The sequence below is a fragment of the Peromyscus leucopus genome, chromosome 11 (genome assembly GCF_004664715.2).
Source record: "Peromyscus leucopus breed LL Stock chromosome 11, UCI_PerLeu_2.1, whole genome shotgun sequence".
NCBI lineage: Eukaryota > Metazoa > Chordata > Mammalia > Rodentia > Cricetidae > Peromyscus > Peromyscus leucopus.
Genome location: NC_051072.1, coordinates 50,294,134 through 50,366,222, shown reverse-complemented (window position 1 = coordinate 50,366,222; position 72,089 = coordinate 50,294,134). Strand labels below are relative to the sequence as shown.

Genomic DNA, 72,089 nt, shown 5'->3' with positions numbered 1-72,089 from the left:
GACAACGCTTGTCTTACATCACCCCGCTTATGAGACGGGGCAGGGGGTCCAGAGTCCCCTCAGGAGAAGAAGTGGCAAGCTGGAGATCGGCACGACAAAAGGTTAAGGTTTTAATATGCTTGATCTTTGTAAACATAAATGCCTGGGCTTTTAAGGAAAATGGTAGTGGATGGTTTTAACCGTGCCGCTGGAGGGTTGTCCAAGTGTGTAACTCTGAAATTGTCTTTGGAATGTCAGTTAGCCTCCTGTATGGATAAGTACTGTATGGCAGTACTTTTTAACACTTTAAATTCTGTTCTTAACACGGAGCGTTCACATATTCTTGTACCATTGAGAGATGATATATAGATATACAGATAGATGGTAGGTAGATGATACATACATACATATGTACATGAGATGGATGCTTTGTCAGGTAACATCATTTACTATTTATATATCTAGTCGAGGCAAGGAATCTACTCTTATCCCTTAAAAGACTGTCTGTGTGAAAAATAAAATATTTTTCAATCTGATAGTTTGAGAAAATTGCTACACAAACTCTGGCTATTATAATTCATAAGTATTCTTTTTAATCTTTTTTTGGGTCAAGTCTCAAATTACCTGCCTCATGACAGTCTCAAAAGTTTGCCTTCTTACTAATAAAATTCCCAATGATAGTCATAACTTCTTACATTAAAAAATAATTTATTTATCTTTATTTTATGTTCTTTGGTGTTTTGCCTGCATGTGTGTCTGTGTGAGGGTAAGGGTGTCAGAAGCCCTGGAACTGGAGTTACAGAGAGTTGTGAGCTGCCATGTGGGGGCTGGGAATTGAACCCGGGTCCTCTGGAAGAGCAGCCAGTGCTCTTAACCACTGAGCCATCTCTCCAGTCTCAACTTCTCATGTTTTTATTGCTAGTAATTTTTATAATGTATGTGAATTTATCTCATAACAGAAAGTAGCAGGAGCCAGGGCCTAGTGTTGCCGGCCTGTAACCTCAGCTCCTTAGAAGGCTGGAACAGGAGAATTGCAAGCATAAGCTTTCCTGGGCTACAGCATGAATTCGAGACCAGTTGGACAACTTAATGAGATCCTGTCCCAAAAGGAAGAGAAAAAAATAAACAGCTGCACTTATAACTAAGTGGTGGGATGTTTGCCTGGCATGTGAAAGGCCCTAAACTTAATCCTTAGTACTGTAAAAAATAATAATAGTAATAATAATAACAATAAAGATAAGAAAAAAAGGGACTATAACATAAGTGAAAGACTTTTAGGTGTGCATTTAAATAGGAAGAGCCACCACTGAAAAGGAACAAGCCAAAGATGATGGGATAAATGTTCCCTGGTTACAGGAGACTTCAGAGGGTTGTCCTGTCCTGTGCAGACCTTCCTCTATGGAGAGTAAAGCTCATTCTGTTGGAGTGCAAGCTCTAAGATGCCAACTGTGTGCAAAAAGAATACGACCCAGGGCTGGTTAAGAGCACTGGCTGTTCTTCCAGAGGTCCTGGGTTTGATTCCCAGCAACCACATGGCAGCTCACAGCCACTATAGTGAGATCTGATGCCCTCTTCTGGTGTGCAAGCATACATGCAGATAGAGCACTCATATACATAAAATAAATAAATCTTTAAAAAAAAAATAACAGGAGCTAGAGAGATGACTCAGAGGTTAAGATTAATTGTTGCTCTGGCAGAGGATTTGGGTTCCATTCCCAGAACCCACATGGTGACTCATAATAGTCTGTAAATCCAGTCCCAAGGGAACCAATGCCCTTTTCTGACCTCCAAGGGCACCAGGCATGTACGTAAGGCACATGAATATGTGCAGACAAAACACTCACACACATTGAATAATAAAAGTAAATACATCTAAAAATTATTTTAAAATGTATGATCTACCATTCCATAACAGGAATCAAGAAATGTTTTCCTAGCTGGGCAGTGGTGGCGCATGCCTTTAACCCCAGCACTTGGGAGGCAGGGGCAGGTGGATCTCTGTGAGTTCGTAGGCCAGCCTGGTCTACAGAGTAAGTTCCAGGACAGCCAGGGCTATTACACAGAGAAACCCCATCTCTAAAAAAACAAACAAACAAAAGAGAAATGTTTTACTAATGGTGAAGCTATGGTCTGTTGATTTGAAAGAATCAGCAATGTGATTATTACTCTGGGAACAGACAGTTAAAAATTCATTTCCTGTTCATTTACTGAATTCTCTCAGTAAAATGAGTACAGTTGGCCCTCTGTACAGGTCTGAATTCACAGATTTGCTCAACTACTAGAAATAACCAAGATAATCAAAACTGCCTCTGTATTGAACACGCAGACTTTTTTTGCTTCTCATTATTCCCCGCAAGGATAGAACAGCAACTCCTTAAACATCCTCCACAATGCATTATCTAGAGATGATGATGTATGTGAGAAAATGTGGATAAATTACACACAAATGCTGGCACACGTTACTCAAAGGACTGGAGCATCTGTCCATTTGGGCATCATCTTCGGAAGTTACTGGATCCAGTCCCTGTGGATGCACAGGGAGGGCTATGCAGAAAACAGCATGATATGTTTGTTTATTCTCCAAAATGACAGGTTCACTTGTGTTATATTATGAACACATAGCATCTGAAACAATTAGATGTTTCAATATTTTCCCTCTCAATATCCAGTGGGAACAGGTTCTAGCAAGATACGTTACATCTCCCAGAATCCACTTGTGAAAAGCATCAAAATTATCTTTGTGGTGTTCAGTCCATCTGTTCATCTTCTCTTCCCCATAAAGTTTTAGGAGATTGCTCTAAAGGTCATTAATTCTTCAGCATGCATTTACGTAGCACGTTACCACCATGCTAAAGACCAGGCTGGCCTTGAGGAAACTGTGAGAGCCCACACCAAGGCAACTCCTTGTCCCAGGGGGTCTACATGAATCTGTCCCCCCAGGTGACTTCCCCTGAACCATAAAACTAGTCCTATGTTAACCAATGTCAGGTTCCTCAGACACACCAGTCCTTCAGTTGTGGAAGCACCTCATTATTGACCAATAGAAGCCTCCAACTGCAGGGGGGGGCGGGGGGGGTGGCTGCGGGGCAGGACCAGACTAAGGACTGTAGAGTGGTGGAAGCAAATTCCATTCCAAAGGGAACTGGTTCCCAGCCTGGGATTCACAGTGAGGTCATCTGGAGAGGACTGAAGGTGCCGAGTGGGGGAAGTGGGGGTGGGGTGGGGTGTCTGCTCTTAGCCACAGGTGGTCTGATTTAACTAACATGGGCTGCCCCTGGCACTCTTGATATAATCTCGAGGGAGAACAATTGTCCATAAGGACAGGAAACTCTGACAGGTGGAAGTGGTAGGGTCCCAATTACACTTGCCTCTCCCATCACCACCCTGTCTACAAAATAAATTAAATTTAAAAAGAACAGAAACAGAACAACAACAAAACCCAAGTATTTTTTTTTGTGCCCGACCTGTTGGTACTTGTTATAATTCTTTTGTAAATACCCCTCTCCCCACAAGCCCAAGTGGCAAGATAAAGAATTACAAAGCACTAATCGTGCCTTTTGTTACTGAACAATGTTCTGTTAGCTATGATTGCACATTCTTTGTTAAGAAGTGGAAAAGGCAGAGCCAGCTTTTAATGCTCTCACTGTGTTTACCTTTTAGAGGAGTCCTGAATACGCAGCACACCGGTTTGTAGGCTAAGGAGCTTGCTTGCTGTTTTCTGCTCTTGAGGTTCCTAGAGTGGGGAGCAGTGTTCACTGAAGCCCTGGCCTTCCGGGATTCATGGCGGCTCACAGGGTTCACCCACAAAGCCAGGTAACCCCTTCAGGGCGCATGCCCACTATGAAATCTCTTCCTGGGGTGTCCTGGGGTTTGCTTGCCTCAGAGGTGGGCAGTGATAACAAGGTCAATTGCTGGTGTGTCCTTGGCTTAGTGAGACCCAGCTTCTGAGCCCCTCAGTTGTTTGAGGCGGTGGCGCACGCCTTTAATCCCAGCACTAGGCAGAGCCAGGCTCTGTGAGTTTGAGGCCAGCCTGGTCTCCAAAGCGAGTTCCAGGAAAGGCACCAAAACTACACAGAGAAACCCTGTCTCAGGGGGAAAAAAAAAAAAAAGAACTTAGCATCACTGCTTTCTTCTGAGAACAAGCCACTCTCCCATTCCAGGTCCTAGATCACAACACTTTTATTCATGATAACCCCCAATAGAAACAACCCAATTAGTTTTTAAGATTGTATTTTATTTTAATTATGTATATATCTGTGTTAGAATATGTGCCTGTGAGTGCAGGTTTCTGAGGAGGCCGGAAGAGGGCGTGTGAGCCCCTGAAACTAGAGTTACAGGCAACAGCGAGCCACTCAATGTGGTTGCTGGGAAACCAGCTCCAATCATCTGCAAAAGCAGCATGTGTTCTTAACCACTGAACCACATCTCCAGCCCTGACAACTCCCCATTGGTTACCTCTACTGGAGGAGTGGGGGTCTATTTACTGACCAGGAACGTGAGGGCACCCTCTACATGCTGGAAAATATTCCAAATCTTGCCTTGGGTAGTGGTTACATGGGAATGTGTGCAAAGTCAATCAGCATGGTGTGCACATCACATTCTTATGCTTTCCTAAAGATATTTAAGATAAAAATCATAAAGTAGGCTGGTCAGTGGTGGCACACACCTTTAATCCCAGCACTTGGGAGGCAGAGGCAGGCGGATCTCTGTGAGTTTGAGGCCAACCTGGTCTACAAAGTGAGTTCCAGGAGAGGTGCAAAGCTACACAGAGAAACCCTGTCTCGAAAAATAAACAACAACAACAAAAAATCTTAAAGTTATGTAAGGAGCCACCCCCATCACAACTGAACTCAGACAGGCGATACACTTTTGTGGTGGAGTTGCTTCTTGTGTGGATGGTTCTTTCTGGTGTGCTACAGTGTAGGTAAGAGCAAGAAAGCACTAATTTAATAGTTGATATTCCTTGTTTCAAAGGCAAGGAAACGAATGAATTAGTGTCCAATATTGCTCTGAGCCACTAATAAAATTGCACCATCTGAGTATACCACACATAATCTCGTAACTAGTGTTGCCAATGGATATTTGGGTTATTTCTTATATATTTTAATCTTTCCTCATAGTATTATAAATGATGTAATTGCTTTTGTTTTGCTGAGTTTTTCATTTGTTTTGTCTTGGTGGGCCTCCTTGAGCATACAGACACACATGTATACACATAAATTTAAAAAGAAAATAAATCTTTGAAAAATATGCTATGCTTGAAGCAGGAAAGTGGTACATACTTACAGGTCCTTTTGCATCTCCACTTCTCTTTAAAGGAGCCAAATAGTTCTGGTGCTCCTTCCTCTGGTCTCCCTCTTCTTGCCTCTCTTGCAGCTACATAGCAAGTATGTGATCTAAGCTTAAGTAGTCTTGCATGTCAGGCCCTGAGTTTCTCAATGTAAGGTGCTGACCCAAAGAAGTAAGAAGTACAGAATTAATGGTAGTGACTACAACAATCCCAGTCTTGGCAGCAGCAGATGGCACACTAGATGTGATTCTGAGCAGTAGGTTTGGGGTGGTGCTTTCTGGATGCCTGGTTCCCTGTTCCGACTCTTCCACTGCAGTAGTAGAATGCCTGGGATTTCTGTGAGCCCTCAACATTATTTTAAAGATTTACTTTTATTCTTTTTAATTATGTGTACATGTGAGGGTATGCACATATGTATGGGGTTGCCCAACAGAGGCCAGAGAAGATCCCTCTTGGAGTTGGAGTTACAGGCAGTTGTGGGCTGCCCAACATGGGTGCTGGGAACCAAGCCTAAGGCCTCTGCAAGTGAGTACCTGTACCACTACCTCCCAGCTCATCTTCCCCTTCTCCCTCAGTACTAGGGACTGACTGTAGAGCCTCATGCGTGGGAGGCAAGCACTCCACCATTAAGGGGCCACCCTAGGCCTCTGTTTTCCTAGCTCTAGAACCCCTTAAAGACTAGGAAATGTTACTTTGGGAACTACATAGTAGTCTTTCTAGAAAAATATTTGCAGATGCTCTCCGTCACTATTGCAGCTGAGGCTGACCCCTGCTTCCTAAAACCTGGGACCCTTCCAGGGCTTTTCCTTTCTTCTCTGTCATCTCCCCCTCCTCCATGTCACTCCCTCCCACCATACCCCAAGCTTTTGCTGAGCATCTTCCAAGGAAGGGACAAAGTGATGGAGTCTCCACCTCCCTGTAGCAGCCTCGCTCTAGAAGCCTATGCAGTCCAGCCCGGTATCATGGCCATCAGTGTGGTTAAGGCTTCTCCTTCTCTTCTAGGCGACAGGAATCTCTTTTCTTCCTACTGCAACAGATATGCCTGCAGATCAGCATCGTAAAAGAGGTGACGTTTCTACATTTTTTAAACTTTAGTGTGTGTGTGTGTGTGTGTGTGTGTGTGTGTGTGTGTGTTGCCTGCGTGTATGTCTGTGCACCACAGAGGTCAGAAGAGGGCATTGGATCCCCTGGGACTGGAGTTGTGGTTGTGAGCTGATATTTGGGTGCTAGGAATAGAATCCAGGTCTCCTGGAAGAGTAGCCAATGCGCTTAACCTCAGAGCCATCTCTCCATCTCTATCTACTTTTTTTTTTTTTTTTCCAAAAATAGTTAAAGAGCCCTGCCAGGCAGGAGCCATTCAGTTATGTCCTGGGCTACCCAATAACAACTTTCTCCCATAAAGTCCAGTGTCTCAAAGGCCCCAAAATTATTAGTATGGGCTAGACTGAAATTTGTCGGAATCCTTCTCTGGGAGAGAAGATCAAGCAAGCTGGAGCCCACATCAGCCCTTCCTTCATAGCTCCTCAGTACCAAAGGTCACATACATAGTGCCCCAATCCTATCCACAGCCAGGCATCTCAGTAGCCAACTTCCAATAAACATAAGCATTCACATACTGATACATTCATATCATACCAGGACAGCTTCATTATAAAGATATATTTCCATCACTTGGGCTTTTTGTTGTTTGTTTTGAGACAGCATCACACTATGTATCCCTGGCTTTCCTAGGATTCATTATGTAGACCAGGCTGGCCTTGAATTCACAAAGATCTGCTTGCCTCTGCCTCTCAAGTACTGGGATTAAAGACATGCACCACACCCAGCTAGAGATAGGTTTTAATTAGGTTACCAACATACTTTAACACACACTATCTCAGGTAAGATACAGTTAAGCTTTTTAATTTTGCCTCATAACTTATAAATAGGCTGAACCACTAACAAAACAATAAAATCCACAATATTTTTTTCCCTGAGGGAGGTCAGTTTGAATGATCTGTACTTGAACAAATTTTTCACAGACCACAGGACCAGAATAGATTTTTCTGAACCACCAAGTATTAAGATCTCAGCAAGTTACAATCCGTTAGGCAGAGATTTGATCAGACCCTGGGACAGTCATTCCAAATCTTGTCCATCAAGAGGAGGACAGTGGAAGGTTTCCCAGGCGGCAGCCTGTCTTACTTAGGGTCTCTATTGCTGTGATGAAACACCATGATCAAAAAGCAAGTTGGGGAGGACAGGGTTTATTTGGCTTACACTTCAACATTGCTGTTCATCACTGAAGGAAGTCAGGACAGGAACTCAAACAGGCAGGAGTTGATGCAGAGGCCATGGAGGGGAGCTGCTTACTGGCTTGCTCCTCATGGCTTGCTCAGCCTGCTTTCTTATAGAACCCAGGACCAGCAGCCCAGGGATGGCACCACCCAACATGGGCTGGATCCTCCCCCACTGATCATTAATTGAGAAAATACCTTACAGCTGGATCTCACGGAGGTATTTCACCACATAAAATTCAGATTATTGGCCAGTTTGTCTTTAAATGAATCTGGCATTGCCATGCACCTAGGGGTGAGAGATGCATTTTAAGAGAGGTGCATTCTGTACACTGTAGGCAAGAGAGGGGAGAAACTCCTGGTAGGTGGCAGGTTTACGGATTAAGCTTTGAGAAGCGGCACCAGTCTCTTGTCCCAGGAAGTTGTCTATTTCTGTTTTGCATGAATTTCTTAGGACAGATAACAGAACATTACCATTTCACTTCCTGCCGGTTCCCTCGGTCATTTTGACTAATGAACTCCCACTTCTTACATCATGCCTATGCAAATGCTTTTTTAATATTTTATTTTTAGCTATGTGTAAGTGAATGCGAGGGTATGTGCACATGGGTGCAAGTACCCGAGGAGGCCAGAAGAGGGCATCAGATCCCCCGGAGCTGGGTTTGCAAGTGGTTGTGAGCCACTGGAGCTGTGTGCTGGGAACCTGAGCAACCCTGCTGAGCCATCTTTCCAGGCTCTAATCTTGCTTTTATATTTTTTATATACTTCATTGAAATCTCAGCTTTTATATATATATGTTTACTTCATGGAATTCTTTCTTTAATTTTATTGTTTTGAGGCAGGCTGTCTCTAGATAGCTCAGGCTGGCCTTGAACTCCTGATCCTCTTTTCTCTGCCTCCTGAGTGCTAGGACCATAGACATGTGCCACCATGCTGACCTCTTTCTTGTTTTCCAGGACTCCTTTTCATATGTGTGACATCTTCCCATCTCCTGCCCACACATCATCTCCTGTCCCTAGGTGGTATTTAATCTTTAGTTAGTTATGTTTTGTCCTGCCACCTGAATTAACTTTCCTCATGGTTCCTTTCCTCTATTGATTTGTCTTTCACATTGGACCATCTTCAAAAGCATTCAGTTTCAAAAAGGAGGCATTTGGACTGGAGATACAGCTCAGTTTACAGAATATATGGATAGAATGCAGATGGCCCTGAGTTTGGTCCCCGGCACTCCATATAATGTGAGTGATGGTGATGCTTGTAACCCCAGCACTTGGGAGACAGAGGCAGCTCAAAGTCTTCCCCAAAGTCCTCTACTACACAGTGACTTTGAGGCCAGCCTGGGCTACCAGAGACCCTGTCTGGAAAGCAAGTAAGCTGCATCTGTGTGATGGCTTGAATGAGATATCCCCCCCCCCCCATAAGTCCAGATGCTTCAATACTTGGTCTCCAGTTGGCGACACTGTTTGGGGAGGTTTAGGAGGTGTGGACTTGCCAAAGGAGGAGGTGTGTCACTGGGGCTGAACACTGGGGTTTCTGAGCCACACTCCATTCCCAGTTTACTCTCTGTGGTTTAAGATGTGAGCTCTCAGCTTGCTGTTTCAGCCACCAGGCCCATCTACTGCCACCCTTCCTTGACATGATCACGACAGACTGGAATTCTTACCTTGGTCATGGTGCTTTACAAAGCAATGAAAAAGTAATTGATACCATAAGGAGAAATCCACAGAGACTGTCTAACAGGTAAAGGAATTTATTAGGGAAAAACTCACTGTACATAACAGAATCGTCGCAGGTTCTGGAGCCACCTGACTCAGTCCTGTCTCCAAAACCAGGAGCAAGAGAAGAGACCTGCCTAAGTGCATCTCAGGTCTTAAGGGTCTGTGGGGCCACGCCCAGGGTCCGAGAGGCCACACCCCAGGGAGATGTACTGCAAGGTCATAGGCAGGTGGAGCAGTTACCTGCTGCCTCTCTAGGGGTGGTTCTTCAAGGTCATGGACAGAACAGCTACCCACTACTTGATACTTTCTGCTTGGGTGGGATCTTGGGGCCTCTAGCTGTTCAAACATGCCGAACTTATTCTATAGAGAAGGGTTTATTCACCCTCGACCGTGAAGACAGATACGGAGTTGGCCTTCTGAGGCCCCCGTAGACTTGCACTCAAGCTTGTTTCCTACTTCCTGCCTCACTCTACCCTCCAGCGTGCCTGCGGCCTCCAAACCCAGCGCTCCTTTGTTCTCTGGAAACCAAGGCTGAAGATTAAGTTGCCCCAATGCCTGGAGAGAGAGAGACAGGACCTAAATTGCAGCTGTTCTCCAGATAAACTCTCAAGGAACACTCCTAATGACTCTCCCCGACCCTGCTTCCACACTTCGCCTCATCCTTGAGGCTTTCTGAAGGGAGAGAGGACTGGTTGTCCGGCTCCTTGTCACACTATCATGAAGGTCCATAGCCCATCACCCTGTGAGGTCCTTGTCGCTCCTTTTTCCACTTCCAGTCACCGTGTACCGTGGCTGAGACAGTGTGTCAGCCCCTTTTCCTGCACACAAATCACGCTCTGCCTCTCCTTCCACTTGTCCTGGCAGGAATACCTTGGCCCTGTCTTCTTAGAACCAAGGTTGATTCGCTCTCCCAAAGCTGATTGCCAGACACTGTTCTCTCCATAACCAACAAGCGTGGAAACTCCTAAAGATATTTACGGTTACGTGAGCTATCACACATCAGCACTGCTAGAACTTTTCATAGTCCGTGGCATAACTAGAAACTCAAAAAATAGACTTGGCACTAGGCAGGAAGTGATTCCCTTTTCCTCCACATCAGCCGTCTGTCGGTCTGTCCTCACTGCATAGTTTATAAGCACACACGTCAGTATAATTGAAGGTCCCTGAAAAGCCAGCCAGTCTTCAGAGAAGTGAATAAGAATTGACCCATTCCATGGAGACAGAAAGAGGCAATAGTTCAAAAGCAGCTGAAATGTCAACAAGACTTGCAAAAGGCCAATCAGCGACCCCAGAATAAAAATGCTGAGCTTGTGGTAATCTTGAGCAGTTGAAGACAGACGTGTATTACAAAGAATGCAAGACAACGCTTTGAAGCTGAAAAGCTCAGCTCTGATGAGCTGGAAAAGCAAGAGAAATAATCCTGAGCAGTTTCCCAGTTTGGAAAGATTTTGTTTATCCTTTTTTGCTAGAGTTGGAGCCAAATTTGAGTTAGATCTTAATATTCCTGGCCCTGCAACTGCTCAAGTCAATGGTGCATTTCTGGGAACAGCCTGACGCCACAGGCTGCAGGCTGAGATAGAAAGGGGGTCTGTCCAGGTGACAAGCTTTGTCCCCTTTCTTCTCTTTGACCAGTGACTCCAGGACACTGGCACAGTGCGCTGTCTTCTTCCTAGGGGTCCCGAGGTCTCAGCTGCCCACGGTTTCCCTGCCTTGCTGTGAGAGGCAAGAACCTTAGAGCTGAGCAACCATTCCTAATAGACAGACAAACAGACAGACAGATAAGCTGATGGCACACACCTTTAACCCCAGAGCTAGGAAGTAGAGGCAGGCAGATCGCTGAGACTTTTTAAGGACTACCTGGTCTACCCAACAGAGCTAGTTTCAGGCACACCAGGGCTGCACAGTGAGACCCTGCTCCCATGAATAAATAAAACACAGTATTACATGATCCTTCAGGACAAAGACTGCGTCCGTTAATTTGGAAACCCATTTTAGTCCATTTACTCATTCATCTTAGGAGTGATTCCATTTAAAATCTTTATGTATGAGATTTGCCACACAGTGAAAAGATGTGAAGCTTTAAAATCAAGTCCCGATCCAACTCTTGATTTTCACGGTGTTTTTAAAGTCTCGGTTTCCTTTCTTCAAGGTAAAGCTAAGGACCGGTCTTGGCAAGGTTGTTTTGAGGGTTGGAAACAATGGACCTAAAGTCGCTGGCATCCAGTAAGCACTGGATGAAAGGGGGTGGCAGTTGTGACTGCCTTACTATTATTATATCACTCCATTGAGCCAACAGAACCAAGTCCAGCTTCCACACCCACCTAACGATGGTGTCTTGTTCCTAAAGCTTCTTAGCATGACAGAAAGAGACTCAGTCTCACTAACCTGTGATTGACTTACCCAAACGGAAGGAGGCTTCGACCCCTGACACAAAGACTCTCTCTTTAAACCACAGTCATGCTCACCTGACTCTGTAAGGAGGCCCACTCCCTTGACCTCTGCCTGCTGTCTTAGTGATGACGGTACTTTTGCTGTGAAGAGACATCATGACCAAAACAACTTATAGCGGCCAGGCATGGCACTGAGCAGTCGCTCAAAGCAGAGAGAGAGCTACCTGGGAATGGCAGGGGCATCGGAAACTTCAAAGCCCACCCCCAGGAACACACCTCCTCTAAGAAGGCCACACCCCCTAATCCTTCCCAAACAGTTCTACCAACTTCGGGCCAAGCATTCAAACATATGAGCAGGGTGGGAGTGGGAGGGTTGGCGTTCTCATCCAAAGCACCATACTTGCTAAGCTCAGTTTAAGCACAAGGTCTGACATAAAGCAGTTACTGACAAGTCACCCACCAATGTCATATGCCATTATGCCATGTCATATTGACTGGCCCCCCACTCTGCATGCTGGCGATACAATGCTCAGCTCTCTCTGTGGTATGTAGAGTTGAGGTCTGTCTTTTTGCCTACTGCGATTGTTTTGGACGAAGCCTTTTTTGTCTTAACAAGAGTTCATAATAACTGTCCCATTTCACACCTCATCTCCACATGTCTGTTTCTGACTGACGTGAACTTGAGACCTCTGCTGTGGTTTGGATGCCATTTGTCCCCAAAGCTTCACACACTGGGACCTTTCCTGTTGTGGTGGAGCTGAGAACTGGGGGATCCTTTAGAAATCAGGTCAAATGTGAAGTTCTTACACTCAGGGCTGGTCCATGGAAAGGGTTAAGAGAACTCCCATGAGTCCTCTGAGCTCTGATAAGAGCTGGTTGCCGTAGAAACCAGCTGGATCCCTGAGTGGCTCTGGCTTTCTGTTTCAAGATGGGATCTCTTCCCCTCCCACGTAGGCACACCGTTGGGACATCTTCTGTTGTGAGATGTCACGAGGTCCTCACTGGAGCTCAGCCAATACTGTTGCCATGCCCTTGAACTCGAGAGCTAAGCAGACCTGTTTTCTTTATAAACTTAATCTGCTTCCAGTACCTTATTGTCGGCATGTACAGTGTATTACTACAGTCTCCCATGTCAGGACATGCCACCACAGAGTCCACTTGGTTCCTTGAAGCTGAGCTACCGCCAGTTCATACAGCAAGCTGGACAAATGCCTTTCTGATGAACTGAAGGGGCCGAGCTGGCTCCACAGATACAGTGGCCTCCACACACCTGCCTCAGCCTCAGGAAACTTCCCCGCTGCTCTTTGCCACACCCCGGTGCCCCCAAGCCTCTGTCTCCCCGGTAAACGTCCCCACATGCTTTTAACACACCACATTCCTGAGTTCTCAGGAGTGCTCCTCTGAGTAAGACAGGCCCATCTTGCTTTTCCAGGTCCTTCAGCCTGGGTGAGTGACTCACTAACCGTCTGAGGGCTCTCTCTTTAGTGTGACTGACTGACTGACTGACTGACAGGATCTCCAGGGTCAGCTTCTCACACTTGCATGTGCAATGAACCAGGAGTTTGTGCTGACCACGAATTTAGGAGCCTGCCCCTCTAACCCTGTTTTTCCGGGTGACAACAATGACCTAGAACACTTGTTAATTATACATCACCCGGCCTTGCTTCTGGATGCTCCAACTTTGGGTTAAGGTTCTAGAAATGCAGGCTTTGTAAATATTCCTCAGGGATGTCGGGGAAGTGTTCCTGCAGGCCCAGGTATGTTAGGGAAAGGGGTGTGGTATGGCAGGAAGCGGGATGGATGGGATGGACGGGGTAGCCATTGCTGGAGGTCACCCGGATGTTCCTTGGCAGATGCAAGTCTAGCATCAGGCTTGCCCTGTCCAACCTAGCTTGGTTGTGGAACCCTGTCTGAGGTGATGATGGGATGGAGGACAGACAGACACGAGTACAGAAAAGCTGGGATCTGACCGAGAGGCACCAACAATGACACAATTCAGAATGTCGGTACATTTACTATATACAGCACAGCAGGAGGTCTCCGAGAGGAGCAATCTCGGTCTCAGGAGTTGCACACTGCCAACCTCGACATGCCGACCAGAGGAAGGCTTTGTCGACCTGAGCCTGACCCCAGGAAGGTTTTGCCAACCCCCATGAGTCTGCGGCATTGGTCCATGACAATATACATTCACTCAGGATTTCATCTGTCCTTACACATTCCCTCAGGGCTTCCTCAGCTCTCCACCATCACCTATCCCATGCTCAGGGACAGGGAAGGCTCCCATGCAAACACTCTTGGTGCCTCATTGGCCTATCGGAACTCTGCACAAGGAATCACCCCTCCAGCCCTGCCCCTGCAGTCCGGGCTTCTACTTTTGAAACAGGATGCCGGTAGCCCCGCGGGGAACAGTTTCCGATGCAGCTTCCCTGAACTCTTGCCATGGGGTCTGTGTCCCTCCAGTGAGCTTGAATTATACCACCGCTTTACCCAACTGATCCCCGGGCCCTTCTTGTGTAAACTAAGTTAATTCCCCTACATCGAAGCCAAAGTTTTTCTCAAAAGAATCTGCCAAACTGAGCTGAAGGTGGGGTTGCAGTAAGGGAAGAATTGGGGTTTATGTTACTGGAGAGAGGTGCCAGTACTCACTAATGAGGCGCCCTCTAGTGAGAAAGGCCAGCAAGAACTCTGGTTCCTCAAATCCGCATAATCAACGGGTTTTTACTTTGTGCTCCTGGGAAATTATGTTGCCATCATTTTTAATTTTATTGTGTGATTTCAACGCACAAGATCATAAATGATGTATAAATGTCATGCCTTATATGCCTCAGTTAGTCTGTGCAGGCTGCCTTAAGAAAATACAGCAGACCGGATATTTTGTAACAGAAGTTCTAGAGTCTAGAAAGGCCGGGAGCCAGACCCCAGCAGCTTCAGTGGTGAGGGGTTGGTCCCTTCCTCCAGGACAGACTCTTCCTCTGCAGCCTCGAAGAGTGCAAGCTGAATTGTGCCATCTCTGAAGTCTTGATTTTTTTTTTTAATGAACATTATTCCTGTTCATGAGGGTGGAACCGTCCCTTTAGAGCAATGGTTCTCAACCTGTGGGTCACGACCCTTTGGCTATCGAACGACCCTTTTGCAGTGGTTGAATATTAGGTATGCAATATCAGGTGTTTATATTATTATTCATAACAGTAGCAAAATTGCAGTTATGAAGTAGCACTAAAAATAATTTTATGGTGGGGAGGTCACCACGACACTAGGAACTGTTTAAAAGGGTCACATTATTAGGAAGATTGCCCTAGAGGCTCCTTCTTCAATCTAAACACTTTTTTCCACATACCAGTGTTGGAGGCACACAAATGTTCAAACCCTAGCGATTGATATGTAACCACAGGACAAGGTTAAAAATCAAATTCCACAAAGCTAATCAAATAGAAGTTTTAAATGCTCGTGTGGGGTTGGGGATTTAGCTCAGTGGTAGAGCGCTTGCCTAGCAAGCACAAGGCCCTGGGTTCAGTCCTCAGCTCTGAAGAAATAAATACTGCCATCCTGTTTCAAACATAGAAGCCCGGACTGCAGGGGCAGAGCTGGAGGGGTGATTCCTTGTGCAGAGTTCCATCATGTAACATGATGGATGATGTTTTGTAGGAAATGCATGGCCACCTGAGGGTTAGTTAGTTAGTCATGTTTGATCTTATAATCTAGCCTGTTTTTATAATGTGAGCTTCACACTCCAGCTGACAGTGTCTATGTGCACCAGGAAAGACATCCCAGCCTGTTCCCAGTTCGGCAAAAGCAAAACTTCTCCCCCCCAGTCCTGATAGCAAAGAACGATAGTCTCATCTGAAGGTCTCAGTCGGTGCTAGGATACCGTCATAGTGAAAAACAAATTTGTAAAAAATTGTTGGGTTCTGCTTTTTGGAGACAGGGTTTCTCTGTGTAGCTCTGGCTGTAGAGAAGCTTGCTCTGTAGACCAGCTGACCTCGAACCCAGGGATTCACCACCACCGGGCTCAAATTTGTAATTCTTGTTTTGTTTTTCAAGACAGGGTTTCTCCGTGTAGTTTTGGTGCCTGTCCTGGACCTCACTCTGTAGACCAGGCTGGCCTCGAACTCACAGAGATCCGCCTGGCTCTGCCTCCCGAGTACTGGGATTAAAGGCGTGCGCCGCCGCCGCCGCCGCCGCCTGGCTCGAATTTGTAATTCTTAAGAGAAGCTTCAGGTCTTTGAGCAACTGTGCAGAGATGCTGTGTAGTTGAGCACCACAAGGAACGCTAAACCGTGTTGTTTGTTTGTTTGTTTGACATTTGGCTCGAAGTTCAATTCTGTCACAAACTAAGTGTTAAAGCTGGACAGGTTTCACAGTTCTGGCGTCCGTTCCCGCTACCAAAGCTGCCATCTCACAGGCTCCTGATGAAAGTGAGGTGGGGTATTTGAACGCATCCACAACCCTGCCGGGGTGCCAAAGGGAAAACACCGTCACAGAGGCAGAAGCCAGCGGCTGGAGATTTACATCCAAAGACTCTGAATGTGCTAACCTGTCACCCGCATGAGCATACGATGTGTTTCCGGATCCGCCCAGTCTTTGTCCGGTGAGACTCCCTAACTCGCAAACAGTGCTGGGCAGGAGGAAGCTGAATCCCGGATCACCAGTTGCTCTCTGCTGCCCTCTTGAGTGCATAGCTTGGGTTGCATTGGGTGCTGCCTACACTGCATGGGAGGCAAAGCAGCGCAGGCCAAGACAGACCGCCCTTGTGACACCTAACAGTCCTGCTCTGTCTGTGTGAGGGAGGCGCATCTGCTTCTGCCAAGCGATCGAAGCCGGAATTCGCACTTCACATCCTCGCCATCTCCCAGTCCCAGCCCCTTCAGCGCTGCACAATCTCCTCATCCCTTGGAAGGCAGCCTGTCTGTCTTTTCTGAGTAGCCTTTGCATCAGATCTTTGAACACCCTTGAAACTCCGTCTTTTCTAGCTTGGCACTCATAATCGCAGCATTTAAAAGAAAGTCATTTCAACTGAGAGGCGTGGTCGAGAGGACCCAGCGGGGTTAGTTTGCACGATGTTTTACAACATGCACACGTGTAGGCTAGTATAGGCATATAATTTATAAATAAATATGCGTATGTGGGGGAAGAATGCTAATTGCATCTCGTTTAGTTATTTTGCTCCTGAAGGGATAGACAATCATAAAACCTTAGAGAGGATTCTAGAAGAGTGTGTTAGTAACAATTTATAGAATGAATCACTATATATATAGAAAGGGGATTTACTACAATGACTTACCCAGTACAGTCCAACTAGTTCAACAATGGCTGCCTATGAACGGAAGGTCCAAAAATCCAGTAGCCATTCGGTCCACGAGGCTGGGTCTCAGCTGGTCTACAGTATATGCCCAAATCCCAAAGTCGACTCTAATGCCGGTGAAGGAAGGAAGGAACTTGCCGGTGCCGTGAGAGCAAGCAGCCAAAGAGCAAACCACGCTACCTTCTCCCATGTGCTTATATAGGCTACAGCAGAAGGTGTGGCCCAGATTAAAGGTGTGTCTTTTCACCTCAAAGATCTGGTTTAGAAGTGGGTCTTCCTGGTTCAAATGATTTAATTAGGAAAAAAATCCCTGGCAGGTGTGCCCTGTCATTTGGGTTTTTATTGAATTCCAGATATAGTCAAGTTGCCAACCAAGAATGGGCATCACAAGTCCATCCTTTCCTTGCCAGCTTGGCACACAGCCGTATCTCCCTATGTCATGCTTACTTTCCAAATGAAAACAATAACCAGGCGGCGGCGGCGCACGCCTTTAATCCCAGCACTCGGGAGGCAGAGGCAGGCGAATTGCTGTGAGTTCAAGGCCAGCCTGGTCTACAGCCTGAGATCCAGGATAGCCAGGACTGTTTCACAGAGGAACCCTGTCTTGAAAAAACAAAAACAATAACCAGACAAGGCACCTTACATGATAGAAATACCCCATGTGTACTCACAAACACATTATGTGTTTAACTAGACTGTTATCACATCTTCATTCCTCACTCTCTCCTTCTTTCCTTCCTTGACAAGGTCTTCTAGGTAACCCTGACTGCCCCTCAAACTTGTGATCCTCCTGACTCAGTCCCCCAAACATTGAGATTACAGACATACTTAGAGGATAGATATTTCTGGTATGGTCCAACATAAAACCATTACTAAAACATTATTAAATGGTTATTGGGTTTTTTGTTTGTTTGTTTGGGTTTGCTTTGGTTTTTGTTTTTTTGTAATTTGATGGTGTGGTTCTTGGATAGAAACTTTGTAGATAACATCATGTTGCCATGCCAACGGCACCTGTCACAAAAACCTAGAGGCCTGAGTTAGAGCCCTGAAACTCAGGTAGAAATGGAAGGAAGAGACTAACTCTACAAAGTTGTTCTCTGACTTCCATATGCTCACCAAGGTGTGAGTGCGCACATGTGTGCACACACACACATGCACACACACATACATACATTCACTCTCTCACACACACATACACGCTTACATGCATACATACACTCTCGCCTCTCTCTCTGTCTCTCTCTCACACACATACATACACACTCACATATATATACACACACACTCTTTCACACACACACACACACACAACGTACACACATGTACACACATACATACTCTCTCACACACATACACACACAGATATACATACTCTACATACTCTCTCTCTCTCACACACACACACTTAAATATTATTGTTTTACAAATCCATGAACCTAATCTATATGTAGTTGTCTCTACCTTTAGTAAGCAGGTGTTGAGGGTGTGCTGTAGCATGATCAAACACTTAAGTTTCCTGTGATCAGTTATACTCTGTATATAGTAGTCTTTGTAGACTTTGTATCTAAAGCTTTCTTCTGTGTATCAGATAATATACTTAGGACAGACTGTCAACAGTGGGATGTTAAACCATAGCGACTATAGCAAGGATAAATCACCCCCAGTTCTAGGAGAGGAGGCCCCAGTTTAGGGAGGAAGGACTCATAGGTCTGTGATCTGGCCCAGGGAGACTTGAATGCAGTTTGTGCCGTGGAATCTCTAATCGTCTCCTGCACTTCTTCCACTGTGCCACTAGGGGTCTCTAAGTCTTCAGCAGTACGGTGAACACTGCATGAGGCAGAGACCTAAGCCCTGGTGAATGGCAGCATGCAAAGCATTAATTTTGTATTTGCTATAGTTCAGATTTGATATGGCAGAGGGCTAGAGCCGGGGAAGAGTTCTATGAATGCAAAGAACTTCTTTTTCTCTTCCGTGAACATGTCCTGCATAGACATAAGGGCAGAGAAAGCTAGGTCGGGGAGGCTGGCCAAGGGGCATCTAGGGTCAGGTGAGCAGGACTGTCTGCGGAAAGTGATACAGCTCTGACTCAGTGTCCTGAGCCCTCGTCTTAGTGAGCCAATTCACCCAGTTGGACAGGGCTCCCTCTCAGTGGCTGATTGGCCTGGGAACACCTTACGTGCTCTGGGACTGTGATCTGCATCTTGTCTTGACATAGAACTGCTATTCTCAAGGTCTGCGCTCATCAGACGTGTACATCCCTAATCTAGCCCTGTGGAGAGTTGCTCCTGCAGATCCGGCGTAGAGCTTTGGAATTCCTATTTTCTTCCATGGTCTGATATGGGTAGCCTAAAGATTAGGTTTTGGAAACCATGTCATAGCAGAAGTATCCCCCACTAGCTAGAGACTAGAAGACAAGTTTGAGGCCAACAACAACTAAGGAGTCACTTCACCTCAGTGGGTCCTGAGTCATGGAACATTAGTTGAAGATGTTACATTTGTGTGTGCTATGGAACATTTGTTTAATGATGCAAATAGATGTGTTGTATTCTTTTATGTTGTATTTGTTTGACTCTGTAAAGTTGGGCTACTGTGCCTGTCTAAAGCACCTGATTGGTCTAATAAAGAGCTGAACAACCAATAGCTAGGCAGGAGAAGGATAGGTGGAGATGCCAGGCAGAGGGAATAAATAGAAGGAGAAATCTGGGCTCAAGAGGAGAAAAGGAGGAGAGGAGGGTACCAGGGGCCAGCTACCCAGTCACACAGCCAGCCATGGAGTAAGAAGAAAAGAAAGATATATAGAATAAAGAAAGGTAAAAAGCCCAGAGGCAAAATGTAGTTATACAGAAATGGGATAATTTAAGTTAGAAAAGCTGGCTAGAAACAAACCAAGCTAAGGCCAGGCATTCATAAGTAAGAATAAGTATTGTAGAATATTATTTTAAGATGTATTACATTTATTTATGCTGTGGAACATTTGTTTAATGATGCAAAGATGTGTTGCAGTCTTTTATGTGGCATTTGTTTAACTCTAAAGCTGTGTTACTGTGCCTGTCTAGAACACCTGATGGTCTAATAAAGAGCTGAATGGCCAATAGCAAGGCAGGAGAAAGGATAGGCGGGGCTGGCAGGCAGAGAGAATAAATAGGAGGAGAAATCTGGGAAGAGCGAGAGGCGAGAAAAAGGAGTTAGAGAAGGAGGAGGACGCAAGGGGGCCCAGCCACCCAGCCACAGAACCAGCAATGGAGTAAGAGTAAAAGACAGACAGAAATAGAGAAAGGTAAAAGTCCAGAGGCAAAAGGTAGACGGGATAATTTAAGTTAAGGAAAGCTGGCTAGAAATAATCCAAACGAAGGCCGGGCATTCATAAGTAAGAATATGCCTCTGTGTGTGGTTTATTTGGGAGCTGGGTGGTGGGCCCCCCAAAAAAGTAAAGTGCTTAAGAGTAAAAAACAACCAACAACAAATAAGTCTCCATCCATGTATTATTTGGGAGCTGGATGGCAGATTAAAAAAAAAAAAACTAAGCCAGGCAGTGGTGCATGCCTTTAGTCCCAACACTCAGGAGGCAAAGCCAAGTGGATCTCTGTAAGTTCGAGGCCAGCCTTGGTCTACAGAGCGAGATACAGGACAGGCACCAAAACTACTGTCTCAAAACAACTACAGTCAGTTCTGATCCTTTAATCTTCTTGCCGCTTCATCATCCATCTGCCAGAGAGGCCCTCATTTACCATGCCGCTGGCTTCCCAGAGGGTGGGATAGGAAAGCCATATACAGGAACACCAGCACTGTAACTATGGCGAAAACACGTCTGGCATTCTATACTGAGAATGTCATGGATGACACTTGGCTGGTGACCACTGTCCCTCACAGGGGCCCCTGCTCTGTAATGATTTGCTCTTTCATGTCTGTGTGTGTTGCTGTGGCAGGTCACAGCTGCCTTCCCACCAGAAAATGTCTTGTGACTTCCTGTGTGGCTTTCCTGGTGCTCGGAGTTGTCGCTACAGCGATTGCTGTTGGGATCACCTTCGGGATACTGACGAAGCCTGCAGGTATGTGTCTCCACACACGTGTATTTACACTGCATATGTTTCCAAAATGGGTGAACCTATGGGTGGGGAGTGGTTGGCATGTGCTATGTGCCAGCCACCAGCCATTTGCACATCCTCTCTCTATCCTCAACTCCTGCAAGGTGCCTGTTGTTACGGTGATTACAACAGACACTGAGGGAGAGGAGACAACTTGCCCTGGATCGTGTCGCTCTGAAGTAAACAAGGCTCCATTCTGACCCAGATCAGCCTGACTCTGAAGTGTGCACAGGATATGGTCTCCACCTTCAAGGACTTTCCACTCTAGAAAGGGCCACGGATGGTGGAATAGCGAGTGGATCATTAGGAGTTAAACTGGAGAGAAATCATCGAGGACTGGAGACAAGGGCCATGGGAATGAAGGAACTGAAATTGAGCTGAGCCTTGTAGGGAACCCTGAGTTAGACTGTTTTGGGGATGGAAAGGACACAGACTTTATCTCACATCATACCTGAGGTATGTGAGGAAGAAGTATGAAAAAGAACACTGAGAAGCCAGGTCGGATGTCGTGGGGAGGTGCAGGTGGGTCACAAGGTCAAGCCAGCCTGGACTACATAGCAAGACTATCTCAAAACCAACCAAACAACAAACAAATGAACAAACAAACAGTGGCTTGAAGATGGCTCAGTGGATGAGGACACACTTGCTGCCGAGCCTCATGGCCTGAGCTCAGTCCTCAAGCCCCGCAAGGCGGAAGGAGAAAAATCAACTCCTGCAAATTGTTCTTAGCCCTCCACATGAGCATGGTGGCTGGCGGGTGCACACATGCCCACACGAGCACACGTGTGCACAAATAAATGTAAAAATGAAAAACCAAGCCTCAGCGTGAGTAGTCAAGAAATGGGTGTTGAATGAAAAGTGGTCCAGCATCATGTGACCACTGCAATTACACACACACACACACACACACACACACACACACACACACACTGGAACCAGCCCATCCTGTAGGATGTGGGACTCTTCACACACGGGCCTTTATTAACCCTGTCCTGCCACGGGCATTAGACTAGCACCAGGGTTTAAGGGTCCCCGCCTGTGCTTGACCCCTCCCTTCTCCTTTATAGACATTGCCCCAGGTCCTAACTCCCCACCACAGCGTCACACCTCATCCCATCCTGGCGTCAGTTCTTCAGAGGATCCAAACTGATACCAATTCCTTCAGATGACCAGAATAAGGATTCTAAACCCACAATGCCAGCACCTATTGGATCTGGTTTTATCTGCCTCTTAATTGTTCAAGATGAGAATGCACCCTCATCAAGCAAACTCCAAACCGAGTGCCTCAGATATTCCGCCACTCTGAACAGTCTTAAGGGATTGGGGGGGGGGGATGACACACAACGATGCTGAGACACAAGCCTGTTACTTTAACTGTGTAAAGGTGTGTTACATTTGTTTCTGCTGCATTTGTTTAATTAGGTAAAGATGTGTGGCATTTGCTTCACCCTGCCCGCTTAAGGCACCCTGATGATCTAATGAAGAGCTCAACAGCCAATAGCTAGGCAAGGATAGGTGGGGCTGGCAGGCAGAGAGAGTAAACAGGAGAAGAAATCTAGGCTTGAGAGAAGCAAAAAAAAAAAAAAAAAAAAAAAAAGAAGAAGAAGAAAGAAGAGAAGAGGGAGAAAGAGAGGGATGCACCCAGGGCAGAAGCTAGGCAGCGGCCAGCCAGACATGGAGACAGCAAGAAAGTAAGATATACAGAAGAAAGGTAAAAAGCCCCGAGGCAAAAGGTAGACAAAGAGAAGCAGGTTAACTTAAGTTAAAAGAGCTAGCCAGAAACGAGCCTAAGCTAGGCTGAGCATTCATAACTAAAAAGAAGTCTCCATGTCATGATCTGGGAGCTGGTTGATGGTGTAAAAGAAAAAGCCTGGTACACACCAGTATTTCTATAGTTTATCTTCCATCAGTTTTTAATTTTTTTTTCATAACACTTGAGATGTTTTAAAAGACCTTTCAAATAAGTAGATTCTGTTGTATTTTAAAATACTATCACTTGGGGCCTGAGGGTGTAGCTCAGTCGTAAAGTACTTGCCTAGAATGCAGGAAGTCCTAGATTTTGTCCCCAGTACCGCAAACATGAGGCCTGGTGACACAAACTTGTCGTCACAGTACTCCAGAGGTAGAGACTGGAGGATCACGTTCAAGGTCAGTGATTGGAAGGTCAGTCTGAGCTAAGACTCATTGTCTCAATGTTATCATCTCTCACCGTCGTCATCTTGATCAGAGGCCAGGTTGTAACTTACTGGTAGAGAACTTGCCCAGGATAGGCAAGAACCTGAGTTCAATGTCCAAGACCTCCCCCCCCCAAAAAAAAATCTCAATTTAATTTGACTCACAATATGACCTTGAGGTTGACAAGGTTACCTTTGTTCTTACCTCAGCTAGGAAAATAATAGGACTGTGTACCCAATCCATCATAAAGCTCACACCAGGAACCAGGCCTGTTGACCCCTCAGCTGCCTGCTATTACCTCTTGCCGGGAGTGAGCCTACACTTGTTTGCCAGATGCCAATGGTTTGGAGGGGAAAGGAAGAACCAACAAGTTAAGGAGGACTCTGCCTGGAGAGTTTTGGAGTCTGGGTGGGAAAGAAAAGAAGGAGAAGAAATAATGGGGACAGTGGCACAAAGCAGGGGAGGGGAGGCTAGCCAGCGTTCTTCCATCTTTCAGACTGGACGTATCACCCATGCAGAACAGCTTCACAGCATCCAGGCTTCCTGTGTGAGGACCACACGACTTGCTTGCCGCCTTCTCTGCTTTGTGATGGCAAGATGGACTGCAAGGATGGCGGGGATGAGTCTGCCGCCTACTGTGGTGAGGGGACTGTAGTGGTCGTTTTTAGTCTCTTACTCTTTAGGGCCTACCACCCAGCTCCCAAATAAATCACAGAGTCCTATTACTTATTAATGCCGCGCCTTAGCTTGGCTTGTTTCTAGCCAGCTTTTCTAACTTAAATGATCCCATCTCCCTTTTGCCTTTGGGCTTTTGTAGATGTAACCAATCGTCTTATTAAAATAAGAAACACAGAGCCAATGTAAAAGAGAAAGCCGAGAGGTCAGAGCTCAGAGATAAAATCTTACCTCCTGCAGTGCTCCTAGCTTCCCCCGAGAGAGAGTTACTTCCTGTTTGTCTGTCTTTAAATAGTCTTTCTGTCTGCCTTCTCATTGGTTGTAAACCCAACCACATGACTGCCTCGTCACTGCCTGTAAGTACCGCCCTCCAGGTCTTAAAGGCGTATGTCTCCAATACTGGCTGTATCCCTGAACACACAGAAATCTACCTAGCTCTTCTAACCACCACACTCTTGCTATGGCTCTAATAGCTCTGACCCCAGGGCAACTTTATTTATTAACATACAATTAAAATCACATTTCAGTACAAATAAAATATCACCATAGGCTTTTATCTTTCTCTCTTCTAGATATCTTTCTTTATCTCTTACTCAGTGGCTGGCTATGTAGCTGGCCCCTGGTGTCCTCTCTCCTTCTTCTTTCCTCACTCCCTGATCTCTCTCTTCCCAGATTTCTCCTCCCATTTATTCTCTCTGCCTGCCAGCCCCGCCTCCTTCTCTCTCCTGCCTGACCAATCAGGTGTTTTAGACAGCCAAAGTAACACAGCTTCACAGAATTAAACAAATGCAACATAAAAGAATGTAACACATCTTTGCATCATTTAACAAATATTCCACAGCATAAACAAATGTAACACATCTTCAACTACTATTCCAGAGTGGCCAGGGCTGGGCAATGTGGTGCATGCATTTGGGAGGCAGAGGCAGGTGGGTCTCTGAGTTCAAGGCTAGCCCTAGTCTACACAGTAAGACCCTGTCTGTAAAGTAGTTGTGGTAGTAGTAGTAGTAGTAGTAAACATTTTCATGAATAAGTTTTCCATTAGAAATAATGTATTTGTACAATATAGGTCAAATGCCCAGCAGTCTCCCACAGAACTTGATTTTCAAGTGTCCCAACCAGAAGACGTGGATCTATGTGGACAGGGTGTGTGACATAAGGAATGACTGTGGGGACTGCTCGGACGAATCAGGTAAAAATGAAAAGCCCACAGTTGATCCTTCTAATGGTTCTGGGAGTGGCCGCCCTGACACTTCCATTACATAAGTAAGCTCCGACTTAGACACCTTCTGAAGGGTGTTTACATCCACAGACGAAGAGACTCCGCCACTCCCTGGGTTGCAGGCAGCTCTGAGGTGGAGAGCAGGCTCGGCAGGCTGAGGGTTGTCCTGGCTTGCGTTCCTAGCCCCACCACCGAACCGGAACAAATAGGAAGGAGGGAGAAAGGGAGAGAAGAAAGGAGGGTAGGAGGAGGAAATGGAGGGGAAGGAGGGGGAAGTGGAGGGGAAGGAGGAGGTTAAGAAGGGGGAGGAAGAAATGGAGGGGAAGGAGGAGGAAGTGGAGGGGAAGGAGGAGGAAATGAAGGAGGAAATGGAGGGGAAGGAGGAGGAAATGGAGGGGAAGGAGGAAAAATGGAGGAGGAAGTGGAGGGGAAGGAGGAGGAAGAGGGCAGGAACTACATGATGTCATGAGTTCATGTCTGTTTAGAGTAGACGAGTTCTCCAGCAAAGACGTCAACAAAGTCACTTTTACAAGAAAAGGTTCTCAATAGAAGAAAGCTCTTGTCTCTTATCAACTTTGATTTGGGTTTCTTTTGGCAGTTTTGGAAGATCTGCGGAGAGTTTGTTCAATGCTTCAGCTCTCAGAAAAGTAGTTGCTAACTTTGTCTTTTCTTCCTCACTGCCATCCTTGTCCCCAACATGTTCCAACATGGCTTAACACTGAGCTGCACCCATCCCACTTCACAGGCAGGCAAGGCCCCAGCTGGTAAACACAATTCCAGTGCATGATGGCTCCAGTTGATATCTTGCAAAGCTTCGTCAGAAACACACACAGAACGGAAGATCAGCTCTTTGCCAGTGATGGATAGGATGGAAATGCATCCTTGTAGTTAAGAAGTCTGGCTCTAGAACAAAGGGATGGAAGTGTAAAGAGGGCCTTTGCAGCCCAGCAGTGACGCTCGCCTGCCTTTAATCCCGGCACTCGGGAGGCAGAGGCAGGCAGATTGCTGAGTTCAACGCCAGCCTGGTCTACAGGTCTAGTTCCAGGACAGGCTCCAAAGCTACACAGAGAAACCCTGTCTTGGGAAAAAAAAAAAAAAAAACCACACACACACACACACAGAGTCTTTGCTTCTGGCTAGCTGTCAATTAGCCAAGACCTGGTTCCCCTGTTGACTGACTGCCCCAACTCAAGGGGACCCTTGCCTGTTTATGTAGTATGTCAGTATGTTTACTTTGGGCTGATGGGGAGAGGCAGTATCGTCTCTGGCTTTTCAAACTATGTATAGAATCTTCAATAATCATCTGCAGTTTTCCCAGGAGATAGTTTCACTAATATTTTTTTAAACCTAAAGGGCTATTTTTTTTTCCAGTTGACATTTTAAGTTAGGCTTTTAAAAATAAATACAATTGTCTAGTTTCGCAGTGCCCAGCATGCTCAGGCTGGAGATGTGACACTGTTTTCTTCGCTGACTGTGCCTGCATTCCCAGAAGTCGCTGCAGAAACGGCATCCAAGACTGTGCTGACTGGAGTGATGAAAACCTGTGCAACGATTAGGTTTAGAATCGGGGTTTTGGAAAAGCTGAAAAATGTTTTCGTCTTACGACTTCTTTCCAAGTAGTGGTACGCCTGTCTCCTGTGTTTACCTTCCTGGAATGTAGGGTAGGGAAGAACCTGTGCCCCCTGTTAGCAAAGGAAGCAGGCAGAATGCCGCTGCAGCTGTAGGTCTCTGTTCTAAACCTGTTTCCAAATAGCCACAGGGTCCTGTGGGAAGCACACACGTGTGCTTTTAACCAGTATGAAGACAGTCACCCTAAGAACTTTCAGATGGAGATGTCTATTTCACTAGTGTACAGCCCTGGCTTCAGATCTTAAGTTTTGAAAATTTGTTTTTAAATTAGCACATAAAGTATTAAGATGTCATTATGGCATTTTTCATAAAGTGTTTTAGTAGATAGCCTCCACACTCTAACTTCCCCTGAAGTCTCCTTCCCATTTGGATGTCTCCTCTTGTCCCTACCACCCCTTCCTCAACATCTCCTTACCCTCTTTCCTAGTCTTTGAAGGCTTTCTATTCATGCTCATGTCTATATTCAGGTATGTATTACAAGTTAGGATCTGCATACTAGAGAATGTAGTTTTTGTCTGAGTTTGGATCACCTCGCTTAATGTGTGCTTTCTAGATCTACCCGTTTTCCTGGATTTTTTTTTTTTTTAATCTTTACAGTGGAATAAAATTCCATCAAGTACACATACCAGTTTTCATTACCCATCTGTGGATGAGCATCTAGGTTGGTCCATTTCCTTGCCCTTGTGAACACAGCAGCAATGAGCTTGCATGTACAAGGATCTTTTTGGTAGGATACCGAATTCTCTGAGTGTATATAGCCAGGAATAGTACAGCTGGGTCATTTGGTAGTTTTACTTTTTGGGGGAACACCCTTATTGATTCCATAATGGCTGTAGTCATTTGCACTCCCACCAACTGTAATTAAGGCCTCCTCTTTCCCACATCCTTGCCAGCGTTTGCTGTCATGTTTCTTGAAGGTGGCCATTTTGACTGAGCGAAGTGCTCCCTCTAAGTAGTTCAATTTGCATTTTCCTGATGGCTAGGAGAAAACCAGCCTTAACCAACAGGCAAGAAATCATCAGCAAGACAATAGTCTTCTCCTTTAACCTGCCAGGGCCTGGGTTTGAATTTTACTCTACTAAAGGGGCTGAAACTCACTCAGACAAGTAATTTTACGTCTTACATTTTCTTCATCTGTTCACAGCCCTCCTTTAAGATTTTAATAATTAGGAAAACAAGTGATTATGCTGCTCTTTACCAGTAGTAGCCCCAGAAATTATCGACAAAGAAAAACTGCAAGGCTAATAAGGTAAACTGTGCTATTACCAACACCAGCTACTCTAAACAGGAGACAGGAACAGTGCTTCCTCTGGCTGATGTAATCTGTGGTAATTACGTGTAGCACTTCCCAGCTGGTGATGCGCCACCTTTTCCATCACAAGGCTGGCAAGGTTCTAATTAAATGCTGCTCCTGCAATAAAGTAGACCATAAGCAAACCAGGCATCAAATTGGATGAGCCTTTGAGCAAAGCTCTTCCTGATGATGGAGATTATGGAACTGTTTCCTTACTAATCCACAGCTACCAACACACGGTCGGTCACTCAGTAAACAATCACCAAAACACTTGCAGAGGCTGAGGAATCATCTCTGGTTAAGGACAGAACAGGTTTAACTTCTGTATTGGGACAGACCCAGCTGGAAACCCTTCCTATAGCTCTAAATCACAGCCAGGCAGCAGCCATCTCTACAAACTCAGAGCATGTCACTGTCACCTGAGAGCTGACATCCTGGGGTGAACTGAGAATGTTTTTAACTCTGCTATTAAAAACTTACCCAGGAGTGCAAACTCTCAGCGCCCCTCACAGCACTCGGGCTTAGCCATTCCACTTGCTTGGACTCTAAAACAGTTTTCCCAGGGGACAGATTTACCCGATTTCCTATGCCACAGTCAGGGAGTGCCCCGTCACTGGGCAGGCAGTGATGCAATGTGTTTACATCCCACCTCACCCTTAAGTGTCTGGAGTAACTAGGGTTTTTGAAGCTGTTGAGACCTCAGGATCCTTGTTACTGTAGCAGTCTAGCCTTGAATGACAGGATAACTGCAAGTTCCACCTTCCCATTCGGCACAACTAACTCTGCACAGCAATTCTGGAGCGCAGCTGTACAGCACTTTAAAAAGGGAAGTGCAAACCACAGCATACATTTAAAACGATTCATAGCAAAGGCAGTTCTCAGCTCTCCTCTGTGCACGAATGCTGAGCAGCTGCGGGAACTTGTTGGGGATGATGGACCTGGTCAATATTCCCATGATGGTGGTGGTTATGGCATCCGTTAACACAGAGCCTTGGAAATTAGTAACTGAAAGTATCAGGTTATACATACAAAATGGAGGTACTAGCTCACACCTCATAAACTTACAATGTGTTAACTGAAATCCAGGGCTGGAGATGGCGCAGCAGTTGAGAGCACTCACTGCTCTTCCAGAGGACCCAGGTTCCATTCCCAGCACCCACATACATGGAACCTCACAACCATGTATATAAGGAAGCCCAGTTCATGGATCCAGTACCCTCTTCTGACCTCTGCAGATGCTAGGCATGCACATGGTGCACAGAAAGACACACACACACACACACACACCTTTAAAGAGATGCGACGGGCAGTGGTGGCGCACGCCTTTAATCCCAGCACTCGGGAGGCAGAGGCAGGCGGATCTCTGAGTTCGAGGCCAGTCTGAAGGCGCAAAGCTACACAGAGAAACCCTGTCTCGAAAAACAAAAACAAATAAACAAAAAGATGCATAAAGACATTATATGCTTACAATAAACACCAAGAGAAAAAGCACCCTAGTTTACCCCCAGAATCCTGGCTTCTTAGCACATCCATCACACAGAGAGCGTGGAAGCCCTCAGGGTTGGTGAAGAAGCAACTCTCCAACACTTTCATACTAATTGTTGAATTTTCACCAAATGTTATCAGTATGACCACACCATGACCAACTTTCTATAGACAACTGCTCACTATGTATAGATCAGTGCCAAATAAATAAACAAACCATATACTAGGCAAAGAATTTTATTAACCCTTTTCCAAACTTTATTCCCAGGCTTCTTCAGCTTAATTTGCTGCAAAGAATGAATTGTGTTTAAGCAAAAACTGAAAGAGCTGCGGTGTCCAAGGGGCTCGGGCTTAAAAATATTAGCGATCTAGATTTTATCAGATCCATAAACAAAAGAATTTTAAAAAGCAGTCATGATATAAAATAGCAGCTCCTGTAACTTCTGCAGGTGTCACCTTCTTCAGAAGTCGCCTCAGTTTAGTTTGCCTCGTTCTTAGACGCCTCATCAAAATTCTCCACCAGATCTAAAAAAGAATCAAACAGTTATCCTGGAAAAAAGAAAGCCAGTTCTACAAAATAACACAGATTTGGGGGGTTGGGGATTTAGCTCAGTGGAAGAGCGCTGGGGCCCTGGGTTCGATCCCCAGCTCAAAAAACAAAAAACAAAAAAAACAAACCCCTAGATATTTGTGGAAATGATCTCACATTTAAGCTTGTCACCTCCAATGAGACCACTCTGGTAGCTAAGTGTGGTCTGGCAAGCTGACAGAGAGCATCATGCTTAAGACTCTGTTTATCACTCGTCCTCCCTCAGTTTAAGAACCAACTACAATCCACTCATCAACAGAACAGAACTAAAGACTACCATGACACGATCTGAGTCTCTCCAAGGTTTCAGGGATATTTGTCAAAAGTGGAAAATTGTATGCATTTTTTGATGCTTCCACAGGACATAAACTCAACATAATTTAGTTGGACATGGTGTCACATGTCTGTAATCCCAGCACTCAAGAGGCTGAGTCAGGTTCTCAAATTCAAACTACATATTGAAACAATGTTTCAAACAAACTAAAAAAGAAAAACACTGCTAACCAAGTTACTCAACTTCTCCATGCTTTTTAATAAACCAGTGTTTCAGAGTGGCTTCAGTTCCTAAGTGAGGGTCCTGTCCCTGTTTCCCCACATTCACTGGCTTTAACTCACCACCACCATCCCAGCATTTTTTTTTCTGCAAAGATTCATTTTTCTCCCTTGTCAAAGTGATTCTTACCTGGGACTTCATCATCATCATCCTCTCCAGTAGCAAGTGGTGCTTTTCCATCCACAGCTGTGAAAGAAAAATGATAATGTAACGAGCCCATTTCTTTAGATCAATAAACACCAACCAAGTTACAACTTACACTCACAGTGGCAAGTGGTTTCCCCTACAGTACCACTAACATGAAGTTTTGATGGGCACAAACGGCCAGAACACAGGTGACAGTAACTCGGTACAGTGAGAGCAGGGAGTGCCCAGGGTACAGATAAACCACACACCCAATTATGGTCAGGCTTCTTTTGGGAAGCAGATGAAGAGGCCAGCAAGTTCCCTAAATATTCTGTGCATGGAATAAAGCCCAATAAATACTGAAATAAAATAATTCAAAAAACTAAGCCAAATGTGGTGACTTCACAACTATCAACCACAGAACTTCAAATGCAAAGGCAAGACTGTAACGAACTCCAGGCCAGCCAGGGCTACATGGGGAGACCTATCTCAAATAGCCAAGAAGGGAAGAACCAACAAAAAGGCCAAATTTAAAGCATCTTTGAACTGTTAAGTATCCACTGTTCCTCTTTTCTTCCCTTTCCTTTGTGAGATACTATGAACTGAACTCGGGGCCCTGAATAAGCTAGCAAGACCTCTACCACTGAGCTTCACCACCCAGCCTATTTTTCATAAATTAGACAGTTTAATCTGCCCAGGCCTTCAACACAATTTCCACTTTGTAATGCTCCTATTTCAGCCTCCCCAGTGGCTGGCATTACAGTCACGGGCCACCACACCCAGACCACTTTCATCACACAGAGAGTTCCAAGAGCCAACAGTTCTAACCCGCACAGCCATCAGTGGAATTTCAAAAGCTGATCTTGAAGTTCAAGATGGCCTAAAACATTTTGATGCCCCCCCCCCCAAAAAGCATAAAATGAGTCAGCATCTAACAAACAGCTGAGGAAACAGCAAGCCACTGAATAAACCTCTTGACTCGCTTCTGCATTCATATTCTTAATTTTTAAGCCAAAACATGGAGCATGAAGTTGTCACGCCGCCTATGATAGCTGATCTTGGTTAATTTGACACCCAGGGGGAAGAAGGAACCACAAATGAGGAATTGCTTCCATCAGATCAGCCTAGTGGCATGCCTGTGGGGCATTTTCTTTATTGCTAATGGATGCAGGAGGGACCAGCCCATGGTAGGTTAGTGCCATCTCTGGGCAGGTTGGCCTGGGATAAAAACAGTCTGTCCAGGTCTAAATGGTCAGCCCTGAAAACATCCACATAAGCAGGTATATTTAGGAATGTGTATGTATACATATATCCATGCAACAATGAAAAAAGGCTATGAATCTGAGCCCGAGAATGAGTCACTATAGCAGCATTCCTCCATGGTTTCTGCCTCAAGCTCCTTCCTGCCTTGCCTTCCTTTGAGATGAACTGTAAAGTGCAATGGAAAAAAACAAACAAACAAACAAAAAAAACCCCTTTCTCCTCAAGATGCTTTTGGTCATGGTGTTTACTGCAACAGAAATCAAAAGAGAACACAGCCTGATGTACATGTAAGTCAATTAGGCTGTAGCCTGCCCTAAACAAAATCCCTAATCCAACTATTAATTTGAAACACCAAAATATTGGCAGCTATCATTGACATCAACAATAATTTATTATGTGTTTATAATTAAGACCCCCCCCCAAGAAATCACCAAACACAAAGATTATAAATAAGAAAATGGGGCCGGGCGGTGGTGTCGCACGCCTTTAATCCCAGCAGAGCCAGGCGGATCTCTGTGAGTTCGAGGCCAGCCTGGGCTACCAAGTGAGTTCCAGGAAAGGCCAAAGCTACACAGAGAAACCCTGTCTCGAAAAACAAAAAACAAACAATAAATAAGAAAATGGAATGTTGTTTTTCTGAGACAGCATGTCTGTAGCCCAGGCTGTTCCTGAACCCTATTATTCTCTCTAGTTACCAAGTGTGGGTCACCATGCCCAGCCTGTCAATTCTCAACTACCAGCAAACCCCAAAATTAACAGTTTTTCATCTCTAACAAATAAAGAGAAAATTTTGGTGTGATTCAAAGCTAGTAAGCTAGTAAAAGATAAACATCCACTAAATCAAGTATAATGATCACAGAAAAACTAGACACATCACTACAGTGTCTCACGTATGTAAACACAAATACATAAAAACAATTAAAGGTGTGTTATTCCTTTAGGTAAATAAGTTCATAGTCTACATCTAAAGACATTCTTAGCAATTCTGAGGCCTGAGATCACACAAATGTGACTCTGAGGATACTCACATTGTTTGGGCAGAGCTTCAGCCAGTCTCCTTAAACTAGTCAGACTGTCTGCTCCGAGCTGGTTTAGGATGCTGGGAAGCATTTCTGTCAGCTGCTTTGTCTCAGCATGGCCTGTAATGGTGAAGGTGTTTGCTGCCAGAGACGCCTGAACTTTCGGGTTGTTAAAGTGGATCACTGTCCCTTGGTTTGTAAACATGTTCACCTGTAAAAAAGAAAATACGATTATTATAAGGAACAGTCACCAAAGATTCTTTTAAAAACATCAATGTTTTTATTAAACTAAAATCTGGCTGGTTTCCCCTTTGCAGTACAGGTGACAATTTCCTTGGAACGTGTAAGCAAATAGCTTTCTGGCTTCCCCATCTCCCCAACACTCAAACATCTAACGGGGCATAGACTACCCTGACAACAGCAGGGGCAAGACAATTAATTACTTCATGTACGGCCATTAAAACTTTCCCGTCACTTCAGGCTTTGACACTGACCTCTTCAATACCAGAGATATTGTTCACTCCTAACTTCTTTAAGGAGAACTGCAGTTTTTTATCATCTGCTGTGGCTGTCCTGTGAACCACCTTCTTCTTTCTGCGAGCAGTTCCCTGGTGGGAGGAAAAGGGCAGACAGCGACATTTACACCACAGCAGTCTATCCTAATTCTTTTCAGATCTTTGCTTCTGTACAACAGAGCTAACCAGATGGAACATGGTGACACACATCTTTAGTCCCAGTGCTCAGGAAGAGGAGGCAGAGGCAGACAGACCTCTGAGTTTGAGGCTAGCCTAGTTCACATAGAGAGTTTCAGACAAACCAGGGAAAAACAGTGAGACCAGGTTCAAATAAAAACAAATACATGATAAAATTAAAAGATAGTTAACGAACTCACACACTATGAAGTTAAAAAGGCAGGTTAAGATGGAAGTATGGGAAAGGAAAGGCTTATGAATTCTTCATAAGCACTAGTTTCTCAGATACAAATGCCTTTTACAAGTCCTAATATTTTAAGTCTTTTAAAAAGTGATCAGAGGTGGCAAGTGCCAACCTAAACAAAACCTTTTGTTTTCAAAGGAAAATCAAGACCTTAATTCTCACAGATGGGATAGTAAACAAAATAACCAATGAATCTGTATACAGATGTCTACTACAGCCAAGAGTAGAAAGCTAAAGTTCTTACTTAACCCAGAGATCTTCCCAGCCAAATAAGCCTCTTTCAGGTTCTTAAGGGAGAACAGGCCACCCCTCTTTCGGGTATCGCTCAGCTCCCTCCCTAGAGCATGTTTCTACTTCTCCCCAGGTAAGAGGCTCTTCTTTATCACCCAACTGAGGACTTCCACAAGCATCACTGCCTTTCCTAGTTTATTTCTTAAGTTATTCTTACTCATTTTCAAAACCCTGTTCAAGCTATTTTCCCATCTGTGTCTTCAAAGCCTCAACTCTGCACTAACTGTATGACACACTAAGGCACTCCCAACTGTACAGTCTGAAAAGACTTCTATAACACTAACTACAATACCAACAGGAAAAGATTAGATTCGAAAATAGATTTCACAAACATAGAATTTACTACGTTTATGTAAAGAATTAGTTTTCATTAGACACTGGAAATGGTCTTGAATAATATTCCCCTAAAAGTATGTAACTCTAACACTTTTCTTTAAGTTTTTTTTCAAAACTCACTGATACTGTAAGGTTTCTGAAAAGGTACAGAAAAATGTTCCCACATTAGGACTGGAAACATTTTGTCTTGGCTTGGCAAATACTAGATACAAAGTCTCCTCTATCAGATTAACTTGGAAGGCTTTCATTTTCCCTAGAGATGCCCCTCCAAGTTAAAGCCTAGTGATTAGAGAAAACAACTTGAACACAAGCACATCACTCCTATAACTATACTGAAAGAAACAGGCCCCGCCTAGCACCTGAAGGCTACTGCCTTAAGGTAAAGGACAAGAAACATCTAATGTTAAAGCATGAATGGAAACTGAAGACAACTGTCAGCAAAGGCAAATCAGGAGGCTATTATGCTGGCCAAGTCCACTAACTTAGCAGAGCTGTGTCTTATTTAGCCTATGTGCAGACTCTCCTGAAGGTAAGTGTTTAAAGTCACTACAATTTAGTAGGTAATACACTTGACCTACTGAAGCTCCTCAAGCTTCACCAAGTAAAGACAAGCTCTGATTCAACACGCTGCCACACCTCGTCAAACACCAGGAATGTGCTAACACAACACATGAAACCAGGAGATCTTCCTCTGGAGTGGACTTCAGATTATCGAACCAAACACCAGGTTCAGTAAAGAGTCTCCATTAAGCTCAGTACCCATCAGGAGTAACCAATTAGCCAACAGTTTCCTCCTCCCACCATAGGGTAATTACAAAAAAGACACGTGCTTGGGTAGTATTTTCCAATCTAACACCAACTGTTCATGAATTCCAAAAATAAACCAATTAAGGAAGGTACCTTCAAATACCCTGGAAAAGGACAATTACCTTGTTGAGCATTTAGTTCAGAAAGCATTGCAGAAAGGTCTTAATTTACAAAAATAAAAGTAAGCATTATGCAGAACAGAAAAAACAAGACACTCGGTTAACTTATTTCAATAATAAACAACAACAAAAAGGGGAGGCCGGGGATGCAGTGCTGGAGTAGAGCTTGCCTAGCATGTACCTGTATCTGATCTCCAGCACAGCTTAAATTAAGAGGGGGGGGAGGCACCAATTTTGTGTAAGTCAAGGGTAGAGGATTTGGCAGAGTTTCCCCCCCATTAATAAAATTAAATAAACATTTCTCTTCTGTTTATATGGTGTAATCTTACAACCACACAAAGTAGCGTATTAAGTGTTATTTTCTTCTCTATTCAATTACACCCCCCCCCATGTACAGCCTCCACGTCTCTTTGTATCTGTCTCGTCTCCCTTGGATTTACTTGCTAGCTTTGCAGATTTCCCTTGCCAAGCCAAGTGAGAAACGCAAGGGGGAACTAAAAAAAAAAAAAAAAAAAGAAGCACAACCAAAAAAACTTACTTTTCCACCAATGCGCACTTGGGCCTGAAGTTTGGCCAGCTTCTCCTGGTTCATGATCGTTTCTTTCATCTAGAAAGAGAGAGAGAGAGAGGCAATCCTCAGCAAAGAACGGTGGGGCTCACTCCATTCCACGCTCGTTATTTCCCAGGACGCCCGCCGGAGAACGGCCTCGGCAGGCTGGGCGGCCCGGCTCCCAAATCCGCCGCCCTCCCTCCCCCGATCCCCCCCCCCCAAAAGCTCTCAACAAAAAGTCGGCTCGGTGCGAGCCGGGTGAGCCCAGGCCCCCTCGGCCCTCCCCAGGCCCAGACGCGGGCTCATCCCTCCCCCCGCCCCAGCCGATCAGCACTCCCCCCCCACTCCCCGCTTCCCCTCCCAGCCCGCCCGCCCGCCCGGCCTCGGCCTAGCCAGGCCCGGCCCGGCCCGGCCGCTCTCCGCAGGCCTCGCGGTACCTGAGGCTCCTGTCCTCGGGTTCCGCCGAGAGGTGGAGGAAGAGACGGCGTCGCCTCGCCCCCGGGGCAGCCGCCCCTGGCTCGCCCTCGCCCCCGAGAGTCGGCCTGAGCGGGAGCGCCTGTCCGTCGCATCGCTTTCCTCTCCTCTCCTCTCTCTCTCTCGCCTCAGCCCTGTCCCTCCCTGTCTCGCTCCGGCCGGGCCAATGCCCGCCCCCGCTCCCGTCCTCCTCCTCCCCCGCCGCCGCCGCCGCCGGCGTCCACAGCCTTCTTTTTAGTACCTTGTCGGAGTGGAAATGGGGCCGCGCGGGGGGCTTAGGGTTCGCGCTCAGGGGGGGTCTCGGGCAGACCAGCTGAGATAAGGCGCACACACGCGGGGGACGCAAGATGGCAGCTAGAGGGAGGCCGGACGTGACGCGGCGCCACTTCCCCCGGAACTCGGGAAGCGGGGGGGGGGGCTCGGCGGCTCTGCGCACGCGCAGCCGCCTCCTCTCGCTCCCTGGCTCCCTCCTTCCCCCCCCCCTCCGCTCCGCCCCGCGGCGAGGGTGCGGGTTCGGTGGGCGCCTCGTCCTTTCTTTGCGTTTCGGGGCGGCCCGGGAGCAGCAGCAGCACCGGAGAGCCGCGGACACAGCCCGTCGTCCCGGGAAAGGCTCCCCGCGGAGCTGTGGTTAAGTCTGTCTGCCCCGTGTCCACCCCGGGGCGTCCAGCTTTGTCCAGGAGGCAGCGATGTCCGCACAATGCTGGGTGTAAATAATAATAAAACAAAAATAATAAAACTATCAAAATCAGGGGAGCTAATGTTACTTTGCAAAATTAGGTGGCGTGTGTGATGTTGAAAATCGCAATTAAGAAATTATAGAAAGCGTGTTCAGAATTCACCCCGGCGCTCCACCCCTCAGAGCAATCCCATCCATTCAAGGTTGAAACAGAGTAACACACTTCTAATCCCCTTAACCCTCTACACTACTACCGTAGCGGACTTATTTACTCTCTAATAGCCGAACAGTTGACTCCTTGATTTCGAATCTGCGTGGATTTGACCATGAATCGTTCACAATGGAGCAAACTTTACCTTGAAACAATCAGAGACGAATTCGGGCCTGGTGTGCTTGAAGATAAAAGCGTGGCTGTGAGTTTCAAGTTTGCTGAACTCCAGTACAAATGTATTTCATTGTGATTGTCGGTTTTTGTTGTTGTTGTTGTGTGGTGTGGTGTGATGGTTGTTTTGAAAAGTGTCTTGATAAGTACTCCTGGCTAGCCTGAAACTCACAGCTATCCTCCAGCCTCAGGTGCTCGTCTCCCCCATCCAGTGCTGAGATTGCAGTCCTGCAGCACCATTCCCAGACAAGTTTTAAGAAAACCTGAAAAACCACCTATGTGAGAAAAACAAAAAACAAAAAACGGAAGTTTAAGTGAAAGTTCTGTGTGGTCAGCCTTCTTGCAATCTTGAATATTCAGAAGTGAAAGTGTGTTAGAAATGTGAGAGAATACAGTTTATCTGAAAAATTTGTAGAAGTGCATACCCCTCTAGCTAAAATCAATTTTTTCTTGGAAAACTTTTTTAGACAAAAGTTTATTGCAACAGTGATGAGTCATTAAGATTACAAAGGACAACTAGGTTGCTTTGTAAAATAATTGTAACAGTTTTTTCTTGAAACAATGTTTCTTTTATCCATCTGCCATCTATATATCAGCTCACAAGTCTCAGGAAACCTTGCTCAGATACCTTTCCCCCATCCATTTGCATCTCTTCCATCTCTTTGCCATAGTCACTTTGTTTTTCTTGTAGTTTCCCCCCCCCTCTCTTCAAATTAGCTGTTTAACGTCAGGTAGTTCTTTAGCTCACATACACAGTATATATCCCACAGAGAATGTAGCCCTGGTGACACCCGGGGCATTTGTGACATACAAACCTTGGCTAGATGCAGAGGACAGTCAGCCAGAGACCTGGAAAGATGGTATGTTCTTTCCCCTCCTCATTTCTCCTTCCTAATTACACTGAAAAGTCCAGATAAGGAATAAATGTGCCATGGGTGGAACCCACACGACCTTGGAAGGTAGATCTGACTGTGCAGTATTATAAAATACATTTAAGAAAAACTCACCCAGGTCTCCCGGCAACAGTGTAAGTACTGGCTGGTCCAGCCGCCTGACCGCCGTATCTACACAGGGAAAGGATGACTACTGGGTGGGCATCAGTGTAGGTTTAGGAGCAGAGGGAGAGCTTTCTTCAGCCCTGCTTGCTGCAAGCTGGGTGGGTGACAGCTGAGCACAAATGGATGAAACCAAGTATGGGGTTTAATGTAATGAAATAAATCATTTGGGAGCCCATTTTCACATAGGGGCAAGGAAAAACAAGAAACATCTAGTTCACCCCTCAGATGGAGACACGGCACCCTACAAGAATGACCTGTAACAATCGTCTCAGCTCGAACCACGGGTGAGAGTCGCCTGAGGTTGGTAACACCTAATCCAGCTCTTCTTTTCCAGCCAAACCCTAGCTCATCAGCAGGACTGTGGCAGATTCCTTCCTGAGAGACAGAAACATGGGCAGCCAGGAAGGCAGCTATTGAAGGAGTTCAGGAGCACGTGGCTGAGTCTCCTAGAGTCTGAACTGCCAGTTTCAACATCCTCCTTAGGACCCCACGGGTAAGGACAGCAGGCTTGTCTTCCTTCATGGAACTCTGGCTCAGACCTCGGCTCTGTTTTATCCAGTGAAACTCGCAGACCTTGGCTCTGTTTTATCCAGTGAAAATCCTTCAGGATACCTGTCATGTCCAAAAACCAAGGGGTGGAAGTCTGGGCGGCACCACTTGCTGTTCTCCCATCAGCCCATTGACAGAGCTCACTTTGTCTTCCCACGATGTAATGCTGTGCTGGCTCTGAGGCCTTCGTTCCAGAAAGGGGGCAACTTCACCAGGAGAAATAATAATGATCTCACTGAGCTGAAAAGTAGACTACCACCTGGCCACTCTGGGCTCCTCGTGCCTCTGAGTCAACAAGCGAAGAAGGAGGTTGAGGGTTTTGTGTGGGGTACGGACCACCAAAGAGAAACGGGGCCCCTACTCTACAGGGAGGTAAGGAAGAGTGAGCCTGGGATCTAGGAGGTCCATAATGAAGGGTTACGGTACTCCATTGGGTGAAGGACCATACCAGCTGAAGTTGCCAAAGGCAACAGGAATATACTGTGTAGTTATAAATACCAGCTATGACCATGTGGCAAGTTATAGAAATAAAAACTATAGTTACTATGACTTCCTTTTTTATGAAAAAGTGTGTATTTGTGTGTACATTACTGTGCTGACTCGTTTTTATGTCAACTTGACACAAGCTAAAGTCATCTGAGAAGAGGGAACCTCAATTGAGAAAATGCCTGGGCAGTGGTGGCGCACGCCTTTAATCCCAGCACTCGGGAGGCAGAGGCAGGTGGATCTCTGTGAGTTCGAGGCCAGCCTGGTCTACAAAGTGAGTTCCAGGAAAGGCACAAAGCTACACAGAGAAAACCAAAGGGGGAAAAAAAAAAACCAAAGGGGGAAAAAAAAGGAAGAAAATGCCTCCATAAGATCCGACTATAGGGGTTGGGGATTTAGCTCAGTGGTAGAGTACTTGCCTAGCAAGTGCAAGGCCGTGGGTTCAGTCCTCAGCTCTGCAAAAAAAAAAAAAAAGATCCGACTATAGGTAAGCCTGTAAGGTATTTTCTTAGTGATCGATTATCCCATTATGGGTGGTGCCATGCCTGGGCTGGTGGTCCTGGGTTCTGTAAGAAAACAGGCTGAGCAAGCCATGAGGAGCAAGCCAGTAAGCAGCACCCCTCCACGGCTTCTGTACCTCCAGGTTCCTGCCCTCACTGCTTTTGATGATGAACTGTTATATGGAACTGTGAGTGAAATAAACCCTCTCCTCCCCAAGTTGCTTTTGGTCACAGCAATACTAACCCTAACTAAGACAATTACCTACTGATTCTTTTTCTGGAGGATCCCTATGAATACCAGGAACTGCACAGCAGGAAGGAATCCCCTGGGACTTGAAGGGCTGGAGGAATCAACTGGCGGAGAACAGAACACTTTAGACTGAAGAGTCCAGGAATAGAGAAATATAAAATTACAAGCTTAAGAGATAAAAACTGACAATCATCAGCTCTAAAGGTTAACTGCTAACAATGGCTGTCTGCTTTACAGCCAGATCCTCTGTCAGCAGCCAGGGGTTAACTTTTAACCCCCTTGCCCCTTATAGCCAACAACTGCCTGGACCAAAGTTAACTTTTAAGAGTTGTTTCTACCTGACTTCTAGCATGCATCCCATGCCTGATGTTTCTCTGTGACTCCTAGCATGCACCCCATGCCTGACACTATAAAAGGGGGCCAGTACCCGCCTCCATTGCCACAGCCCCAGAATTCCAACACAGGCTGTGGTCTCAGCTAGCTAATAAGCTTTTGTGCCCTGCAGTGTTTTATTTTAACTTTATTTTTTTTATTTTAATTTTTCTGGAATAAAGTTTGCTTCTGGTTTAATAGACTTTGGTGGTCTGTTCCCCATTATTGAGTGACCCCGGACCCAACAAGACCAACAATAAGAATGAAACATAAAGCAGTTTGAGAAGGCTAGAGCAGTGTTTCCTGAAGCCCAGGACATTTATCACATTTTAGGTGGCTCACAGTCTGATGAGTCATTATGAAGTGACAGAATTATCACTCAAAGGGCTCTAGCAGGCCCGAGCATGGCAAACCTGGCACCAGCAGATTTTCCTCTTTTCCCCCTTTCCCTCTGCCTTGCTAAAAACCATTAGATGACATTCCTAAAGCTAGCCCCCAAGGCTTATTCCCTTATTTGACCACCGACTCATTCCTGAGATAAAACACCAAGGTCCAACGATCAAAGTTCATTATTTGGCTAACATGTCCAATCAGGACTTGCCAACTCCCCCTAGCACAGACTCCTCTTTTTTTTTTCTCCTTGAAAACCTGCTTGTTTGCTGCTTGCTGTCTGCCTTTGCCCGATCCAGAGGCAGCCCCCAACCCGAACTTGTCACTCCAGGGTAATACATCTCCTTTGTGCTGAGAATTTGATGTTTGGGTGTGTTCTGTACCCACTGGGGGTGGGGCCACCAACCCCTTTCTTACAATAGTCTTTTCAGTTCTTCCTTAAATCCTCCTGTATGGAGAAAGTATTATTTGGTTCTGTCAAGTAACAAACATTGTAATGTTTGTTAACCCATTAAAGGGAGAGCCGACCTATGCTTAGCACTCTCAGTAGTGTTGTGGAATATTATTTTAAGATGTGTTACATTTGTGTATGCTCTGGAACATCTGTTTAATGATGCAAAGCTGTGTTGCATTCCTTTATGTTGCATTTGTTTAACTCTGTGAAGCTGTGTGGCTTTGCCTGCCTAAAACACCTGATTGGTCTACTAAAGAGCTGAACAGCCAACAGCAAGGCAGGAGAAAGGAGAGGTGGGGCTGGCAGGCAGAGAGAATAAATAGGAGAAATCTGGGAAGAAAGATCAAGGAATGAGGAGGGCTTCTGGAGCCAGTCACCCAGCTACACAGCCAGACACAGAGTAAGAAGAAAAGAAAAGGTATACAGGAACAGAGAAAGATAGAAGCCCCGAGGCCAAAGGTAGATGGGATAAGTTAAAGTTAAAAAAAAAAGCTGGCAAGAAACAAGCCAAGCTAAGGCCTAGCATTTATGATTAAGAATAAGCCTCCATGTGTGATTTATTTGAGAGCTGGGTGGCAGGCCCCCCAAAGAGTAAAACAAACAACAACACAGGAGTGTCCTCATCTAGGTAGGATTAAACAATATTCTCCTTCCCTTTGTGGTGATTGAAACTAATTTGCTATTTTCAGCTGTGATAGCTTTCTTTTCAAGGGCTGGAACATGGCTCACTGGTTAAGAGAGTTGGTTGCTCTTGCAGAGGACAGAAGTTTGAGTCCCAGCATCCACACGGCAGCTCTGCCTGTGACTCTAGTTGTCTGTCCTCTTCTGGCTTCCAGGGCACCAGGCACATGCATGTGGTGCACAGGCTAAACACCCATACACATTTTTCTTTTAAACATGAAAGAAAAAAGTTTTCAAAGTTATTTATCTGGATGATTTTAAATTGGTTGGTTCAAAAAAAAATACCAATAGTTATGACAGTTCCTTTGATACTTGGGCATCTCAGAATGTAGGAAGACAGTGTGATTGACTAAATTTTCAAAGCGGTGCATGCAAAGAAATGGCAAAGGAGGAGACTATGGAGACAAAGAGGCAATTAGGAGGACAGTGGAAGAGATGCTGAGGACCCGGAGTTCAACCGTAAAGTGAACAGAGGATTCCTGAAAAATGTTCAACAAAGGAGCCACAAAAGATGTCTGTTGACACACCACTTGGCCAGTGAGGTTAAGTCTCGAGGATTGAAGGATATAATTGAAAGATCTGAGTGGGGTCAAAACGGGACTCCAGGCTCCTGAGACCAATGGTCATGTAAACAAAGCACTCTCATTTTTATTATTAAAGCCACAAGGCCTGAAGTGCCGTTCACAGCTAGCTTAAGCAGATACAAGCAGGGAAGGGAATACACCTGGTGTGCCCTCTTTGGTCATAAGAACCAAGAATATTCCCCCCAGGCCTTTGCCTTTCCCGCAGAGATAATGTGGACTCACCAGGGCATTTTCTTCACATCCTTGCTTTCAAATGCATTCATCCATCTGACTTTATGCAATTCTTCCCAAAAGGCCACCTTGTGAGAAGCACATTCTGCACTCTGCCCCGTCCGTGGTTCACAGTAACTTCACAGCTGTCTTACACAGGCTCCCACGGGTGTCTCCGGAATAACGCATGGAAGCTGCTTTAGGGTGAGGTAGAGGGATTTCACAAATAGGCCTAGTTTTAGACAAAGCTATTCTCTTTAATGTTTTAAAAGTTATTTTAAGGGCGTGAGTGATTTGCACGTACGTCTGTGCACCACGTGCGTACCTGGTGTTGGAGGAGGTCAGATGAGGGCACCTGTTCCCTGGGACTGGAGTTACAGTTTCTAACCACCATAGAGGTACTAGGAACCGAACTTGGGTCCTCTGCAAGAGCAACAAAGGCTTTTAATGAATAAGCCATCTCTCCAGCCCTCAAAGCTCTTTTTCATGACTCAGTCTAGCCCTTAAATCAGTGGAAGCTTCTGGAGTAAGTTCAGTAGATCCTTTTAAGAGCTTTCAACCCAATATAGCTGGTTGATGCAGTTTAGCCATGAACACAATAGCTACCTTAGAAATATAAAGCATGTCACCTATACAGATATATTAGCTATGCCATGCTAAAATTTTATAAGAATTTAGAATATAGCCGGGTGGTGGTGGCACACGCCTTTAATCCCAGCACTTGGAAGGCAGAGGCAGGCGGATCTCTGAGTTCGAGGCCAGCCTGGTCTACAAAGTTGAGTTCCAGGACAGGCACCAAAACTACACAGAGAAACCCTGTCTCAAAAAAAAAAAAAAAAAAAGGAATTTAGAATATAATATTACCGATAGGATAATAGTTATCAAAATATGAATGACGAAAGTCAGAACAAACGATGTCCTCATCTTCCATGTGATTCAGGTCAGTCACTTCACATTCCATGTCCCACCTGCTCTGGCTGTACAACTGTTGGCAGGACGCTGTTCCCCACAGAGACTGGCCCAGGCACGACTGTCAGCTGCTCAGAAACAGTGGCCGCACTCGGTTGTAGGACCAGATGCCAGACATCTGTCTCCTATTAACTAGGATCAAAACAAAGCCCTGCCCAAGAGCTGACTTAATGTAGAACACGTAACCTAAACAAAGATGGCCCTGTTGCCTGTTCAGCAACCTATCTACCACAGAATCTTCCATCTTCTCAACAGCTGGAGGAATCAAGGCCTTTCCGTGTGGCCTTTGCTCTTCTGTCCTTTTCTCTGAAGCTAGACTGCCTTATTTCTTCTTCCACTATCTCTCTAGGCTCTGTTCTTCTTGACCTTAGTCTTTACAAGACCCTCGGCATCCATCCACCCTATGACCGAAAGCTCAGCAGTTTTCTGGTTTCCCCATCAGATTCTCTTCTGACTTTGGAATTGTACCACATACCCTAATCCCTCATTCCTAGGCCTGTGTCTTTGTATTTGCTTCTCCTTTGGCTCTATTTACATATCCCACATATATGTATTTCCACCTACATTCTTAAATAACCTTCACCCTACCCGCAAATGTGACCTAGGGCTGGCCTGGAGACCCCAGGTTTAAATGATTTTCCTACTTCAGCCTCCCCAACAGCTGGTCATGCACCACTACTCCCAACAAGGATCCCCCTTTAAAATTACTATTTGATTTTTTTTATGTGTATGGTGTTTTGCTTGCCTATATGTCTGTGTACCATGTGCATGCCTGGCGCCTGCAGAGGTTAGAAGAGGGCATTGTGGGCTGGAGAGATGGCTCAGCAGCTAAGAGCACTGGCTGTTCTAGAGGTTCTGAGTTCAATTCCCAGCAGCCACATGGTCGCTCACAACCGTCTATAATGAGATCTGGCGCCCTCTCCTGGCCTGTAGGTATATATGCAGACAGAAAATTGTATACATAATAAATAAATCTTTTTAAAAAGAAGAAGGAGGAGAAGGAGGAGGAGGAGGAGGAGGAGGAGGAGGAGGAGGAGGAGAAAGGGGAGGAAGGCGGCATTGTGAGAATGGAACCCTTTTTTGTTTGTTTGTTTGTTTTTTGAGACAAGATTTCTCTGTGAAACAGTCCTGGCTGTCCTAGAACTTTCTTTGTAGCCCAGGCTGGCCTCAAACTCACAGAGATCCACCTGCCTCTGCCTCCAGAGTGCTAGGATTAAAGGCATGTGCCACTATGCCTGGCTTAGAACCTTGGTTCTTTAGAAGAGCAGCCAGTGCTCTTAACCTCTGAAGACATCTCTTCAGTCCTGAGCGAGCCCATTTTTGTTTCTCAGTCACTGAGGCTGATTGAATGAAACACAACAGACTGTGACTTTCACCTCCTGTGGCGGTCAGTTTTAATTGTCAAACATTACATAATCTAGAATCTTCCGGCAGGCAGGCCTTCAGGCACACCTGTGAGGGAAAGCTAGGTTAGCTCCGCAGAGTATCTGTGAGAGATTATCTTCATTGATGTGGGAAGATCAGTTTAACTGTGGGTGGAACCGTTCTTTGGGTAGGGGGAATGTGTGCTGGTTAAAGTGGGAAACGGGAGCCGAAATGTTCATTTGCTGGTGGTGGACTTCATGTGACGAGCTGTTGTTGTATTCCTTGCCTCGATTTCCCACAGTACCTTGAACTGTGAGCTAAAAGAAAGCCACTGGTCCCGAAGTTGGTATTTTATCACTGCAATGTAGAAGAAACATCCTCCCAATGGCCGGTGCGGTTTAATAGAAAGCTGGGCACTGTTAACTGATGATGCACCAAGAGAACAGAGTAGCTTATCTTTCATTCTTGTGTCTGGGTCTTTTAGGTTGTAGCTGTCTTAGCTGAAAGGATTTGAGTAATGAAAGTCAATGGGGTGACTACTGTCTTAGATAAGGTTTCTCTTGCTGGGATGAAACACCATGACCAAAGGGAGTTGGGGAGGACAGGGTTTATTTGACTTATCCTTCCACATCACTGTTCATCATCAAAGGAAGTCAGGACAGGAACCTGGAGGCAGGAGCTGATGCAGAGGCCATGGGTGCTGCTTACTGGCTTGCTCAGCCTGCATTTTTTTTTTAATAGAACCCAGGATCACCAGCCCAGGGGTAGCACCACCCACAACGGGCTGGGCCCTCCCCCATTGATCACTAATTAGAATGTCTCCGTAGGCAAGCCTGCGTGGCATGTTCTTAATTGAGATTCCCTCTTCTCAGATGACTATAGCTTCTGTCAAGCTGACAAAAAGCCAGCCAGCACAGGTACAGTCCACAAAAAGCTATTGTGTATTTTATGAGTAACTAGAGGGGAGGAGTCGGGAGGCTGCAAACACTAAGTACTAAGGAAATGGAAATGGTAATTAGCCTGCTTTGATAAGTATACATTGTATACAAGTAAAATCGGTGTACCTGGGGCTGGATCAATGGCTCAGCAGTTAAGAGCACTGGCTGCTCTTCCAGAGGACCCCGGGGTCCCATCCCAAGCACCCGCATGGTGGCTCACAGTCGTCAGTAACTCCAGCTCCAAAGGGATCTGCTGCCCTCTTCTGGTCTCCACTGGCACTGCATGTACATGATGCACAGACAGACCTTCAGACAAAATACCCATACAAACAAAATAATAAAATAATTTTAAAAAAAAGAAGAAAATTGTTGTATCTCACAGGTATATAGAACTCTGTTAGCAAAAACATTTTTGAGTATGTGATACACACTTTTAATACTAGCACTAGGGAGGTAGAGACCGGTGAATCTCTGTCAGTTTGAAGTCAGCCTGGTCTTTGTAGTGTGATCCAGGCCAGCCAGGGCTACGTAGTACAACCTTGTCTTAATTTTTTTTAATGTTTAAAGAGATAGTAATATAATTACTCTAATTATATCATTTATTATATATACACACCAAATTATCATACCACACTCCATATATGTATGATTAAAATTCAAACTTTAAAGAAAAGTTTGAATCAGTAACTCACTGTTTCAGATTATTGAGTTGTGGTTATTAAATGTGGCAAGCTTATAAGGAACCCTGAGAAGATTTTGTTGCTAGTGAATGCTTGAGTAAAACCTGACAAATTCCAGTACATATTAGTGAACATAATAGAGTTGAACTCAAGGTATTTATGTAGAACATACTTAGTAATAACAGTTTCTCAATAAGCTTCACCTTCTGTTTATCTGACACAGATTATCAGTAGATCTCATTCCTTGAAGTTGGATTCAAATTTCCCAAATCACAGATTCATGCTGGCTTTCAGAGTGCATCACTGTAATGACAAGTGACCTGACTAATAATGTCACAGATTTATGTATATATCTGAACGTCTATGATAGTGTGACGAGGGCAACAAAAGGAAATCAAATACATCCTGGCAAGTAAACAGCAATTCACAGTTTAGCCAAGAAAATACTGGCATGGGATTAGTGCCTGGAGGTCAGAACAGTGCCCAGCCTGGGACAGTACCATTGTGCCCAGCCCTGGGCACCATCATTGTGCCCAGCCTGGGATACCACCATTACTGGTACCAAGGAGCTGTGGTTTCCAGAATGAAAGAGTGAGTCTGTTGCCAACAGACAATCAAGAAGGTGGCTTGGTAAGATAGCAAGAAAGGGGACGAGAGGACAAGACAGGAGTGTTGACTAACTCCATTCTTATTTTTAAATTTCAACAGAGAGTTGCCTTGGTAATTCAACAGCAGCAGCAGCAGCAACAACAACAAAAACCCTTAGACACCTCTAATTCATAACTTCTCAGAATACGGCACTGAGACGAAGCAATCCCTGGAGATGAAATCCTCCAGTCACAGCCATCCATGCACCTGGCTCTGCTACTGACCTGCACATGCTCTGTGGATCGCCTGTGTCAATGCCCTTCACAGGATACTTTAAACAGCCTACCACGAAGATGAAATAAGGTTCCCAGTGGGTGGGGATGCAGAATGGAGACTCGTAGATGATGCCAATGTCCACAGTGGCTTCCCACCCTCATCCCTAGAATCAATTTCTTGAGGGAAAAGTACCGCCCCCATGAAGAGCATGAGTTCTAATAGAATCAGCGGCTGCCACTCTTCTGGAAGGAACTCCCCTATTGGCTCTAGTGAGTCTCTATTCCATACCACAGATTCTCAAGCATTTGTAACTAATTACATCCCTTCAATTACCAGTAGCACCACACCCTGCCCCCCTCCCCAAGCTCTATCTACAGAACCCAGTAACTGGAGCTCGCTGGGTATAATTCTCATTGTTAATATTAAACTGATTGGCCAATGGCTGGGCAGGAAGAGATTGAGCTCAAGAGCCAGACTAGGAGAATTCTGGGAAGAGGAAGGGTGGAGTCAGAGAATTGCTGGCAAACATGGAGAAGCAAGATGAGAACGCTGTATGAAGAAAAGGTACAAAGCCACATGGCTAAACATAGTTAAGAATTATGGGTTCATTTAAGTATAAAAGCTAGTTAGTAGGAAGCCTGAGCTATCGGCTGAGTATTTATAATTCATATTCAGCCTCTGAGTTTGTTCTTTGAGACTGGGTGGTTGAGACAAGAAACATCCTTTTACAGGATCTCCTGTGACTCAGTCCCCACATTAGGAGTCCTGATGTAGAAGGCACTATTTTGGTCTTAGTTATGTTCCAATTGCCGTGAAAGCACCATGAGCAAGGCAACTTATAACAGAGTTTATTGGGGCTTACAGTTCCAGGGGGTGAGTCCATGACCATCATGGCAGGGAGCATGGCAGCAGGTAGACATGGTGCTGGAGCAGTAGCTGAGAGCTCACATCTGATCTACAAAGGTACATGGTGTGAGGGCACTAACTGGGAATGATATGAACTTTTGAAACCCCAAAGTACACCCCTAGTGACACACCTCCTCCAACAAGGCCACAACTCTTAATCCTTCCTAAACAGTTCCACCATCTGGGGACCAAGCATTCAAATATATGAGCCTGTGGGGGATCCTTTTCATTCAGACTCCACCAAGTGGTTACCATATTCGAATCCCTTCAATTTGTTGTTAACCTGAGGCAGCTGCATATGAGTCTATAATAGTCTGACACTGGGTAAAGAGAGGACATCTCATCCCCTGTTTGGTAGATTCGTCTAGGGACACAGTCCAAGACAGCCCCGAAGGAGGCTGCCTGACTGGCTTTCTGAAGCCACTGAGCACTGAACTGAACTCCCGAGGCCTTTCTTCATGTGTCCAGCTCCAATGTGGGATTCCTCTTCCACCCCACTTCTGGTTTTCTGAGATCCGTATGTGATTCGTAGTCACACCTTTCCCATTTCATTCTGTTAGCATCTCACTGCCCTTCCAGCAGGTTGAGATATTGGAGAATTCCGACTCTGTCATCCAATATTGTTGTTCATTTACCTTTTCTTTTCTCAAGAAATCTTCACGCAAGTCAGAAAGAAGCAAACAGAATGTTTGAAAAAAAAAAAAAGAAGTAAAAGTCAGTTCCTAGTTTGGGCATATGCTGAGATGCATGAGGGTTAGTGTGTGTCTAAGCGTGCCTTGAAAGTTAGGATCATATTCCCCATGTCTCTCTCTCCATTTCAGGCAGAGAGGGGATGGAGACAGTACATTCACTGAAGTTTCAAAATAAACTGCGCTTGCCATCTGTGGCTTAATCATCCAGTATGTGTCAATGTACACCACAATGCAAACATTGCTGGAACGATAGAATGTTGAAAAATCCAAAACTTGTTTTATTTCAAGTCCGCAATACCTGAACCATGGAATTATTTCGACCATATTAACAACTGAGTGGACCCACAGCACAATGTTGGAGAGAAAGACTTCACCTCAACGTTGTATGGGTTTTGAAGTGAGACACCTATTCACCCCAGATAAGGCACCAGGGGCAGGTTAAAGAAACGACTCCCCCAGCTCTACCTTGGTAAACCAGTGAGTTTAAATGATGACTTTCAGGAGCTTAGGTAATTTACAGGCAGCTACTCCCCAGAAAAGCCTCTCCCTCGGCGATGCTAGTGGTATATTTATCCTCAGAGAGGGAGGGGGCTCATGATCTTTGTGGCCTCCCCTTCTAGGAGGGAGTGTTAGGCAGTCCAATCTTGTGAGAAATGATTGCTGCTCTGCCTCTGAGACAGAGTTCAACAGCACTGTGGATGCTCTCTCTGGTGAGGGTCAAAGGGGAAGGTGGCCTTGAGTTATGTAGACATTTGGCCCAATCCTTCATTCAGGGAGAAGAGAGCCAGCTCGGGAGAGTTAACTCATGCTACTTGGAGGCCAAAGCAGTTATAAAGCCACTTTGGAATGTCCTCAACTACGCCTGGGAGACCCGTTTTTGACAGATGTGCTCACGTAGTCCGGCCAGTTGGCATGTGGAATTTTTATGTACAAGTGCCTGCAGGAGTTTCACCATGTCACTTTTATTAGCGCTCCTACTAGCATGGACGGACAGATGGTATGCACATTACACTCAGAGGTACACTTTGCAACTGGCCTTCCCTTCCGGGCCTGCCGGCTGCTCTGCTCAGTGTGTGTGTGTGTGTGTGTGTGTGTGTGTGTGTGTGTGTGTGTGTGTGTGAGAGAGAGAGAGAGAGAGAGAGAGAGAGAGAGAGAGAGAGAGAGAGAGAGAGAGAGAGCCACAGACCCCAGCCCACACATAGGCATGAGGGGCCCAAAGCCCACCCTCCCACCTATCCTGCCAGGGTCCCCTGTGAAGCCCTCCCTTCCCTGTTAAGGTCTTCCTTCCCCACTCCCTTGCTCTTTCTTTGATTCACCACCCCTGGCTTTCCATCTCCTGCATCTGGGCCAAGGCGAGGTAGGTCTAACCCATGGCTTGTTTGGGCTACACGCAAACCAAAGATAACTCCCAGTGTGGCCCAACACAAAAAAGGTAAATTTACTTAGAGCATTAGGACATTGGTTGTGTGGTTTTTCTTTTTCTGACTTCACTGTAAGGTTCTCCGTCGTGAACTTTGTAGATAACAACAATCCAGCTGCAACATCAAAAGGCTGGGCACACCTAGCCGAAGATAAGCAAGGGAAGAACACTCCTGGGAGGTGATCTCTTCAATCTCTCTGCTCTCTGTCTCATTCCCTGCCCCCTCTGCCTGATGGTCTGAGCTGGTACTGCCTTTCCTTGTTCTTGGACTGTGCGACAGTTTGAACATGGTTGGTCCCTCCCTCCCTCATGTTGGAGGTTAACCCCACTGTGACAGACTGAGGGAGTAGAAATTTAATCTATGGTGTTATACACTTTTGAGAGCGTGTATAAATACAGAAGGTCAGCAGGTGTGGCCTCCGTAATGGAATATTGATGGCTTTATAAGAACAAAGAGCAACACAGAGAAACCAAAAAGAGTTGTCACTGGGAAGACAGGCCGTCACTAGGAAGACAGGCCTAGATGGTTTGGAAGACCAAGTTGAGGAACTAAGCTTTGATAAAAATTATTTTGAAGTTAATTTGGAAGAACAAATATTCAACAGTAGGTCAAATATTTGAAAAAAAAATTATTTTTCTGAGACAGGGTTTCTCTATGCAGCCCTGGCTGTCCTGGAACTCACTCTGTAGACCAGGCTCGCTTTGAACGTTGAGATCCATCTGCCTCTGCCTCACAAGTACTGGGATTAAAGGTGTGCACCACCAACTCCCAGAAAAATATTTGAAAAAAAATTTTTTTTGTTGTTGGTTTTTTTTTTTTTTTTTTTTTTTTTTTTCAAGATAGGGTTTCTCTGAGTAGCTTTGCACCTTTCCTGGAACTCACTCTGTAGCCCAGGCTGGCCTAGAACTCACAGAGATCCACCTGCCTCTGCCTCCCAAGTGCTGGAATCAAAGGCGTGTGCCACCGCCCGGCTTGAAAAATCTTAATGAAGAAGGATTGAATTAAATCTAACGAGTGTCAAAACATGCCAAATTACAGAAATTAAGCCAGCGTTAGATAGGTTAAATGGAAAGGCTATGACTTCTAGAAAGAATCTAAAGTGAGTGAGAAGACAATATATAATATAGGCAACACTTTACATTTGGAGGAAGTAGGTCTCATTCAGTAAACGGCATTGACCAGGTGTGGAGGTTCATGCCTGTAACCCCAGGGCCATGGGAAGGAGACAGGAGGCTGTCTGAGGCTTGCTGACCAGACAATCTGGCTAAAACAGTGAGTTTCAGATTCAGTGAGAGACTCTGCCTCAAAGACATAATTAAAGAAAGACATCTGGATGTCAACCTCTGGCCTTCACATGCTCCTGCATACACATGTGTGCAAAGTGAACATACCACACACAAAACCCCCGAATATAAATAAGTGGGTTTTAGAACAACTACCACCCAATTGAAGGAGGAAATTGACTATCTGTAAAGCTTAGCACAGGGGAGTCTCTCTCACAATGACATGGGAGAACAATGTCATTGACTTGACCAAATGAAACTGAAAACTCTCATGTTATAAAAATAAGGAAATTGAAAGACAAATTGGGACAAAGTACTGATTTTTATATGAAAACACGTTCTAGAAGAGAAATCCGCTTGCCCTCGGAGGAAGGTAGGTAAACAATGTTGTGGAGGCCCAAATTACTTCGGGTCAGAGAATCTGGGCTTGCTTTACACAGCAGGGCTGCACAATGGGATGATTTGACCGTAGTTCCCAGGTGTTTGGAAGGGTCTACACTTGACTGTACAGTGTGCTTTCATCTAGCAAGGGAGAGGTCTTTTGCCTCTCCCTTTGGCATATTATAAAAAGCCTTTTGAATAAACCTTCAAGGCTGTTAGGTAGTGACCCAGGCCCTCCTGAAGCTATCCTGTGTTTTTCCTTGTTGGCTAGGTCTCTCTTTCTACCTAATATTTCTTATCCCTCTCTCCTCCTCCTCCTAAGAACCCTAGAAAAGGTGGGAAAGTTAGGAGCTGGACTCCCACAGTATCCCACAGAATGTGAATGGACAATTCACAAAGAAAGCAATTAAAAAATATATATGTATTCAAACTCAACATCAGTTAAGGAGTTAATTATTAATTAACATTAATTAATGTTAACAATTCATTACCATTAGTTAATGAATTAATTAAAACTTGATTTTTATTTTTACTATCCCAACAGAAATACTCTAACAGGATATAGTGTAGAACATTGGCAAGGATGTAGGAGACCACAGATGACAAGGCAGAGGTAGACAGGTTGCGACAGAGTCCAGTGCTCCTGAAGCTGTTGGGTGTCTGTCAGTCATTCCAGCTGCGTTCTGGATAGCACAGGAAGACAGACAGCACGAAAGCCAGGGAGAAAGATTTGAGAAGATGTTGAGAACACGTGTAGTTTCTGATGCCAGGCATCTAACTTCCACTTCCTAATTCTTCCTCATTCATGCTTTTGATATTTATAGAGCACCCCAAGGATCAACTCTAAGAACCCAGTGCACATTTATTCTGGCTTCTTTTAAAAATCATTTTCACTTTTAGTGTTTACAGCAGGAAACCGTACCGTGACTTAAATGAGCCGAGACGTCTACCTAATACACAGTGTGGTTGGCAAAGATGCCCACTGGTGGGCCGGGTGGGGTAGCAGGAGCACATGAGTCTCAGTTCATTAGCTATGGGCTTTTGGGAAGGTTGTTCAATAGTTCTCAGTGTGTTTGCTTTGCATTTGTATTAATGTAACTAGGCACAACTGCCTTCAGTGTTATTATGAGTGTTTTATTAAGTAAAACTGTGTACATTAGGTCCCGGGATTCGGTATGCACTCAGCAAAAGCAGGTTTCCTTCTAGGGAGAACTAGCAATGTGGTAACTTCTCTCACGCTCTGTATCTCTGCATCACTGTTTCCCAGGAGGTCCTGGGCCTCATAATCCGAAGCCTTGATAATCTCCGATGAAGGGTCCTTGGCAATAATAATAATAATTTAGATTTTGAAATGAGCTCTTCCCTATTTTTGTGTGCCTCCAGGCTGAGAGGAAAGCTCTGGCTTCTGGTGGAACGCTGATGTCTAATCCAGAATGGCCCCTGTCCAGCTCTCCAGCTGTGTAGGATAATGTGTATGGCTGTATAAAAATCGACGAGTATGTGACCCCATCTGGTGAGGAAATGGAGAACAAAGGATGAGCAAACGGGAGCCAGCAAGGGCCCGTTAGATGCACTAACCACACTGCTCTAAAGACGCCATCTCTGAGGGCTATGAAATGTGCATGGTTCTCAGCATTTGGGGACTACCTGTGGTCCTCACATTAAAAACAGGACAGTGTGAGTATAAACCAAAAGTAGGGGTCCAAAGTACACATATAGAAAGGGGCTTGGTGGAGACTTCACTGTCCCATTTGACCCTGACCTGTGATGTTAAGTCACACAGCTTCTGACATTACTGCTGCATTTCCCTTTAAGAGGTAAAGTAGACCGGTTACTTAAAGAGATGAATCAGCATCAGAGGTGGAAAGTGAAGATCACTGATGCCCACTGCAGTCTTCCTGCCAGGTGCATTGGAAGTACCTGCAGAGTTGGTTAAATACGTAGACCAGAGCCCCCCTGCCTTGCCCAGGTGGGTCACTGTAGCAAAGGATTATGGGTTGGGCTGGCTTATCAACATCAAGGATTTCATTCTCAAAGTTCTGAATTCAGGGCACCTGCACCGCTGGGTTCTGGTGAGGACTTAGATTGCAATCTTCTCACTATATCCCCACACGCTGGGAAGGGGTCTAGAGAGCTCCCTGGAGGAGTCCCTTCTCATGAGGGCTCCCACCTTATCATCTAACCATGCCCCTGTGTTCCACCTTCCAATCTCATTACATTTACACTAGGATGTGCTCCTTTCTTCAAATGCTTTTATTATCATTTAATTATGTGTATGTGTATATGTCTGCATATGAGGGGGGCAGAGGGATGTCAGATCCCCTAGAGCTGGAGTTACAGGCAGTTGTGAGCTGCCTGATAGGGATGCTGGGGATTGAACTCGGGTCCTCTGCGAGAGCAGTATGTGCTCTTAACCACTAAGCCATCTCTCCAGCGTCCACTAGGATTTCAACGTGTGAATTTGGGGGTGGTACACAGGCAGACCATTGTGCTGGAGCAGGACCTGAGACTTTCAGACAAACTCTTAGGTGCTGTGGTTGAAGGACTGGGAGGGCCAAGAATGCTATCCTGGGTAATTTCTGGATTGCTGGGGAATTCACCCTGAAGACTGATTAGTCCTCCACCCAGAGTATGCAAACCAGGGCACTCTAGTTTTCAGAACATGAAAATAACTATCCTAATTTTTTTTTTGTCCTAGAAGAGAAAGTATTTCTCAGCTGGAGCAGACACAACTTATTATAATAGGGAGTGTAGATAACAGTACTGTATACTGGCTAAACCTTAGGGAAATCTAGGAACCAGGAAGGAAGGAAACTCAGGCTTCACACTCAGGTATTCTTTGATGATGATGATGATGATGATGATGATGATGATGATGATGATGTTGATGTTGATGGTGGTGGTGGTGGTGTGTGTATATAGTGGGGGGGGGCATGTGCCACTGTACTCATGTCAGGGTATGAGTGTCGAGGTCAGAGGATAAATGTATCAAGTCAATTCTCTCTTTCCTCTTTTCCAGGGTTCTGGGGTTGGAACTCAGGCTGCTAGGATTATGTAACAATGGCCTTTTCTCATGGAGCCTTCTCACCAGCTCTACACCCAGATGTTCTGAGTTAATTGGTTTGGAGGGGATTAAGTTTTCAAAGCCCAGGAACTTGTAGCCAGAGTTGGGAACGGCTTCATTAGATCATTGTTCTCAAGTCTGTCTACACATTGGAAGCACTTGGAGAGCTTTTTTAAAAAAAGGATGCTGTCTTAGGGTTTCTATTGCTCTATGAATAGAAGACACCATGACCACAGCGGCTCCTAAAAAGGAAAACATTCATTGGGGCTTACTTACATTTCAGAGGTTTAGCCCATTATTTAGTTTATTATAAGCATGGTGGCTGCAGGCAGACGCGGTGCTGGAGAGACAGCTGAGAGTCCTACATCTGGATCCCCAGGCAGTGGGCAGAGAGAGAGAGAGAGAGAGAGAGCGAGAGAGCGAGAGCGCGATAGAGCGAGAGCGAGAGAGAGAGAGAGAGAGAGAGAGAGAGAGAGAGAGAGAGAGAGAGAGAGAGAGAGGGGGAGGAGAGCGCCCCTGGACATTTGAAACCCCAAAGCCCATTTCTAGTGACACACTTCCTCTAACAAGGCCGCATCTCTTAATGCTCCTCCTTCAGCATTCCAATATAAGTCTCTAAGGGCCATTCTTATTCAAATCACCACAGGTGCTCTGATTCTACCCCAAATAATTCAATTCAATCATAATGGGATACAGTCTGGACATCCAGAGTTCAGGCCAGGGACGTAGCTAGGTTCTCTCCCCCCGCCCCCCCAGACAGGGTTTCTCTGTGTAGTTTTGCGCCTTTCCCGGATCTCGCTCTGTAGCCCAGGATGGCCTCGAACTCACAGAGATCCGTCTGCCTCTGCCTCCCGAGTGCTGGGATTAAAGGCGTGTGCCGCCACCGCCTGGCTAGGTTCCCCTCTTCATTATCTATCCCACTGTAGCATGCTGCTTCTCAAAATGTCCCTGGACTAGCCTCAGTGTCACCTTTTAGAAAAGCAGTTCTCTGCTGCCGGGCGGTGGTGGCGCACACCTTTAATCCCAGCACTCGGGAGGCAGAGGCAGGGAGATCTCTTGAGTTCAAGGCCAGCCTGGTTACAGAGGAAATTCCAGGAAAGGCACAAGCCACACAGAGAAACCCTGTCTTGAACCACCCTCACAAAAAAAGAAAGAAATGCAGTTCTCTGGATGCACATAAGATCCAATGCAGCAGCATCCTGAGCTATACCAAGACCTCCAGGAGACTCTGACCCCCCTGTGGGTAAGAATAGCTTCCACACCCCACAGTTGTTCGTGGTCCAGCTTGTCTCCTTCCAGAGGCCAGCCAGTTCAAGAATCAAGAACCAGAGGTCCCTGGACATTGGACAGTACCAAATCTCCTAGATGAGGTGCCAACTTTCTCCGTGTGGCTGAAATTTCCTATACCCTGTGAAGATCTTTTTGTTGCCTGGAAACTGCAAGCATCAAACTGGACAAGTCTGCGAGGCACAGCAGCTGTACTTTTGGTCAAGAAAACCAAGGAAGGAATCGAGAACCAGGCGGGGGCGTCACCGTCCTGAGCGAACGTTGTCCTGTGTTGTCTGGGACACGAGACTAGCATGAAGGGAGAGAAGGGAGTAGAGGCATGTGTTCACTGCTGCGGAGGCCAGAGAGGAGCTTGTTTGGGGCATTTTATTTATTTATTTATTTATTTATTTATTTATTTATTTATTTATCTATTTATTTATTTATTTTGATATGGGTGCCTTCAGGTTTTTTTTTTTTTTTTAACAAATACAGATTAAACCCATCTTTGCATTGGTAAGGAAATCCTGTCTGTTGTTTTTGAGACCAAGTCTCACGCTAGCTCAGACTGGCCTCCAACTCCAATCCTACCGCTTCAGCCTCCCTAGTCTCAGGATTGTAGCCCTGAGCCACCAAGCCTGTGCAGGCCTGCTTCCTGTAAAATAATAATAATAATAATCATATGGGATGGACCTCGGGTTGTCAGGCTTAGCAGCAAATATCTTCACCCTCTCGGCCATCTCCATGGCTTTCTTGATAAGAAAACATAAACAAGTGTGTACTGTATTAAATCCTGAAAGAAAATCTTCATGGTCACTTCAAGGCCAGACAGAGTAGAAAAACACACATGGGTGATATCAAGCCACTTACACAAAGAAGCCGCACCCTGCTCATGAAGGACTCACTGTTCACTTTCATTAAAGCAATTTATTGGAACTCAATCCAGCCCTTGCCGGGGATGCCAAGGTGGAGATGGCATTGAACTTGATGTCAAGTAGGTCACATTCTAGCAGCAAGAGAAGTGAGCAAGTGTATTTCTGTTCTATGTGCTAATGGCCTTGTAAGCAAGTTCCAGGAGAAACAGAGGGTGAGGATGATGTCATCGGGAATGCTTCAGTGGAAGCTGACCCTAGGCGTGGTTTTGGAGAGGAAAGATAGGTGTTTTGCATTTGCATTAATCCATTTCCTGTTGCTGTAACAGAATACATGGGGCAGGTAAGCAATAAAGAAGAGAACAGTTTTCACAGAAAGCCAGAGTTGGTATGCCACCAGGGCTCATGGAAGAGGAGCCTAAGTGAAGGCGGCAGGGACTGGTACAAGGGTGGCCTTGTTGTGTAGCAACCCCTTCTTGGGAGAAGGGCACTAATCTGTTTGTGAGAGCAGCATCCCCATGACCTAATTACCCTTCGAAGGTCATGCCACAGCTGAGTGCTGCCACACTGGGGACTCGTTTTCTGTGGATCTGGAAGGAGGCAAACCTATACAGAAACCACAGCAGTAGTCAACAAGGATGGGAGTTTTCGCCTGGCCAGGGTGATTGTTGTAGAATATCATTTTAAGCTGTGTTACTTTTGTTTATGTTGCATTTGTTTAACTCTGTGAAGCTGTGTTACTGTGCCTGTCTAAAACACCCGATGGTCTAATAAAGAGCCGAACAGCCAATGGCAAGGCAGGAGAAAGGATAGGTGGGGCTGGCAGGCAGAGAGAATAAATAGGGGGAGAAATCTGGGAGGAGGAGGAGGAAAGAGATGGAGGAGTGAAAGAAGTAGCCAGGGAAGGAGGAGAAGGACTCCAGGGGCCAGCCACCCAGCTACACAGCAAGCCACAGAGTAAGATTTACAGAAGTAAGAGAACGGAAAAAGCCCAGAGGTAAAAGGTAGATGGGATAATTTAAGAAAAGCTTGGGGCTGGAGAGATGGCTCAGAGGTTAAGAGCACCGACTGCTCTTCCAGAGGTCCTGAGTTCAATTCCCAGCAACCACATGGTGGCTCACAACCATCTGTAATGAGATCTGGCGCCCTCTTCTGGCCTGCAGTCATACATGCCGTATACATAATAAATCTTAAAAAAAAAAGAAAGAAAGAAAAGCTGACTAGAAACTAAGCCAAGCTAAGGCTGGGCATTCATAATTAAGAATAAGCCTCTGTGTGTGATTTATCTGGGAGCTGGGTGGCAGGCCCCCCCAAAAGAGACAAAAACAACAACAGGTGATGGGGGGGTCACCAGCACCGTGGGCTTTGCTCAGTGGTGCTCATGGGGAAATCATGGAGCTGGAAGCAACACGCGATGAAGTTACAGAGTTGGTGGAGGTGAGGGTCCCTTCGATGTGCAGCCTAAGACATGTGAGCTTTAGCATATGGCACCTGTCACAACCAAACTTAGGGATCGCCAAAATTAGCCATGGGTATCTAAAACAACAAAGCAGAATCAACTCCTGGGACTCACCTTAGAGGCACTGATTCAGTGGTCTGTAGTGGCCCAGAGAGGGAAACCCAAGTAGCTCAGCTGGTTCCCTGAAGCGGCTAGAGGTTAATGCAGTGGCTTATGGGATGCCTAGGTCCCTCCCATTTCAACATTACAACCCACTTAAGCTTTACTTAGAGAGGGCAAACGAGGCTGGCCCTTGGACAGACTAACCGTGGTTCATGCTGGAGGTGGTTTTGCTGATTTACTTTGAACAGTGAGAGTTACCAATGCCTTCTGGGGTTTGATTGGCGCTCCACCCATGTGTAAAAGTTCATTCCTTGTTATAACATTCATCTCAAGTAGTGACAAGATTGGGAACAAATGAAGCTCGGTCATACTTTTTGCATTGGTCGCTCCTAAAATTTGGTTACAGTAAATGTTTAAATGTACTTTGCGCAGAAAACTAACAGGCAGAGATCTGAGTGAAGACAAGATTGGTCAAGGCTGGATGACGGTCACTAATAGTGAACGTCTACTACAAATAAGCAAATCAGCAAAGGGGTGTAAGGTAGACCGAATTCTTGAGCCAGAAAAAATACTTCTCAGGAAGTCCCGCCAGGAAGTGCTGGCATTAGATGCACGGCCTTTCATTGCCTCTGGAAGGCGTCAGCCATAGATTTCCATCTTCCTGGCTTGGAACCATATAGTTGGTATTTGAGCTCTTGGCTCACACCAAAACTAGGAAACCTATAAAAGCTGGGTTTTCTCAAAGTTTATGTTTTATGCTGAGAGCTGATAGATATGAAATGAACAATATAAGCTGTCATAGAGTCTTATCACTCAACTTTTTAATGTCATGATGTTGAAGACTGTTTTCCAGAAATGTCAGTAAAATGTCTCCCACATGCAGTTTTTACCTAGTGATTTTGATACTCCTCCCCTTGAGAGTTATGTCTACTTCACAGGTTAAGTCATTTTTTCCAGCAATTTCTATGTGGAAGCTGTAACTCGCAGTACTTCAGTGTGTGATCTTCTTAGTAGGGGAATAGACTCCCTTTGGATTGTTTGTTTTTTTGACCCAGGGGGTCTTTCTTCATAGCCCTGGCTGTCTTGGAACTGCTTCTGCCTCAAAAGCACTGGGATCAAAGGCATGTGCCACCAGAAGAGGGTGACAGATCTGATTATGGATAGTTGTGAGGCACCATGTGGTTGCTGAGAATTGAACTCAGGATCTCTGGAAGAACAGCCAGTGCTCTTAACTGCTGAGCCATCTCTACAGCCCCCAGAAAATAGGATCTTAAAGAGGGTCTTTATGGAGGTAATGCAGTTAGAGTTAAATCACTGGGTTTGGGAGTCCTGATAAAAAATGGAGGCTTGAACAAAGACATAGAGGAAAGGTGTGTGGTGACATATTGTGTACCCTAATAAACTTGCCTGAGGACCAGAGAACAGAGCCAGCCACTAGATTAGACATAGAGCCAGCCAGGCAGTGGTGACACACACCTTTAATCCTAGCACTTGAGATCTCATGCCTTTGCTTGGGAAGCACACATGCCTTTAATCCAAGGAAGTGATGTCTGGGCAGAGAATGGTATATAAAGCGTGAGGAAACAGGAACTCACTTTCTTTAGGCTCAGGATTTTGTAGCGGTAAGAACTAGTGGCTGGCTGTTCTGCTTCTCTGATCTCTCAGCTTTCACCCTGATATCTGGCTCTGGGTTTATTATTATTATTATTATTATTATTATTATTATTATTATTAAAAGATCACCTAAGATTCGACAAAGGTGATGTTCCCAGACACAGAGAGCAAACAACCACTCATGAACCAAGGAGAGGGGTCTGAATCAGAGGCTTCCCCCATGGCCCAGAAGAAGCCTATCCTGCTGATGCCAGTTCAGTGAGACGTTATCTTTCTGCTGCTCTGCTTCCTAGTCTGTGCTAGCTTTTCCAACAACACTAACTCTCCTGTGTTCTGGAAGGCTTCTACAAATGTGGAAGTGACATTGTGTGGCTTCCAGAGCTAGACCATAAAAAGTAACAGGGCTCCCACTGATTGCATTGAGAGACCAGGCTTCCAGGAAGCCCAAGCCACTTGCAAAGGCCACATTGTGGTGCACGACCAGTCACCCCAGCTGACAGCCAGTATCAACTGCTAGAGATGTGAACCAAGACAACCACAGATGGTTCCTGTTCCTGTTGTGGGTCAGCTTAGCCTCTGAACCCTCCTAAAGTCTAATTTTCATGTTGTCAATTACTAGTACCTAAAGTATTTATTAACAAGATAGAAACATTTCTAGTGTGCTTATTTTTGAAGTAGCATTTTTTTTTAATTTTTGAAAATCCACTTGTAGGAATTACTTTTATTAAAACTCTACTGATCATATGAGGCTAGAACACTGGCTCAGTGTTTAAGAGAGTTTCTTGCTCCTGCAGAACACTCACACTAGGTGGCTCACAACTGCCTGTCACTCCAGCTTTAGAGGATCTGACACCTCTTCTTGCTTCTACAGGCACTCACATGTGTGTGTACACACATGCATGCCTGCACCCATACATGAATAAAAATTAAAACAAATCTATTTCAATAAATGCTATCGATCATATTTTCCCCCTTTGTAAATTTTGTGTAGCAAAGTCTTTTCTTACTGTTCTTGATGAGTTTTTCCAGTCTCTGAAAAGTAAAGATCTTCCATATTCCAAGATCAAGTAAGTAGTTCTTGCGGTGTTTGAATGCAGAATGTCCTCCACAGCCTTGGGCATTTGGACACTTGGTCCCCAGTTGATTGCCCTGTTCAGGGAGGTTTAGGTGATGAGGTCTTGATGGAGGAAGTGTATCAGAGAGGGTGGGTTTTGAGAACCAAAAAGCCCCACCTACTTCATTTGCTCTTTCTGCTTAGTGCTTGCCATTCAGAACTTGAGCACTTAGCTTCCTGTTCCTGCCACCATGCCTGACACTTGTCACCATGTCCTGCAGGCCACCATCATGGATTCTTGTCCTTCTGGAGCCATAAGGCAAATTAGATTTTCTTGGTCATAGAATTTTATCACAACAGAAAGGTAACCAATGTAGCTCCTATATAGTTTTCCATGGTGAATGGCTGCATTATTGAACATACTTTCAACTAAAACATTGCAGCTGGACATGAGAAGAGGAGAAAGCTCTCACATTTTTAAAAAAATTCCCCCTGTGGTAGTTTGAATAAGAGTGGCCTCCATAGGCTCATGTATTTGAATGCTTGATCTAAAATTGGTGGAACTGTTTGGGAAGGATCAGGAGGTGTGACCTTTTTGGATGTGTGTCTCTGGAGATGGGCTTTGGGGTTTCAAAAGGTCTCTCTCTCTCTCTCTCTCTCTCTCTCTCTCTCTCTCTCTCTCTCTCTCTCTCTCTCTCTCTCTCTGCCTCTATTTTGGGGATAAGATGTAACCTCTCAGCTACTGCTTCAGCACCATATCTGCCTGCCACCATGCTTTGCACCACGAGGGTCATGGACTAACCCTCTGAAACTGTAAGCAAAATTCCAATTAAAGGCTTTCTTTTATAAGACTTGCCTTTGTCTTGGTGTCTCTTCACAGCAATGGAACAGTAACTAAGATACTCCCCAATTAAGATAGTTTTTCCCTCTCCTCCCCACTTCTTTTTTTTTTAAGAGTTTTTTTTTTTAATGTGCACTGGTTTTTTGCCATGGTATTGGGTCCTGTTGTGGGATATTGTACACTGTACACTGTGTGAAGGTTTATTGCTGTGATTGTGGTAATAAAAAGCTGAACAACCAATAGCTAGGCAGGATTTCTGGGGAGAGAAAGGAAGAGGAGGAGGAATCTAGGCATGTGGGAGAAGCTAGGAGACACAGAGAAGAAACAGGAGGTACAAGATGGAAGAGAGGTAATGCCTGAGATAGAATGTAGATTAATACAAATGGGTTGATTTAAATTATAATAGCCAATTAGGAATGAGGCTAAGCTATAGGCTAAGCTTTCATAATTACTAAGAAGTCTCTGTGTCATTATTTGGGAGCTGGCTGGCAAGACAGAGAAAGACTCATTACAGGGTCCCCTGGAGCTGGAGTTACAGACAGTTGTGAACTGCCATGTGGGGTCTCTGAAAGAACAGTCAGTGCTCTTAACCAGGCTCCCCCTCCCCACTTCTAAAGGATCACTGGTTTTGTTCATTTGGCATTTATTTTGGCATATGGACTAAGCTCATTTTTGTGCCTCATAAAAGCAGATCAACTGTCCCATGCCAGCTGTTGAATAATTTCTGCCTTTCGATCTAATCTGTGATGCCACCATGAAGTTATATACTGAGCTGCCCATCATCACAAAGCATGGCCCATTTCTAGACTGTACAGTTTGTACACAACTTTATTTTTAGATGGGGTTCCCCATAGTATCTGATAAAGGAGTTCCACACTCAGTCATTCTTTTTCAAAACTTTCGTAGTTATCCTCACAGGCTTATTGTCCACATAATCTCTGAATACAGCCTTTTAAGCTATTATGATTGTTATTATAATACTATTAAACTCATGAACATATCTAAGAAGTATTTATACCTGTTAATAGTTATTATGACGATCTAACTGATTGTCATTGTGGTTTGCAAGTGTCATTTATCTGTATTTGTTTCATACCAGCAAAGCCTAAGACACAGCATGCCAGGAAATATACTCACTTCATAGTCCTTTATTAATTGCATGTGGATACAGAGATGGTTAATATATATCTTTCACAAACAGGTCACCTTTACTCCACATCAAAACACCATTGGGAATTAGATGTAGAGAAAAGTGAGAGTAATTTTAAAGGCACAGCGTTTGGTAAGTTGTTCTATGTATGCACCCAAGAAGTTCTCATGAGTCCTAGTGATAAACATACTCCTCAGTTCCAAACTTCCCGAGTGTCCCACACAATCTAGCAGTCCATTCCCCAGCACTACCATTTCCAGGCAACTGATAACCTACTTTCATGCTAGTTTGCTTTTTCTCGAAATTTATCATGGATTTTAAAAAATAGACTACTGTCTTAGTTAATTTTCTATTGCTGTGAAGAGATACCATGACCAAGGCAACTTATAGAAGAAAGAGTTTCTGGGGACTTACAGTTTATTGGGATTAGAGTCCATCAACGTCATGGTGGGGAGCATGGCAGCAGCAGGCAGGCATGGTGCTGGAGCGGTAGCTGAGAGCTCACATCCTTAAGTTCAAATAAGAGGCAGGGAGATAATTAGGATCGTCATGGGCTTTTGAAACCTCAAAGACACTCCCCCAGAGACAAAGCTCCTCCAACAAGGCCACACCTCCTTTTCCTTCCCAAACAGTTTTACCAGCTGGACCAAGTATTCAAATATATGAGCCTGTGGGAGGCCATTATTATTCAAACCAAAATCTTTGACTCCCTGGCCCCCTTAGGCTTGTAGCCATATCATAACACAAAATATACTCGGTCCAAATTCAAAAGTCCCCATAGGCTTTCACAGTCTCAATACTGTTTCAAAGTCCAGTCTCTTCTGAGACTCAAAGCAATCTCTCAATAGTAAACCCCTGCAAAAGCAAAAATCACATTACATACTTCCAACATACGATGGTAGAGAACATACATTACCATTTTAAAAGGAAGGGGCATAGTGAGGAAATACTGGACCAAAGCAAGACTGAAACCCAGCAGGTCAAACTCCAAATTCTCTAACTCCATGCCTGGTGTCATAGGGCTTAAATGGCTCTTCCCTTCTAGCCATGCTGTCTGCAGCACACTTCCCTCTCTCTCAAGTGGGCTCTACTCCCTGTCTGCAGCTCTCCTGGGCAGATATCCCACAGCTCTGTCATCTCCAACATCTTGGGGTCTCTGATGCAATCCCTGCTCCACTCAGTGGCCGTTCCAGAGACTCCCCTGCCACACTGTTGGCCTCCATGGCTCTGGGGACCAAACATTCAAATATATGAGCCTATGGGGGCCATTCTCATTCAAACTGCCACAGTGTTCATCTTTGTCTGGCTTCTTACACTGGGCAAAATAATTCTGAGATCCATTCAGGTTGTGACATGTGTTGTAGGGCATTCCCTTTTGTTGCCAGGTAGCAGTTTCCCCAGTGTAGAAACACGCTGGAGTTTATCCATTCCTTTAAGATAGCTCTTTGTTGTTATTTTTGTTTGATGTGGGGCTTGTTTTAGTTTATTTTCCTGTTGCTGTGATGAACTATGCTGAGAGAAACAACTTCAGGGAGGAAGGGATCATTTTGGTTCACAGTCCAAGTGTAGAGTCTGGTATGATGGACGAATCAAGGCACAGGAGCTGCAAGCATCTGGCCACACCACCCCACAGTCAGGAGAAGAGAGTGATGAAGGCATGCCACTGATCTGCTCGCTTTCTGTGTCCTACACAGTTCAGGATCCCCTGTCTAGGGAATGGTGCCACCCACAGTTGTCGGAGTCCCACCTCACTTAGGTTATCAAGGTAATCCCCACTGAGATGCCCAAATGCCTATCTCCCCCAAGTGATTCTAACTTCTGTTCAGTTGAACTAACACTAAATACACCATCACAGGGCTGGTAATGATAAAGTCAGGGAGGGCATTCAGACACACATTTTTGAATATGCTTATATTTCTTTCTCTTAGGTAAATAGCCAAGAGAAGAAGGATTGGATTACACAGTATCTAATTAACATGTTTTTAATTGCCAAAATTATTGTTAAAGTGATTATATCATTTTACTCTTCCATCATGTCTTAAGGTGTCTATTGCTGCAAAGAGACACCATGACCATGACAACTCTTATAAAGGAAAACATTTAATTGAGGCTGGCTTACAGTTTCAGAGGTTCAGTCTGTTATCTTTATGGCAGTGTGCAGGCAGACATGGTGCTGGAAAAGGAGCTGAGAGTTCTACATCTTGATCTGCTAGGCACAGGATGTGAACTGTCACACTGGGTGTAGCTTGAGCATATATGAGACCTCAAAGCCCACCCCCACAGTGACATACTTCCTCCAAAAAGGCCACACCCACTCCAACAAGGCCACGCCTCCTAATAGTACCACTCTCTATAGGCCAAGCATTCAAACGCATGAGTCCTTGGGGGCCATACCTATTTAAACACCACACATCAATAGATATTAAGGTAATTTCATGGTTCAGCTGTGAACAAACAGCACTAGAATCATTAGATAGTCATATGCAAAAAAGACCAAAAAAAAAAAAAGCTTCAATGAATACTGCATGCCACTTAAAAGATATTGCTGACCTAAATGTGGAGTCTAAGATAATCAAACTCATAGGAGATTTTACTTTGAAATGCTGGGGTTAGCTGGGTATAGGGGCACATACCTTTAACCCCAGCACTTGGGAGGCAGAGGCAGGTGGATCTCTGTGAGCTGGAGGCCAGCCTGGGCTACAGAGTGAGCTCCAGGGCAGCCAGAGCTATACAGTGAGACCTTGTCTCAAAAAACCTGCCACTACTACTATTACTGCTACTCAACAATAATAAATACATAAAATAAAATGCTGCTGCTGACTAAGAATTCACTGAGGATATAGCCCTGAGGCTAGGTCTTCTAAGAGAGAGAACTGGAAGGATTTGGAAGCAAAATGGATGTTTATGGAATGAGAGAACAAGAATGGCGACCTGATGTCTTCACCCATTCTTAAGAGCAAGCAGAGAAGCATAGATATGATGAGGTGATAGAGAGAGCCATGAGTTAAGCGGTCAGAACACTCGAAGTGTCGGCATGTGGTCCAGGCAGACGCCATGACCCTGCAATGTGTAGGGTTATTTTTTAACAACAGGTAATTCACTGTCAGGTCATAGAATGCCTGCAGGTGGATTGTCTCATCAAGATGCAGGACACAGAATGAATAAAAGTTGAAGACAGTTTGGGAGAAACATCAAAATTTACGGATTGATAAAAGAAGTAGAGGTAAGAAGGTAAGATATGTTGGTGCTCCTGCTTATATCTAGCACATCAGGACGTCTCACGAACTTCTTCAGATTACATCCAGAATTTAATCATTTCTCAACTAGGAAAGCTGCTAGGGCAGTGGTTCTCAACCCTCATAACGCTGAGACCCTTTCATACAGTTCCTCATGGTGTGGTGACCCCCAACCATAAAATTATTTCGTTGCTACTTCAGAACTGTAATTTTGCTACTGTTATGAATTGTAATGTAAATATCCGACACGCAGGACGTCTGATACGAGGGCTCGTGACCCACAGGTTGAGAACCACCGCTGTGGGTTCAGGTCCCCGACGTAAGCCACCACCAGGCCTCACCATCACTGCTGTCATCGTTCAGGCCTTCCCTCTCTCCCACTGACCAATATGAACAGATTTAACAGAGCAGCCAGGAGGATCCTTTCCATGATTTAGGGATTGAAACTCAGTGAGGTTCGGTCCCTATGTCCCTCAGAGTGAAATTTAAAGCCTTAGAGAACCTCTAAGACCTCACACCATCCTCTCATCCCACGGCCCTTAGTCCTCAGCTTCCACAGTCCTGTAAAATCCTGCCCCTGCCCCTACTCTTGCCCACCATACTATGGCTTGCTGCCCTTTGGGGATATGACAGGCATGCACCTACCTTGAGGCCTAATTCCTCCTTCTGCCTGGATTTCTCCTTCCCTGATATACATCATGAATTCAGTCTTTGCTTTTAAAAGCTGGAGCGCGACTTCTCTTTCCTCCACCCCTTGTACTTTTACTCCATCACAATTATTATCTTTAACAGAGTATATCATTCATTCATTCATTCATTCATGTGTCACATTTATTTTTTTCTGGTGTCCTGAGAAGACTCCTTCTTTCTTTTCCGATGTATCTCCAGTGTCCAGAACCTGCCTCAGGGTGCACAGTTTATCTGTCGAGTGAATGGGAAGACCTTCCCTCTAGCAAAGGTCAAGTCATTTAACTCTGCATCGTGTTACTAGCTCCAGATCCGTTTCTCAAAAGACCAAACTCAATTTTGAAACTGTGGCTTTGTATTGGTTCCTCTCTGGAAGGGTCACAACATACACGGACAAACCCACCAGCTCCAAAGACTGCAGTCTCTGCTGCTTTCTCCATTTATTTCGATTTCTCAGCTTTTCCTGGCCAGGCCTTTCCATGGAACACTGAGGAGCACAACAGTGTGGCACAGTTCTTAGCGTGACACCTGGGGATAGTTTCTATTCTGTTTACCCTTTTCACTTTATTTTTCCCCCGTCCCACTCTGCTCTGTTCTTGAACTTTCAATATTGGTCAAACCCACTAAATTAATTTCATGAGCTGGAATTTTGTCTCCGACTGTTGTTTTGGGGGAGAGTCTTTCAAACTACCTTCAAACTCAATCCACGTGTTATGCTACTCATCCCATTGTTTCCAAATTTTTGCTCCTTAAAAAAAAAATCAGTGCAATTAACCTTCAAACATCCAGATGCTAATCATTCTGATAATTTGTGACAAAATTCTAGAATAACTGGGTCAAAGGAACTGGATGCTGAGATCCAAGCCCTGCATTGCCAAGTTGTTTCCTAAAAGGTTTGCACCCCTGTCTACCTGCACAGGAAGTTGAAGTCCCCCACCACACTCATCTTCCTGTGTAAAGTTCTACTTCCTAGAGTTTCCTTTTCCCCCTATTTTTCACAACTCTAGTATTTACATGGAGTTCTCTGTAAACTTTGGGTCCAGGTCTTTTTCCAGCTCTTTCCTGCTCTGAGAGAGATCCCGCTGAGGTGCTCGGTACACTTCTAGTGGAGGACATTGAGATTCCTTTCTGAGGCGGGTTCACGTTTGTACTTGACTGCAACCAACCTCCAGCTTTGTGAGGGAGCGTAGTGTCAATCGAAGTGCTGTCTGGAGGGTGGACGTAGAGGTTATCGCGAGGCTGAAAGATGCTAAATACGTCCTATTCCTTCATCTATCACCGATCTATTATCTAATTTCATGAAGGCTTTATTATGACCTCATAAGCATCCTTTTCATTTTCAGTATGTCTTGCAGACAAACGAAACCCCTAAATCACTTTAAAAAGCCTTGTCCTTCCCAAGGAGAGAGATTCCTCTTCACAGCCTCTGGGTGAACTATACATGGAAAATAAATAAATCCACTCTTTCTAGACATAGAACAGGCCAAGTTTTCTAAATCCAGAAATATAAAGTCTGAAATGCTCCAACATCTGAACCACATTGGACCACTCGCTTGCCGCAGCAGATGGAAAATTCCACACCTGACCTCTTGCGGCAGGTCACAGTCAAAACACAAGCAAACTAAGAAGACTGTGTAAGGCCACCTTCCAGCTGCAGAGGTGCATGGGGAACACAGACAGATTTTTGTGTTTAAACTTGGCTCCGAGCCTCAAGATACTTGAGGCATATGCAAATATTCTAAAATGTGAAAAAAAATAGAAATATGAAAAACTCCTGGTCCCAAGGATTATAGAAAAGAGTTACTCAGCCTGTCACCTAAAGAAAAAAATATTTGTTATTATGGGCGCACACACATGTTCAGGTGCCCTGAGGTCAGAGGACAACTAACTACACGGAGTCAACCTGTAATCTCATTTCTCAATTCCTTTTTATGTGAGAACTAAACATACTCAGTCTGCTTGCAGGAAACTGACATATTGAAGAATGTGATGAGATGCCACATGATAACGGAGCTCTAGTTATGTTTTCTGGAAAGGTTTGTCTTAAAGGCAGCCCTCGGGCTTTGCAACTAACTACACTCGTGATGAAAATAACATGTGATCGCCAGAATGATGGGCCAGTGGGTAAAGGCACCTGCACCATGCCAGGAGACCTGAATTCATTCCCCAGGACTGACAGACCCCCTGAAAGCTAACCCCTGACCTTCACATGCATGCCATTGCATGATCATGCCCCCACAGGTATGTGTGTGACCGCACACAAAATAAACAAAAATGTAGTAAAACTATTTTTTTTTAAAATAATAAATAGCACCTGAACTTCTGACTTGGGGGCACAAATTGCAAACGAGTGTCGCCTTGAAGCACCAAGCATGCCTGTGTGGTGTGTTCAGGAGGGGGCTAGTCTGACTTCACTGTGGTAGTGAAAATTCCTGACTCAGTGTAAATAATTTCACTGTTATAAAACACAGATTTAGACCTTTGCTGACATCCTGAATTCTTGAGGATTTCTGAGTCCGGCTCATGCTTGTTTAAAAAGCTCTTATGCAAGCAAGATCCACTCGGTGAGGCCTGGAGGCCACTGAGACCTAGTCTCTGCAAAGAAACCTCACCCTACCTCCAGCACACCCGAAAGGCCCTCCCTTAGAAACCGGCTTAGTGCATTGTGTCCATGGAATTTTCCAGGTTGAAAGGCACCTATTTACGGGTGATACTGACCACTTCACCAGCGGAACTTGGCCTTGCCTTGAACATATTTTCAGATCCTATGCAACCCTGAAGAAGCAGTTGGGGATGGGTCTGGCATCCCCCTCACTTCCTGTCTGAGAGGGAGCAGCTCCCAGAGACCATTTGCTCAGCCGTCACAGGGAGGTCGCCATGGGTTGGAATTCACTTAGTGTTAAGTATGCTGTTATGCCATAGACAGTAGACAGTGAGGGAGAGGCCACAGATGACCAGGAGAAAAAGTTAAAGTCATCCGGTCCCCTGAGCAATAGAGCAGGCATGAAGGTGTGAAATGGGATGTCGTGGGTATGTTCTCGGATTTGCTGGGAAAGAATCCGGAGGGATTATAAACATATCGTTTACTGAAGATGATTTGAAGAGTCTGAGCCTCCAGGTCTCAAAACTGTTAGTAAGTTAAGCTTTCAAATCCACAAAGGTGAGTGTTCCCAAGTATATAAAGCAGAAGCCAGCAGTGGGCACTGTTAGCACAGTGGGGTTCCTTTGAGAATTTCAGGAGTGAAAAGGATGTGGGGGAAATGCATAGGTCACAAAGTTTACTGGATGACTGCGACATGCAGAGTGAAGGTTAGAGACATGGACAGAAAAGGGGGAAACGATTCTAATATCCATCACCAGATGAACGAATAAACAGGATATGTGGTATATGTGCACAGTGGGTTATCGACAGCCTTAAAACAATCCTGGTCTATGCTACCACATCTCACATGGATGAACCTCGAGGACACTAGGCTGAATGGAATAAGTCAGACACAGATTGTGTACCATTTCACAATATATATATCTGGAGTATCCCCGTTCACACAGAAAGTGGAACAGTGGTTGTCAAGGGCTGGTCTCTCTCTCTCTCTCTCTCTCTCTCTCTCTCTCTCTCTCTCTCTCTGTGTGTGTGTGTGTGTGTGTGTGTGTGTGTATAGGGGTAACGGAGAGTTATTTTTTCATGGGTACAGATTTCAGTTTGCGGTGATGAAAACATTCTGGAAATGGTTTGGGGGCGATGGTTGCTTAGCAACACAAACTCTAATGCCTCTTTGAACAGTACTTTGAAAACAGGACAGTAAACTCTTCATGTCTTTTATCCCTCCCGAAGACCACAACAAGCAAATAACAAATGAGAGAGCCCAAGGTTTGACTTCTGACATGGAGGAATGAAGACCATGCAGCCACAGGAAGGGAACCGGAGCGCCCTGGAAGAGACTCAGGTGCCCCTCCATCATGTTTGGCTGAGGGAAAGAGAAAGCCTTCACTTTGCAGATAGGAGCTTCCTATTACTTGGCTACCCATAAGGCGCCAAACAGTATCTTTGTTGTTGTTTTGAGGCAGGGTTT

The 72,089-nt window shown here is 45.2% G+C and overlaps 1 protein-coding gene across 2 annotated transcripts; it reads right to left on the bottom strand.

Annotated features, from left to right (window-relative positions):
* Positions 1-29,741: 29,741 nt before the first annotated feature.
* On the bottom strand, positions 29,742-36,965 carry Btf3 (basic transcription factor 3). 2 transcript variants are annotated; one of them, XM_028871706.2, is made up of 6 exons: positions 36,825-36,965; positions 36,098-36,166; positions 33,565-33,678; positions 33,080-33,281; positions 30,792-30,848; positions 29,742-30,045 (listed from the first exon to the last, which is right to left on the bottom strand). In XM_028871706.2, the coding sequence occupies exons 2-6, from the start codon at positions 36,164-36,166 to the stop codon at positions 29,999-30,001; spliced, it is 489 nt and encodes a 162-aa protein (XP_028727539.1). In that variant the 5' UTR covers positions 36,825-36,965; the 3' UTR covers positions 29,742-29,998. The 2 variants fall into 2 exon arrangements, with proteins under 2 accessions (XP_028727539.1, XP_028727538.1); XM_028871705.2 differs by lacking the exon at positions 36,825-36,965 and adding an exon at positions 36,547-36,722.
* Between the last annotated feature and the right edge of the window lie 35,124 nt (positions 36,966-72,089).

Excerpts from the sequence above, each read along its gene's own strand:
- Btf3 (XM_028871705.2), bottom strand. The coding sequence starts at position 36,678 with ATGCGACGGACAGGCGCTCCCGCTCAGGCCGACTCTCGGGGGCGAGGG. Across the intron at positions 33,679-36,097 it reads AAGTGCGCATTGGTGGAAAA|GGAACTGCTCGCAGAAAGAA; the intron begins GTAAGTTTTTTT and ends TCCTCCCACCAG. Across the intron at positions 33,282-33,564 it reads ATATCTCTGGTATTGAAGAG|GTGAACATGTTTACAAACCA; the intron begins GTCAGTGTCAAA and ends TCTTTTTTACAG.